The 57497-nt window shown below is 41.8% G+C and overlaps 4 protein-coding genes across 5 annotated transcripts; 3 read left to right on the forward strand and 1 right to left on the reverse strand.

Annotated features, from left to right (window-relative positions):
* Positions 1 to 21315: 21315 nt before the first annotated feature.
* On the reverse strand, positions 21316 to 23709 carry LOC311044060 (L-rhamnose-binding lectin CSL3-like; the record flags this gene model as incomplete). The annotated part of the gene is made up of 6 exons (XM_084055481.1): positions 21316 to 21440; positions 21612 to 21745; positions 22272 to 22413; positions 22672 to 22722; positions 23308 to 23340; positions 23679 to 23709. Coding segments are annotated over 6 exons (393 nt in total). The 3' UTR covers positions 21316 to 21438.
* Positions 23710 to 27690: 3981 nt separating this feature from the next.
* LOC311043306 (hydroxycarboxylic acid receptor 2-like) lies at positions 27691 to 28791 on the forward strand (the record flags this gene model as incomplete). The annotated part of the gene is made up of 1 exon (XM_084054497.1): positions 27691 to 28791. The coding sequence occupies one exon, from the start codon at positions 27691 to 27693 to the stop codon at positions 28666 to 28668; it is 978 nt and encodes a 325-aa protein (XP_083910623.1). The 3' UTR covers positions 28669 to 28791.
* Positions 28792 to 33743: 4952 nt separating this feature from the next.
* Positions 33744 to 36637, forward strand: LOC311043727 (uncharacterized protein). 2 transcript variants are annotated; one of them, XR_014600632.1, is made up of 3 exons: positions 33744 to 34746; positions 35347 to 36435; positions 36505 to 36609. XR_014600632.1 is itself a non-coding variant. In XM_084055082.1 (2 exons), the coding sequence occupies exons 1-2, from the start codon at positions 33890 to 33892 to the stop codon at positions 35606 to 35608; spliced, it is 1119 nt and encodes a 372-aa protein (XP_083911208.1). In that variant the 5' UTR covers positions 33744 to 33889; the 3' UTR covers positions 35609 to 36637. The 2 variants fall into 2 exon arrangements, 1 of the variants encoding a protein (XP_083911208.1); XM_084055082.1 differs by having other exon boundaries at positions 35347 to 36637.
* A 10828-nt stretch (positions 36638 to 47465) lies between these two features.
* Positions 47466 to 48951, forward strand: LOC311043019 (uncharacterized protein). Its single transcript, XM_084054146.1, has 2 exons — positions 47466 to 48779; positions 48817 to 48951. Exon 1 carries the CDS (start codon positions 47918 to 47920, stop codon positions 48401 to 48403), a length of 486 nt encoding a protein of 161 aa, XP_083910272.1. The 5' UTR covers positions 47466 to 47917; the 3' UTR covers positions 48404 to 48779; positions 48817 to 48951.
* The last annotated feature ends 8546 nt before the right edge of the window (positions 48952 to 57497 follow it).

A 57497-nucleotide genomic window follows, 5' to 3' on the forward strand; every position in this document is an offset into this window, starting at 1 on the left:
GCAATTAGTGAACTAAATTGAAAAAAACAAAAAACGTTCTTATCACACAAAGATTTGGTGGCCCCCCAGTAATAACTCTAAGGACCCCCTAAACGTCCCGGACCCCCTGTTGAAGACCCATTAGGACACTGGTTCTCATTATTGCTAGCTTCAGAAAAGACAGGTACAGTCTCCATTATGGGCTTGCTAGTATCCTTCACCTTTACTTGGTAATTTGCCTCAAATGTAAATCTTTCCAAACTGTTCTGAACATAAAGCCAAATCACAGTACGGAGGGAGAGATGGAAAGGGGAGCATACTCATTTGACCTTTGTCCAGGGCACCTCATATTTGTCACTGACGCACTAGGGACATCTGGGCACCATTTCGCCTCCTGTATGAACCGTGCATGGCTGAAAAAATTAGGGTAGGTCTACGCTACTGCATTTTAAACCATTTTACACCTGCGGGCGATTCTAAAAACGCCTTCTAAATCCTGACCTAAGTTTTCTGAAAAACTTCAAATATTTATTCAAAAATAAAAGAAAATGCATGTTGCTATATACATAGCAACATAGCAAGAACAACCCCAAAAGGGGTTCCCGGATTGAAAGGTATAGTTACGTATAGGGGTTCCCGGTGTAAATTGGTAAGCATCAGTCATAAATGGTGGTATATTTTTTGAGGTGGTACACTGTGTAAAAATAATTGTACATGCCCTACAGTCATGTACAATTATGACCTCTTCTGTCTCTTATCTCTCTCAGGCTCTTCATCAGGCGCAGAGGAACTGGCCCATCCAGAATGTGGTACCGTCTCTTCAGGCAACCGATCACAATCTCTGCAGGAACCACATCACAGCTCCTCATCAAAATACCATCCCACTGAGAAGAAAAATACATGAGAATGTATAAAAGTCTCCACCAATTCATCATCATGTCACTGTAGCACGCTGAGTGCTACTATGGTTGTTTAAAACAGTGGCTCTTAACCTTTTCTGGATCAGGGTCCAATCAAAGTTTCTGTGCTATATTGACCACCATGTACATATTGGTGCACCAAGTCTGTGTACTCTGTGTACAGCAGCCTTGCTGGGGTTGCTCATTGCTATGCAAAGTTCTAAAGTGTGTTTAAATTAAAGTTCTTTATAACTTTGCACTATAACTTTGTGTGTGTGTGTGTGTGTGTGTGTGTGTGTGTGTGTGTGTGTGTGTGTGTGTGTGCGTGTGTGCGTGTGTGTGTGTGTGTGTGTGTGTGTGTGTGTGTGTGTGTGTGTGTGTGTGTGTGTGTGTGTGTGAGACACAAATGAGACTCTTTGTGTTTCTTACCGGAACCGCTGCCGGTCATAAAATTACTGGCTTAGGAATGTGACAAAAACAGGGCACATTGGCACAGTCGGTAGCGCTGTCACCTCACAGCTAGAAGGTCCTGAGTTTGATTCCCGCCGGGGGCGTGTCCTCTCCTCCACGCCATCAGTGCCCATACCCTAGGTGGGGCTGGCGAAAGGGCCTTTCTGTGTGGAGTTTGCAATAACGTGTTCCTTCCACGCGCTACGTCTAACCGGGGAAACTCCCCCCTGTCAGGTGATAAGCAGCTTTCTAGCTCCTCATGCATTGAAGGAGGCATGAGCTCAATTATGGGCTCTCCCTAGGTTGGCAGAGGGGGAGCAGCGCCCAAGATTACATAGGCACCAGATGGGTGACATGTAATGAAGTACTTCACTGGTGTACAGTTGTTGTACTTTGAATAAACAATAATGCTGTGGGGAAAGACAAAACTTCAGTACTACTCAAAAAGTAGTTTGTTAACTCTCACACTTAATAGGAAAAGTGCACGCACACACATTTTGTTAGTTTTGCAGCTGCAGAAAAATGTGTTCTGTTGATGAACAGATGTTTAGTTCGTTATCCTTCTTTAAACCTATAGCAAGTTTAAAACTAAAGCTGTACTTGGAAAATAACTGGAGGGAGCTAGGAAGCTGTACCATTAGCCTCGGAAACCCATGCCTTTTAAAGCTAGATGTGACTGTGACTCATCTAATACCCAAAACCAATCAGCAGTGGTCAGGGAGGGGCTACATGGGGCAATTGGGAATTGGCATCACAACAAGACTTCGGCCTAGACAATCCACCAATAGCATAGAGGAGGAATTAATTGGTGAAGTGATAATTGACACTGCACGTAATCCAACGGGCTGGGGCGGCACCTGTCAGCAGGGAATATTGGGCAGGACGAGTAGGACAAAGGCTCTACGTCCTCCCAGTGGGGGGCTCCTTGCTGGTAGGTGAGTCAGTAGGATTATAAAAGCTGTGACAACACAGAAATGTGTGTGGGGAAGAATCAATTGGCATAACAACTAAATTGGGGAGAGAATTTGGGGGTAAAAAGCACAACAAAAAAATCCTGCTATTATGGTAACTGTGTAAGTCAGTTTGAACAGACATGAAAATAGTCTCTGGATGGAAAACCAACTTTACCTATGCTTCATCTACTGAGGTATTGCTTTAAACCTGTTTAACTTGTGACAATAATGTTTTCTGTTCATTGTGATTGCTGGTTGAGATTTATTGCATCTTCATTTTCTTTGGTGACCTTCATTTTTGTCATGTTAGAGCTTGGAGAGGGAGTAGCTAATCAGAAGGTTTGACGAGATGAAGTTGGCTGGCAATGGACAAAATAAACAAAACAGCACAAAGGCTCCCAAATATTATTCTGTTCTATTAATAGTTATTTTCTTATCACAAGTGAAATATCAGATATTCATCACTGCAGTATTCACATGCTGGCCTTTGTGTTTTTTAATCTAACAGAGAAATACATTTTTGTTCCAGTTCAAGCATTATTGCTAGCTTCAGAAAAGACAGGTACAGTCTCCATTATGGGCTTGCTAGTATCCTTCACCTTTACTTGGTAATTTGCCTCAAATGTAAATCTTTCCAAACTGTTCTGAACATAAAGCCAAATCACAGTACGGAGGGAGAGATGGAAAGGGGAGCATACTCATTTGACCTTTGTCCAGGGCACCTCATATTTGTCACTGACGCACTAGGGACATCTGGGCACCTCAATGTAAAGTTGGCCTTTTTGTCCAAAATGTAAAAAATCACACCCTGTGTGAAGGAAGCGGTGCCTTTGATGAGTGGCCTCCTGGTGGCGCTATAATAGGGCGGGGCGGGGCTTCAGCAATTAATGCTCGTCCCTATTGGTGGTGTAAGTCCACATACCAAATTTGGACTTGGTGGCATGCTGCAAAATGGAGTTATAGCTGTTTAAAGCCAGTGACCTCCTGGTGGCGCTATAATAGGGCGGGGCAGGGCTTCAGCAGTCAATGCTCGTCCCTATTGGTGGTCTAAGTCCACATACCACATTTGGACTTGCTGGCATGCTGCGAACTGGAGTTATAGCTGTTTAAAGCCCGTGCTCAAACGGACATACGGACAAACGGACAGACGGACAAACGGACAGACGGACATACGGACGGACATAGTCAAAGGTAGAGCGGCTGGCACCGCTAAAAATATATATTTGAAAAGTGGTTTCAAGTAATCTAAAGCATACATGATGTGAACATGCACGGTACACTGTACATCATCTATCATCATCTGTCTGTCTGTCTGTCTGTCATCATCATCATCAATCGTCATCTGTCTGTCTGTCTGTCATCATCATCATCAATCGTCATCTGTCTGTCTGTCTGTCTGTCTGTCTGTCATCATCATCATCATCATCATCATCATCCATCTTCATCTGTCTGTCTGTCTGTCTGTCTGTCTGTCTGTCTGTCTGTCATCATCATCATCCATCTTCATCTGTCTATCTGTCTGTCTGTCTGTCTGTCTGTCTATCATCATCATCATCATCATCCATCTTCATCTATCTATCTATCTATCTATCTATCTATCTATCTATCTATCTATCTATCTATCTATCTATCTATCTGTCTGTCTGTCTGTCTGTCTGTCTGTCTGTCTGTCTGTCTCCACCCATCCATCCATCCATCCATCCATCCATCCATCCATCCATCCATCCATCCGTCCGTCCTTCCATCCGTCCGTCCGTCCATCCATCCATCCATCCATCCGCCTATCCGTCCGTCCATCCGTCCATCCGTCCATCCATCCATCCATCCGTCCGTCCGTCCATCCGTCCGTCCGTCCGTCCATCCATCCATCCATCCATCCATCCACCCATCCATCCGTCCGTCCGTCCATCCATCCATCCGTCCGTCCGTCCATCCATCCATCCACAGTGTATGTTAGAGCCAAAAATATAGAAATACTAGAGTTTCGGGGGGCTACGCCCCCCTCAACCCCAGCCGCGCACGGGGCCCAGCGTGGCCGCGTGTATATTGGGGGACCCAAATCGCCGGAGTAAAACTGTGGAAAAGTTTTTTTGAAAAAGGAAGAAATTAGAAGAAATAATATTTTTTATGTTTCAGAGGGTCCACAGGGGGTCCACGGACCCCCTGCTGGTCCACTGACCCCCTGTGGAGTGTTGGGACGCGCGGGGACACCCCTGGAACATTGCGGACCCCTTCGGTGTTTTTTTTTTTTTCATGAAGGTGGTTGCTTGTTTCTGGCGCTTGTTTTTAGAGAACCTGGCATGCCTGGCAACCCGACTGACATCACTGACGTATCCTTGGTATTTGTACTTCTGGGTTGCATAATGATGACATCACTGTCGAGTCCTTTGGTGTCATGAACCTAGCCTGGTTTGTTTACCAGATTAGCCTGGGCAACGTGCTGTGCTGTGGCCGTCGCTGTTTGTTTGTGTGTTTGGGATGAACATGGCACGTGAAGGACGGACATATTGTGATCGAGACATGAGTGAAGTGAAAGTAACGGCCTGGGTGGAACAAAGGAGGTACGTAAGAAGGGGGGGGGGGTTGAAGCAAAGGAGCTGCGTGTGTGGTGTTGTGGAGGAGATGGGCAGAGTGCAATGGCGGCCTCTCGTGTTGTTTCGGCGAAACCCGTCGCCGTTCGGTGTCGGTGGTGTGCACGGTAAACGGTTCGAAAGTGATTCACCTTCCGTTTTGTCCGAAATGTCGTGAGTGGAATAAATTATGTGGCGACGTGGAAACAGTGAAGGGAGCAATGTTAGGTGGCCTACGCCACCCGTAAATTGTGAAAGTCGGCCGTGGCTACTGTTTTCGCGACATGTCCTGTGTCGCCGTTGGGTTTACTCGATTACAGAGCTGTGGCTATGGCGTCAGCGCGCGCGGAAGTGACTTGCCGTTTATATAATTAGATAGGAGAGATGCTCTTACTATTTCAGCCCCCAAACCAGGAACACGTTCATGAACACGCACGCCCATTCACGCAGATGACCATAGTCGTTATTACATACAGGCATTGTTCATTCATGTTTTCTGATTATTGGTTAGGTGAGCATACTACAGCGGACTACTGAGCGTGTGACAGCACGGGAGTGCAGTTCTCACAGGCAGTGCACCAGTGCACCTAGAACGCTGCGTTCATGATTTGCGGCATTTTGTTCAAAATGAGCCACTCCAGCAAACTTTAGATGTCAATCACGATGGAATATCAAACATCAAACAGATCCGTCTTGATCACAAGACTATAGAGATCATGTGTACTGATTTGCGTGAAATTTTGATTAAATCTGAAGGAGTAGTAAATTGTTTTACATAAGTCGGCCTCCTGGTGGTGAAAATTGCAGGGCAAAGGTTTTTCTTTGGCCTCTAGGGAGTGTGCACACAAAGTTTTACACAGATCGGTGCAGTTATAGGTAAAAACAAATCGGCCTGTTATAGCGCCACAATGAGGCTGATTTAGACATTTCCAAGTGGCATTTCTTCCTCAGCCTAGTGGGAATGTGCTGCAAAATTTCACGGAAATTGCACGCTGGGTTCATGATTTGAGGCATTTTGTTCAAAACGGAGCACTCCTGCAAACTTTGGAAGACAATCTTAGTCAATCAGGAATCGGATGGAATCTGAAAATCGTTTTGTTTTGTTTTATGACTATAGAGATACTGTGTTCCGATTTGCGTGATGTTTGGACAAAATCTGTAGGAGTACTGTCAAGAAATGTGTTTTGGCAAAATCGGCCTCCTGGTGGCGCTATAACAGGCCCATGTGAAAAATTCGGTGCAGAGAGATTAGCTGTACAGTAGTCTCGCGTGGCCAGAGTGTTGCCTCCCACAATTTACAAATGTTTCCGGTCATACAGTCTGGGACTCGGAAGCTCTGATCATGATCAGATTATAAACCGGATGTGAAGCCTCCTCCCCTCCTTCTGTTTCGTCTTTACAGTCGTGCAGATTTATCCTAATGTAAATACAAATCATCTATGTATATTTAGCTTGCTGTTAAGCAGAAATGGAAATTAAAAATCACACCCTGTGTGAAGGAAGCGGTGCCTTTGGGGCGGGGTGTAACTCATTTCAGTTCGTCCCTATTGGTGGTCTGAGTCCACTTACCAAATTTGTACTTGGTAGCATGCTGCAAACTGGAATAATGGCTGTTTAAAGCCCAGCCAATGGGCAGACAGAGGGGGCGGGGCTTAAGTAATTACAGTTTGTCCCTATTGGTGGTTTTAGTCCATGCACAAAATTTGTACTCCGTAGCATGCTGCGAACGTGAGTTATGGCTGTTTAAAGGCCAGCCAATGGGAAGACAGAGGGGGCGGGGCTTCAGCAATTCATGCTGGTCTCTATTGGTGGTCTAAGTCCACATACCAAATTTGGACTTGGTGGCATGCTGCAAACTGGAGTTATAGCTGTTTTAAATCCCGTGCCCTAAACGGGCGGACGGACATAACATACGCGGGGGGTCCCTGGACCCCGCTTTGATAACTTCAGCAATTCATGCTCGTCCCTATTGGTGGTGTAAGTCCACATACCAAATGTGGACTTGGTGGCATGCTGCAAACTGGAGTTATAGCTGTTTTAAATCCTGTGCCCTAAACGGGCGGACGGACAGAACATACGCGGGGGGTCCCTGGACCCCGCTGTGATAACTTCAGCAATTCATGCTCGTCCCTATTGGTGGTCTAAGTCCACATACCATATTTGGACTTGGTGGCATGCTGCAAACTGGAGTTATAGCTGTGTAAAATCCCGTGCTCATCATCCCGTGCTGATACGGACGGACGGACATACGGACAAAGTCAAGTGTAGAGCGGTTGGCACCGCTAAAAAGTAAAATGTAAAGATATTTTAAAATATATTTTCGTGAACGGAAGTGCCAGTTTCCTCTCTCGGATTTCGGGAGTTGTAGTTCCAGATTCTATATAGCATTCAGAGATTGTGGAATAGTTGTCTGGCTACTCGAGACTAGCTGTACACAGACAGATTGACACACGCGCACCGTTTTAGAAAATGTATTAACAAATACAAATAACCAATCTGAGATAACCAAGGGAACTGTGATAAGTTCCCTCGGTTTTGGAGCATGTTGAAGTAATACAGTATCTCTTACTCATTTCAGGTATCTGATGTTGCAGATGGAGGTGGAGTTGAAGTTCAGTGACTCCTGGCCCTTTTAATGGTGCTAAATCTGTTGGGGTGGGGTGTTTTTTTTTCATATTATTATTACATGTTATATTGTTCTATTATTCTTAATAAAAGATTAAGAACAAGTATGGTCTCTTTTATTTGTGAAAAATCCAAGGACGGCAATCTTGCATCACACTTTACAGCACAGTTTCTCCACCCACTCATATACTGTATTAAACTGTATTTTGACTGTTCAAAGGGCGTTGGATGATGGGTGATGAACCTAAATGATGAGCGGCATTGAGGGCCTTTGCAATAGCAAATGTACATTTAAAAGAAATGTGCTTGGATTGAACACAAGTCACTTTTTTGTTTATTGGTTTCTGAATTAAGACTTGATGCACAGAAAGGTCCTATTGCAAAACGTCTTATTAAAGTGTTAAGTTTAATTATTTAATATTAGGCACACATGAGGTGGTCCACTGCTTTAGCTTTCCTTGTTATAAAAACATAACCCAAAACAGTAGTGTTCATCTTTCATCATAATTTAGTTTCTTAAACACCAGGAATCATTTATATAATTGTATCATAAGTGACAAGTTGTCATAAATAAATTGAGCACAAAATCCAGTTTACAAAATATAAACTTACAGGTTTTTCTAATGGGCCCAGTTCTACCATCAACACCCAGGCCAAGTTCTCCTGATAACACCAAATTGGGGCTACTTGACACCCAGCAGTGAGAAGTGGCCAGGAACAATTTAATATTCTCACATGTATACTTCTGCTCGCTCACTCACTCACTCTCTCTAGCTCTATCTATCTATCGTATTTATAAATCAGGCCTCAGTATATTTCAGCCATTTGAAAATAGCCGATCTACAATTGTGAGTTGGTAAAGTGCTCAAGTAAATCTGTTACTGTTGTTACTGTTACTTTCCACCACTGCCTGTTTTTAATAAAATAACCTATTGGAACTACTTGTTCATGTATAATCATTTCATGCATATTAATATTCCAAAAAGCTTTCACCTGTTACAGCATGGCATATCCAGATATCCCTACACTAAGTGTGTTAAACAGGCCTAAAGTGTTATCATTCCTGAGGACATGTATCTATTAACTATATTGAAGTTAAATTTTTACAGTATTAAACAGAATATCAAGTGAACAAACTTCTAAGAAGCATCTCCTGTGACAAGTATCTTGTGAAATCCATTGTCTCAATCCCATTTTAAAGGAATTTATTTGGTGATAAAAGGGGCACATCAGCATTTCCACAAATGTGCTGTGAGATGGCCATAGATTTTGTGTTAAATGTTGTGTTATGGGCTGTGTCAACAAATATTTTCAAATGGGGGTACACAGCAAAATGATTATCAATTTGGGGATCGGATCCTCTTTCTGAAAACATTTGAGAACCATTGATCGATTCTAACAGCATTTTCCACATTAAATTCACAAAGTGATTTATTAAAAACATTTATTAATCAAGTGAAATTGTACAAGTGTTACAAAATAATGGGTTTCCCACCATATACAAGACATGCCGACTGACATGCCATATTGCTGGGGTGAATGCTGTTTAGAAAAGTCTCTTTCAAGGCGAAAATGCTTGTACAAATGTCAGTCACCCATGCAATAAATGTGCAGACTTAATGAGTGTATTTGAAGAGACATAGAAACATTTTGTTCACAGTGTATCACATGGTCAATTATGACAGTGGTTCCCCAAATTGTTTTGGGTGGGTCCCCAGATTATTAGTTTAACCCATTAAAGAATCTGTAATTTTATTTTATTAATGTCTTTGGGCTATTCAAAAATAGCAGATATACAAGCTCATAGGGTGCCGCGCTATGAGCTTGCAGATCTGCTATTTTGTTTTTATCTTGAAAATGTGTGCAAATCTTGAATACATATTTTATACAGATTGTATCAACAAAAACAGAACCCTGATGGTTTCCCTGACAGTGCTAATATTTATACTGACCATTGCACCAGGAAATCTTGATGAACGCTCAACTGAGTCAGTTGAGTACACCCATTCTGTGTGTGTGTGTGTGTGTGTGTGTGTGTGTGTGTGTGTGTGTGTGTGTGTGTGTGTGTGTGTGTGTGTGTGTGTGTGTGTGTGTGTGTGTGTGTGTGTGTGTGTGTGTGTGTGTCTGTCTGTGTGTGTCTGTCTGGGGGGAATGTGGGTGTGTCATCCTGCAAGAGCGTGTTGGTTTGAGTACAATCCAAATCACAATAATCAAAGACAGACCCTGAAGCAGCAGTGATAATTATATTGGTGACACATCCTCCAGCCTTTTGAAGTACTGTAAGCCACAAACTGAAGATATTTTTTTAAAGCAAACATTTTTTTAACTCAAATCTTTTCTTCTGGGGATTCTACAAATGTCTTCTAAATCCTAACAGTTTTTTTGCTCTAATATCAGTGGTTCTCAAACTTTGTTCATGTCAAGGACCCCCAAAATTATATGAATTTGGCCGCGGACCCCCATCTCAAAATATTTCACTAAACTATATGTAATTCCTACAAGTCCAAGTGTTTGTCAGGGTGGAGGGTCCACTGTTCAAATATGATTATTTGGGGTGGTCATGTACCTCAATTACCGATAGGTCTTGAAAGATTTCACCAAGAACCTTTAAAATGGTTTGAGCCTGCAGTATGGTGCTTACTGAAACATTGGTAAAGATGTAGTGTAATGCGAACAGACAATCACTTCTCTCAATGACCTCTTGGATCAAATTAGCGTGTGTGTCATCTGTTAGGTTCACAGTGGCAGTGCTGTACACAGTCAACCCACCGCAAAACCCTTGTAGTATCAAGTCATCTCCGATATCCTCTAACTTTGCACTCAATAATCGCTTTTGCCTCTCACTAACAATTCTTTGTCTGCTATCTAGCTTCTCTCCAGCAAACTTTTCAATCTGGCTGGGTTGTCCATCACACATGGGATTGCATTCACATGAGGAAGCACAGAAGCCACAGCACGAATGACTAGGGGAAATTACATTGATTTTCTCTCCATCAAAGAGATGCATCAATTTTGCCCGACGGCAGGTTTCTTTATCTGACAAATAATCACGCATCTGTTCAGAAACACCCACTAACTGTCGACCATGGTACAAAATTAACGAATGAGCATTTGATCCATCCCTGCCAGCTCTACCCAAGGCCTGCATGTAAGCCTCTGTGTCCCTTGGTGGCCCATAGTTTATCACCATATTAAATCCTGTAAAATCCACACCCATACCCAAGGCAGAAGTGGCGAGAACTACTACATCCTCTGCCGTCTCTGAGTGGAACATGTCTACCAGTCTATTGCCTGAAATGTCTTCTGCACCCTCTGGGTGACGGAACTTACTCCCGGTTGTCTGTTTGAACACATCTTCGTAGAGCAGAGAGCAGTCAGAAATGCTGTTGCAATATATTAAGACCTTCTCTGTGCTGGTTCCCTTCAGCTCCAGTTCTTTGCACAGCCATGCAAATGTCTTTACTGGATCTGAATCCACCTTCTTTGATGCCAACCGGATATTGGCTCGATCTGGAGACTGGACAATCTCTACACAGTTAATCAGTCCTATGTGTTTGATGATGTCCTGTCTGGTCTCCTTTGATGCTGTAGCAGTCACTGCAAGTACTGGCACAGACTTTGGAATGATGGAGCGAAGTTCCCCAACCAGGCCACACCACTTTCGGAATGGAGCAGAACGTTTTCCTCCCTCACCCCTGCTCTGAAAAGAGAAATATTAAGCCTTGATTTGATTTATTTAGCACAAAATGTAAAAACAATACAAAAAACAGTACACAAAATATAAAAAAGAAAAGTGCCAGGAAGAGGCAAGAAGCCCAAAGGGCTTATATGAGGCCTCTACCTATGTATAACAACACTAATAGAACATGATTTGAAAACAAAATATGAATATATAGAATTTAAAAATTATATGATTGCAGTATATTAAAAAACACTACAACATAATTGAAATACCTGATTATAAATGTCAAGATTACTGCTAATAATTAGCCAATATAATTGACATGACTGATTATAAAGGGTGTCAAATCCATAGTGCAACCAAGCAAATAGGGAATAGATAAAAATAGACCATACAAAAAAGAATGTGACATTCTGTGATCTGGTCAATCAGAACATCCTAGTATTTGTTCTCATATAAATTAAGTTAGGAAAGCTGTATACCAGTAATCTAATTTTCAAATTTTATTTTATTTTATTTTTATTTTCATTTCACACACAGAACCAGGAGATAACGTGAACCAAAGATTTACTGCTCCATTCACTTCCTGGTTAAGTATTTGGGAAATATTCTGTATCTCGGCTCCTGTGTTTTTTTTTTGTGCACAGAAATTTCACAGTGTATAAATGTGTTCCCCCAGCAAACAAACTAAAATAAAAATACACTAGAAAAAACAAAAGAGAAAAACATAATAGAAAAGAAGGACAATTCGGCAGACATATTAAACAACAGATTAATTCAGATTAAATATCAGGACATTCACTTGGAAATTAAATATACATAAATATAACACAAGGTTATCATGGCACATACCTTTACACAAAAGCACACAGACATTGTTGGGCCAGTTGAAGGCAGTGGAGTAGGCTACCACTGATTGGCAAGGCCAGCTGACCTCGATCTCTTAATTAGTCAGTCAGCTGGAGCCCATAGCAATCAAGTCAGGCCTCAGCTATAAAATCAGGATCAGTCTGATGTTTTTTCCCAACTGTGCAGACCTGCACGTGTGCGTCTCTTTGTTGTGAGTAGCCTACATGTTTGTTTGTGCAGTTGTCTGAATTTGATGGTTAAGTGTGTTATTTCGGCAGGTATTATGTTAATGGTTGTAGATTGGGTGTTAATTGTTTTTGTGTTATCTGTTTTCTGTATTTCAACCAGAACCACACCCACGTCTGTACAATTGAAGACTGCCTTTAAAGCTTCAGTAAAAGGTCAACTAAATCAAATGTGTTCATCGTTCTTTACCGAACCACTTGGATCGGTGTAAAGCTTCCATGCATCAGCACTCTAAAACAGACATATACCTTCATATAGGGAGGTTAAAGGGACACTTCGCCGATTTTGATAAAAATCCTATTTTCATGAAGTCTAGGACCCCAAACATCAAAATCTCCCAGTCCTTATGTGACAGCAGATAGCTTCTCACCTGTAAGTATTTGTAAAAGTCTTTTGAGTCCAAACCAAATCTATCCTGCAAGCAACTGGTGAACTGTGATAAGTCCTTTCTCTGTCCATACTCTGAAACCCGCCGAGTCCAGTTTGCTTGGTAGAAAAACCTCATTCCTATCTATTCTAGTGGCTCTTGATATTGACAGAGAGACAGCTACAATTTCTTCCTTACCAAGGCTCTATTTTTGGGCGAGACATGCTATTTTCAACGGCGTATGACCAGTGAATGGGAGGTCGCGATGACATTCTTTTCTTTTCGCGGAAGCACAGTGAAACCCTCCGTGATTAGCAACCATCAGGGGATCGATCATACTGGAGATAAATATTCTGTGACTGCTTGAAAAGGTTAAGAAAAATGATAAAAATGCTGGATTAATGCATATATTTCAATCCATGTTTGTGTTGTCCTACTATGGTGCAGTCATGTAACCTTTCCTCATTAGCATAATATGCATAAATTATGCAAAAATGTATGTATAAATATACTCTAAATATATGTAGGCAATGTGCTTGCATTGCTGAAGGTACCATCGGGTTGCAAAAAAAAAAAGACCAGAGATTTGTTGCCCCTCTTCAGACAGCATCCAGGCCGTGCAGGTCAGGATTATCCAGGCTCTTTGTGCAAGCTACCAGCTCAGTGGCCTTGTGATTTGAGTGTCCGCCCTGAGATTGGAAGGTCAGGGTTCGATTCCCCGGCTGGGTCATACCAGACTATAAAAATGGTACAAAATGCCTCCCTGCTTGCCACTCATAATCAAGGGTTGGATTGGAGGTAAGTCCATGCAACATACTTGCGTCATGTCCAGGGGGTGTACTTGTACCTCAAGCTGACTCACGCAACAGGCCCATGGGCCACATGGCTTGGCAAGGCGCACTACTACTTGTGCGAGCTATGGCGATTGTGTTCAGTTTGAATGGACATCCTGCCTTGAATTGACTTTGGGTTTACCTTGAAAAAGGTAAAAAAGGTAAACTTCGGAGGGCTTTCTTGGTGAGATAGACATCTTTGATGCTGTTTGACAGGAACTGTTTTGCTGAAACTTTCCCCAATGGTGTGTCATTTTACAAGATGAGAGATGGGACATTGTAGTGGTCAGACACCTACAAAGATCTCCCTATACTCCTTGGACTTGCTGTTCTGTGAGGCTTTGAAGTGGTCAGCCTACTGGGCACAATGATCTATGATGGATTTCCAATTCCCTGGACCACTGCCATTCCATGAGAGTTACCTTCTTAGTTTACAGGGGATAACCATCACTTGTAGCATTTTGTGGTTGCTGATCAGCATCACCAAAGTCTTCACTAGTCCTCTCCTGGTTGGGCAGTTCCTTGAGTATGGTCTCTTGTCTGTGAACAGCAGGTCACCACTCACTGTGAAGAGGTGTACGGTTGATTGATGTACTTTATTTAGTAAGACATGAGAACAACAGTACATGGAAGTACAAATTCACAATACACGGTCTACTAAACTGGAAGACTCATTAAGCACTGAGCTTGTTTAAAATGAGATCCCCATGCACACAAATCATGATGGGCGGTAAACTTGTGCTGGCCAATGGTTTCTTTCAGATTGATCTCTGACCACTACAATTTGATGGATAGGCCCCCTGAAAAGTGGGCGTGGACTATTTTATGGTCAGGAGTATTTTTTTACTAAAAACTAATGGTTGGAATGGATTCAGCACCCCCGAAAACCGATGATTAGACACCCCTCAAGTTAATATTGGCCAATTTTAATTGTTCCAGTTTTTGCCCAGCCTTGTGTGTGTTGTGTGTGCAGTATGTGCATGTGTGTCTGTATGTTTATGAACAAAGTGTCAGTCACATTGCAATAGATTAAATGCATGTAATCCGTAAACTCATTTATGTGGTTCAACTGAAGCAGCATGACTAAAATATTCCTATAGTGCACAGACTGGAACTCATACAGGCTGCTGGGATGCAGAATTAATAGTTTTTTAATTGAATGAATGTTAATAAGCATGGTCCTAATGTCAGCTCAGCAACACACAGCTACATTATAATTCTCCCTGTCAGAGGAGTCATTCATTCACACAGATAGTGTAGCCTGGTAAACCCTCCATCCGGAAATCTCATTTCCATTTGATTTCAGGAGTGAGTCTGGCCTGACCCGCCTTTCTGCAATATTCGCTCTGTACGCCGAACTGACGAGCCTATCAGCGTCGTCGCACATCGTTCTGTGATTGACAGCGACAGTTGGCCAATCAGGTGGCGAGTTCGAGTGAGCCCGAATGAAGCCGAGTGCAGCCTGACTGGGGCCGACAAAAGACGAACGGCAGCCATTGTTGTTTCTGCGAGTACCGTCAGTTCTTATTTTCGGTTTTAAAACGGTCTCAAACTTCTTTTTTGAGGCACGGAATTTACTATTAAGAAAACGTTTGGATAGAATTTAGTTGTTTAACTTCATATATGTGGTCAATTAATCATGACAGAGCCTATTTAAAAATATACATTTAGAGAACCGGCAGGGGCGGGGAGTGACACGCATGTATCCCAATAAGGCAACCTATTTTGGGCATGGCCGTCCCAAAAGTCCCGTTGCGTCACATAGTCTGGAGGTCGTCAAAATGAACTGCTGATTGGCTGAAGGGGAAAAACGATCATTGGTTGAAGGGGTTGTCAGTCAACGGTATTACTCCCGCCCAACTCCAGCCCACAGCGAATATTGCAGAAAGGCGGTTCAGGCCAGACTCACTCCTGAAATCAAATGGAAATGAGATTTCCGGAGGGAGGGTTTACCAGGCTACAGATAGTGTGTCTTTATCACAATATGCCCAAATATGGATTACTGGTGTCATAGTACTGACACAATTGAGATCATAGATTTAGATAAAATAGCCATTCAGGTTGAGTAACGTCATTAGCTATTCCATATAAAGATGTCATCACGCAATGACATCACATTACATCATTATTACATCAGATGTAATTGTCCTTTTAAATGTCGTTATTGTATTTTCCAACACAACACATTCAGGAACTTTTAGCGACAAGTTGCTATCAACCTCTTCTGTGAATTAGTTGCACTGATTCACAGTGGTGCTGGTGTGTGAAATGTTTCACTGGGCGATACATCTGAAAGGAGGACGTAAGACTTACTACCACGCTGCTGTGGTAGTCGGACACAAGCTGTACTCATTTGAAGGATACAGTTACATTAACAAGAACAACAGTGATCAGGTTGAAGTCCACATATTCAATACAGTGTCTCTACGCTGGAGGAAGTTGCCCCCATGGACAAATGGAAGAGGAGAACATCACCTTGAGGTTCCCTGTGTGCGCGAGTTCCACACAGCTGTTCTGGTAGAAGATATTGTCTACATCTGGGGGGGACATACTTACTGTAACGTGCTTTATGCATTTGATGTAGACAACCACAGATGGTCCAAACCCAATATTTCTGGTACTGTTCCAGAGGGGAGGTGCTACCACTCAGCCTGTGTCTTGAGGAAGGTCATGTATATTCATGGAGGATTCGTCCAGCTGACTGGATACACTAATGACATCCTCAAGTTGGACATCACCACAATGGTCTGGACTTTAATTAACACCAGAGGCACACCACCAGCTGCTTCAACGGGTCACTCTGCCACCATCATCGGGACAAAGATGTTTGTATTTGGGGGCTATGGGGACTATGGGGTCCAGGGGTTTGACTGGTACAACAACATCAGAGTGTTTGACACAGAGACCAACTGCTGGCTGAGCACACCTTCTGCACAGCTTCTTCCAGAAAGACGCTCTGTTCATTCAGCCTTTGCCTACAATGGAGAGCTGTACATATTTGGTGGCAACTTATCTGTTTTCAGCAACTCAAACCAGGACTTACATTATCTGTGGAAATTCAATCCACAGACCTTCTCATGGAAGAAGGTTGAGCCCAAAGGGAAAGCCCCGTGTGGGAATGGATTGTGGCCTTGGATAGATTGTTGGATGGTGGGAGATTGTTGCATGGTGGGAGATCGTATCATCTTTTTTGGAGGACACCACACACCTGATGACCTGTATATTTTAGATTTAAGTCCTAATCTGAAGATGTTATGCAAGCTAGCAGTTATTCAGTACGGTGTGGAGCAGTCTGAACTACCACATGACATCAGATGGGAACTGGCTGTCATGACAACAATAACTGAAAACATAACAGCCTTATAAAAAGAGAAACAAACTGTGATCCCACTATAAATACATACACAAATAAACAAATACATAAATAAACTGCAAGTGGCAACAGGGTCCAAGCATAATGTAATAAGATTATGACATGATGATGAAGAGAAGGATGATGGCTCTCAGGAGAAAATGCAGATGAAAAAGAAACACAAAAACATAATAAAAATCTGATTAAAGATTATTGAATTTGAAATGAATATCAGTTCATGAGTCTTAATTTTCAGTTATTTTCTCTCTCCCTCGCGGTGCCAATAGATAAAGACGCTTTGTATGCCCTCAATATTACATTCAGAGTTGTTTTATTGGTTACAGAGCAGAGGTGAGGAGAGTGTCTTCTCTCTTTCTGTCAGATAATACGTTGTGAACTCATGCTGAAAAACTCTTGCGTGTGCTTGCACTGCAGCATGATGCATACATTACTATGCAAAGTCAAAGGAAAGGAATAAATAAAATAATAAAATCACCTCTCTGTGCAGAAATATATTAGGATTCAAAATGTAGAAGAGCCAATAAACCATTTGAAAATAGAATAATTCTATTCCAAATACTGTCTCCGCTATATACTTTCTAATTTGTAAATGGCTACACAACCTTTTTTTTATGCAGGCCTGCATGCTTCCAACAATTAGACTTCTTTTATTGAAGTGATGAACAATAATGGAATATTCAGAACATATCAGTGAATAACAATAATATGACTAATGCGTCAAAACGTAATTACTTTTAAAAAAGTTTTAAAAATATTTTTTATTATTATTTTTCAAAAACAGTCAAATTTACATGGGTAGCCAGCATGAAATTTTCACTTGCTGCTTCCAGACACCTCAATGTCAGGGACCAGTTTCTGAGAAGTTATTTTCATAACATCATTAATTTACATGTCTGATATGTGTCATCTGTGAATGTAGTTCGGATATTGCAGGTAGGCTAGTGTCCAGATTCATAGCCAGATCCCCCCCATTCCTAGCTGTGTGTGTGTGTGTGTGTGTGTGTGTGTGTGTGTGTGTGTGTGTGTGTGTGTGTGTGTGTGTGTGTGTGTGTGTGTGTGTGTGTGTGTATGTGTGTGTGTGTGTGTGTGTGTGTGCTAACCTCACACTAACCTATACAGTAACTTTGGTCAGACTATTGGGACATGCTTTGGAGTCAAAGTAGGACACCAGCGATGTGGTCTGAACCAGTGATCTTGGGAACATCAAGTTAACGTCTTAAAACAGTGAGACACATGGCTCGCTGTTCCAGTATTAGTGCTGTAAGTATTGTTCTGGATGTAATTTGCAGCGCTATCCAATGGAAAATAGCCTGGGAGGAGTCCCGGGGCTTGGTCAGTGATATCCAATCAAATGTGTGGACATTGATCAAGTGTAGGAACAATTATGTACAGTAGTATCTAGTCACCAGCTCCAAATGCGCATTTCATACAGTATACAGTATTTTCCAAACAACAAATTCATACAGTAGATATCAATTCAATCTTTATTTCAGACCAAAGGGAGATCCATATCACAATAAAAAATACAATACAATAAAAATAAAAATAACTGAAAAATAAATAAAAATAATTTAAAAAAAAAGACTATGTTCAATTTCGAACGCCGATGGTTCCACAGTCCAGAGGAGAACCTGACAGAACTACGTATAGGGTTAGTTATGACAGCAATGATGTAATTTACTGACTCAGGTGCCCTACACATGCCCTACACATAAATTGCTTGTAGCAACACCACAGGGCCATGGCAGAACAGAGAGGCTGGTTAGTAAGGTCATGGGTGCTTGGCTGGTGCACTGGGTCAATCCACACACCGACTTGATCTTATTCAGAACTGTTAGTGTTTCTAGTCTTGCTCAATGCTAGGGTGTCACTCTGAACAACATCAGCTAATTGGCTAAAATTGTGATCATTGCTACCTTTGAATAACCTGTGACTTCAGGAACAACAGCAACAGTCTGTCTCGCAGCAGATCTGCTAATTCAGGTAGAATTTGTTCAGAACGGTGCTCTCCCTCTCTCTCTATTCATCATAATCATCTATATTTTAATTTGAGTCCTAAAATATGTATACATTTCCATGTACACACGTGTACATAACTACACTGGTATATGCCCAGCAAACGTCCGCACGCATGTGCACGTCATACACCATTCCATTCTCATAGAATATATTCAGCTCTCAGATAGTCTGTGTAGTCATTAAAATCTCCCTGGCTCTTTGAAGGCCGATCAAAATAAGAACCATTTAAAAGATGAATAAAACGATTTTCTAGACAAATAGCCAGGGGAAATTTGTATTCAATGTGTAAGATGTGCATTGCTGTAAATAGCACATCGACACATCTGTCTAGAGAGCAAATCACAGGAGTAAAGATGATTGCCACAGGTGAATGTAGATTGCTGGGAATGCATGGGAAAGCTGCCTCAGTGAACTGAGATAACATATGAGTGGAATTTAATTTCAAAGCACCTGAACACGCCCCTGTGTTAACACCGCCAAGGTTAGTGCAATGCTGCAATTACTGAACTTTATTCAAGCACATTATGTAAATGTGAATTATATGATATTTCTCAGAGGACACAACTGTGAACCAGATCTGTACAGATAATTCTAGTGCATTTCTGGTTGCTTTAAACCACCCCATGTAATCACATTTCTGTGATTACATGGGGAAATAAAAGTAATGGGAGATGGCTTATTGTGTCATTGTACCATCAAGTCACAGAGGGGTTTCATGTTGTTTCATCTGGCTTTTGACATCAAAGTCTACCTGCCAAGAGACATTAAACAGATGTGTGTATTGTTTTCATGGCTCATGGCTGGATGCTCATACAGTAAACTAAAGTATCTGTTGGTCCAGGTGGAATAGCAGCATTCTCCTGCCTACTGGTCGATCGACACGGTCACGACTTTTTTCTGTTCTGGCCCCACAGTGGTGGAATGAACTTCCCACTGATGTCAGGACAGCAGAGTGACTGCCCATCTTTCGCCGCAGGCTGAAAACCCACCTCTTCAGGAAACACTACCCTTCCTCTTTGCCTGGCCTACTTGTTGTTAACTAGTTGTACGAATGCTTGTTTTATTGTTGAATTGTTTATTGGATCTTGTTTAGTCAATACAATTATTTGTTTTTAGCTCCTGCTCATTTGACTACTTTGTCTCATCTGTTTAAGGAAATAGGTAGCTGATATATTGCACTTTTACCTTAGCGCTAGGTATGCTCTTGGTTGCTTGTTATTGCAGAAAATGCACTTATAACCTCTGGTGATTAGTAGCTTTCGTTCCCTACCTTTGTTGATTGCACTTATTGTAAGTCGCTTTGGATAAAAGCGTCTGCTAAATGACTGTAATGTAATGTAATGTACTGCACAACTCACACTTTTATTGCCGAGGAGACATTAAATGCTTGAAAAAAAAAGAAAGAAATGGCTGCCACCTCATGAGGAATGCACTGATACTGGCAGCCTGCGAAAGAATAACAGTCTGGGACTGAGTTACTAGGGCCCCAGGTAAGGGGGGCAACAAAAATAAACGTCTTTTTTATAGGGAAAAAATCATAGGGGGGCCCACAGTGAATCTTTGTGCCCAGAATTTGGTGCTACGCCCCTGCATGCATTATGGGTCTATGGGACAGCCACATTTTGTATCCATGTCAGATGTGTTCTTCCCTCAATGCATATCAGCACAAATCTAACCAGCCAATGAATCAATTAACCAAAACAAATCAATCAGTCAGTCAGTCAGTCAGTCAGTCAGTCAGTCTTATCATGCCTAACTCATCATGATTTGTGTGCGTGGGGATCTCATTTTAAACAAGCTTAGTGCTTTATGAGTCTTCCAGTTTAGTAGACCTTGTATTGTGAATTTGTACTTCCATGTACTGTACTGTTGTTCTCATGTCTTACTAAATAAAATACTTCAATCAATCAAACAAACTATACAAGCAAGCCATGGTTTCGCTTGATGGGTGTTTGATTTATCCAATAATAGGATGATGATGATGAACATAGAACCTTTTCTCTAAATCGTTTGACGAAATAGATTGTTCTGTTCTGAAACAACATTTTGTCATTACCAAATGACTTATCATTACCCTCCCATTTGTTACAGTTTTGTCAGCCAAGTTATATAAAAAAAAGAACAACCACACAGACCAAGGCAATGGTGATGGCATTTCTACTTTATTACAGTGCTATACTGCTAACAGAGACATGGAAGAAATAGCCCATGTAAGTAGACAGAGGTAGAAAAAAGGGGGCAAGAAACAAATGGGCATATGACCAAAAACGCTGAAGATTTATTATGCATAAAATCTATTCTCATACAGATCATAAAATTGTACGTTTTTGGACTAGCCAATCAACTAAGTATAGGGTAAAATGTCTACGATATTATGGGTGAAATATGCAATTTTACAGCATCCATCTGATACTAGGGGGGAATACACCTTCTATCAATCTCCTGATGGAAGTGACAGTTGGAAATCACATCCCTTTTTTTAACCCACATATTGAGTGGCGTACATCATTCATCCTGATCTGTCTATGCGGTAACAAACCATAAAGTTATAAATCTTGAATCCTGAAAGTCACACTCCACTGTGTTCAGCGTCTCCTAAAAAAATAAGAAAAAAATAATGATTATATTATGTTATATTGTTTTGAAATTAACTGTGACCTACCTGATTCAATACTGTATTGTCTCACTTGTTTAGAAAAACTACAGGGTGTGTGTGTGTGCGTGTGTGCGTGCGTGCGTGCGTGTGTGTGTGTGTGTGTGTCTTACATTCAGTCTCAGGTTTCTTTCCAGGTTTGGCACACTCATAGTTTATCTCCAGGTATCTGGTGGCCTCCTTACAAGGGTACTCCCCAAAAACCATCTCTGTCACAGGGACCTTACATGACCTCTTGTTGGTACACCTGGATGGATGGATGGATGGATGGATGATGGATGGACGGACAGACAGACAGACAGACACATATACATATTGTCACTGTCGGGTGGAAACCTTGTATGACCAAAACGGTTACTTTTCAAGAAATGGAAAAAACACCTGTGTTCCAATAGATCCAATGTTTAGTCACAAGTTATTGATAATACTTTTCATTGGTTCAATATTTATGAAACCCAAGGACACACATAGGTTAACTACTTTCACATTCATTTTCAAAATGTTTAAAAACTAATTGGGGCATTTAGGCATTCATTAAATCAATAAAAAACATTAAAAGTCTTGACATTCAAGGTTTCTGCCCGACAGCGACGATATGCAGTCTTACTCATCAACTTTGACTTTGCATCTATTAAGATTAATTTTTAAAACTTGCCTGTACAGGCAACTATTCCTCACTACCATCAAGGCCATGATGCTGACATTTTGTCTAATTGTCCAAAAATGTTAGGTCATTTCAAAGTAATAACAAGCTATAAAATGTCACATCTTACAGGTCCTCTACCACCATCTCTGCCCAAGGGAAGGAGCAGTAGTTGTCTGGTCCGTCCTCTGGGTGGCGTTTTCCCTCTCCGCAACGCGTCCCAACCCCTACCTTGTACAGGATGTGATATAACTTGATCTTACTGCCAACATCTGGATATAAGGAGGAGAGGAGAGGAGAGGAGAGGAGAGGAGAGGAGAGGAGAGGAGAGGAGAGGAGAGGAGAGGAGAGGAAAGGAAAGGAAAGGAAAGGAAAGGAAAGGAAAGGAAAGGAAAGGAAAGGAAAGGAAAGGAAAGGAAAGGAAAGGAAAGGAAAGGAGAGGAGAGGAGAGGAGACGAGACATGGTCAGCGTGAGGAAGAGATCATGTTCACAATATTGTGCGTGCGTGCGTGCGTGTTTGTGTTCTTACCACAATTAATTTCGGCAGTATCATTGTGACAGGTATAGATCACAACGCCCTCTGTTAAACAAACACATTGGTCAGATCACAACTCTACTTCTGTTTTTGTTAGTACTTCCGCTTTCATGATTAATGAAAATCTGTATTTAGCTATCACACAGAAACACTTTCTGGTTTAGCCAGAAATTAGTATTTGTCAGTATGATAATCATGGTTTATACCTGAAATAATTATAAAGACACATCTTGTCCAATTTTCAGGTTTATCAGGGTTTTGCAAGTTTCATTTTCATTTAATTCTGACTTCAGGACCATAATATATTCAAAACCATAACAAATATTACTAACCATAACTTAAAAAGGCAAAGTTTGTTCTGGTAAAAGAAGCCCCTTAAGGTGAAATAACCACTATTATTTATTCTGTTAAAATAAAGACTAACTCAGCCATGTTCACTGACCATTATATTCAGTCATTATGAGAGCGAGCACCTGGGTTAAAATCTGAGCTTTGTCTTGTCTTGCATGTCTCTCCTCTCTTTCTCCCCGTGGCTTTCTGTCTCTCTACACTGACCTTCTACACTGACCTATCTAAATAAAGCATAAAAATGCCAAAAATAAATAGCTCAAATAATTAAAAAATACTTACCAGCGGTGGTGAAATACCAGGCTGCAGCTAGCACTGAAAAGGAAAGAAAATAGTGTGGTTAGTAATAGTTAGGCGACTACTTAATTCTCTACTCTGCCATTTGAGTTCTTAGGTCTATTGTGGGTCCAATGCTAAATGCCTAAATTGTAAATGCAAGAAAATGGCATTGATATACAATACAAATGTTCATCCTAAATAGACCAAGTGACACCTCCTGTCCTGTTATTGGTATAAAAAAAACACAGCAGAAAGGTAACAGATTTGTCCTGGAAATGCGTGCGGTTTGGTGTTTGTGCACAGAAAATATGAACTGAACTAAAATAAACTAAACACCATGACTTGGTTCTTGTTGATAATATGTGCATACTCACAGGTGAAGGCGGCTAGTCTCATCGTATACATGTTGATCAGCAAATCAGGACCAAAGTCTGTTCAGTGTGTTGTGACTGACCTGTTGTGTGTTAGAGCTCTTACATTTATAGTGTCCCTGTGAGACCAGACATGTAGACGCCTGTCCAATAGCCAGGAGGGTTCTGCTAGGAATTCTGGGCCTCCTGACCCAGATGTGACACTTAAAAAGCATAAGGCCATATAAAACTGTAGGAAACCTCAATAAATCTGGATGTTTTTGGGGCCTACTTGCAAGTTAGGGCCCCCTGAATGCTATAAATCCCAGCTGAACTTAATTTACTGATGTTTTAAGGTAAGAAGAATGTATGTATCCATTGCGAGGAACATATTTTTTTCATCAACAGAGATTTTAAAATAGAATGGGATCCTAAGTGAACCTGCCAAAGTGGTTGATATAATTGGTTAACATTGGTTAACCAACAAACTGGATATTTAGATTAGAAAAGGACCTTCAAATAATGGTTGGTTACCTGCTGAAGCAGCTTGTATGTTACGATCACATAATGATTTACCACATAATGGATAGAATTTGAAAGGCACTTCATTTACCAGGACAGACAAGAGAGCTGAGAAAGACCAGGTGAGGTTCAACTGGTGCCTCAGGTATGGACTGACCCTAGAGGACTGCAGTTGCAAGGTATTTATGTAAGCTTGAGAAGAAAAGGAAAGTCTATGTGTGCAATGAATGTGGGTGATTGCATGACTCAGACCAGCAACAAACAAATGTACCAGCATTGTTTTTGTCAGTTCCTGGACAAATAGAACAAAACTATGGGGCCTGGGCCGTAGTGTGACGGTCCAGGCACCCTAGGCTGCAATGCCAGCCTGACGGCGTGTAGCGGGTTTGACTCCCGTTCCCAACGACCTTTGCTACGTGTCACCCCCCCATCTCTCTCCCCATTTCCTGTCAGCCTACTTTCCCTATCCCTCTCTAAATAAAGGCATAAAAAGCCCCCAAAAATATATGTATTTGAAAACATATACGGTACACACTATTGACGCCCCCTCCCTCCCTTCCTTCAAAACCTACCTCTTCAGGATATCCTTTCCCAGCTGAGGCCGAGTTAAGATGTCCCCCCAACCCATGCTTAGCCCTTTAATCTAGCACTTGTATTTTTTCTTTCTAAAGTTGGTTCCTTTTTTTTATGTAAAGTGACTTTGGGTACTTAGAAAAGCGCTATATACATCTGAGCTATTATTATATACACTCGTATCAATGATCGTATCTAAAACATTGTGCCTCCCTTCTCGCCATTCTTCCCTTGAACTTGCTTCTCCACACAGTAAAATCTGGTGAGGTTTTACAGGATTTTACTGTGTGCATGTTTATATCTGCCCAATAAAATTAAGGGGGAAAAGACCATTATTCTTTGCAAGTAAATTATTTTTCTGAGTGCTTAGTACACAAGACCCTCCAAGAGACCACCCTAGAAAATGTCCAAACATCATAAACGAAGTCCAGGTGCACGCCTCAGGCTCATTCATAAATTCCACAGCCCAATACATAACACATCTACCAGGCACCACTCAATCAGCAGGAGGCAAAATAATAATAATAATGATGATAATAACAACCATAATATTAATTATAATCATAATCAGCAAGATCCCCCACTGCCATCAGGTTGAAGGTTTTGCAGCATCAGAACCAGCTCTGCAAGGTTCTGTAACAGCTTCTTCCCCCAGGCTGTCAGACTTCTAACACCCGTGACCCGACTGCTATCCATCACATAAGCACCTCACACCCACACACCACTCCTACTGCCCACTCCCCTCCCTCCCCAATTCATGACTTCATTGACACCATGATTACCCTGCACTGATGTTTTATATCAGGCTATCATCAATGTTGTGCCTCCTATATGTATTATACTACATAATACTATAGGCTACTGTATACATTTAGTTACCATTATCTGAGGGCCTACTTGGGAACGATGCAAGTTGGAAACAATGAAAATAGGGATGCAATACCCGTTATACCCGTTGTCATAACCCGTTTTAGCTGTCTGTGTCTGTGTCCCTTTTGTGCCCATATATGGAGATATCTGTCTGTCCGTGTCCCTTTATGCCCATGATGGAGTTCCCTGATGTTATCAGTATATATGGGCATATATGGGCCTGCCCATATATGGGCATATGGGGGAGTTCGGCAGTTGTGGAAAGTCCTGTGTGGAGAATGTCTGAAGAGTGTAAACTGACAGTTGCCATGGCAATCAATTGGCTCATTTGGGCCACAGCCAGAGCCTTTTCTGGTGGTTCTGGACAACCGGCACTACACTCCCTTGGGTCGTCTGCAACGCGTGTGTCGAATTTGAAGTCGAACGGTTCTCGAGATACGTGGATTACAGATGTAGCCTGGCAATAGACCATATTCACACGGCGGCCATTTTGGAATTTAATATTGAGAGTGAGTGCCACCCCGTTGCCGTGGCAACCGGGGTGGCACATTGACTTAATAGCAACATGGCCGCCGTGTGAATATGCCACGGTATTGTTTGAGTGGTGCCAACCACTCACAAGGACTGACTTTGTGTGTTTGTGTGTCCGGATGTCTGAGCACGGCCTCAACAGCTGCAGCTGATTGCAACACAAAGATGCAACCAGTTACATTATTAAACACAAACAGGAGTGAAGGCACCACTAACTTCACACTGGGTGTGATTTTTTAGAAACGTGTGAGTGAATCCACGACATCAGTCGGTTTTTATTATGATTCATTATCTATTTTATTGTGTCATTCATGGCTACTCTGATCAATTTCTACCCCTTCATATGATGTTTTATTACTACCATGCACATAGCGTGAGTAAGTGACCACATTTTGGGGATGTTTCTGTGCAAAAAACAAACATCAATGATATACAACTAATGATATGCAGCATTGGTGTGATTTTTTAGGAACGTGTGAGTGAATCCACGTCATCAGTCTGGCAATGGCAGGATATTACAGACGTACGTATACGTACATACATACGTACATACATACATACGTTCGTACAGAGATTCTGTACATTTACTGTAAGGTGTTACTTAGGCATGATTTTTTTTAGCGGTGCCAACCGCTCAATATCTGACTTTGTCTGTGTGTCCGTGTGTCCGGGTGTCCGTGTGTCTGTCCGGGTGTGTGTCTGTCCCATAAACAAATATTGATGACAACATCAATACGGGGCTCATCAAAGGCACCGCTTCCTTCACACAGGGTGTGATTTTTAAATATTATATTCTTAAAGTTGTTACAGTGACATAGCATTATTTAAATACGGCATTATATACAGTATTATGCAAAAAACGTTGCGAGAAACCTAGTAATAGCCTAATCACTCTGTTTTTATTTTGATTCATTATCTATTTTTTTGTGTCATGCGTGGCTACTCTGTTCATTACATTACATTCGGGTGTGCACAATATACAGTTGGATACTTTAAATGCCACTAGTCACCATGCCACAGACCCTCCCCTTTTCTTTTCTTTTTTGGTAATTGTATTTCCTGTGTGGTACAGTATGACGTTTATCTTGTGCAGTATGATGCTTTTCTTGTGCAGTATGATGTTTTTCTTGTGCAGTATGAGGCACCTTTGGTGTGGTATGGATGTGGAGGCACCTGTGGAGGCACCTGTGGTGTGGTGTGCATTTGGAGGCACCTGTGGAGGCACCTGTGGTGTGGTGAGGGCTTGGCCTTACATCTACAACTCATTTAACCCCTGCTCACTTTTCTTACTCACTCACTCATGTGATGTTTTATTACTACCATGCACATAGCGTGAGTAAGTGACCACATTTTGGGGATGTTTCTGTGCAAAAAACAAACATCTTCTAATGATATGCAGCATTGGTGGGTTTCCTGTGACTTCCTTTAAGCCTGTGACGTCCTTTAAACCACAGTGCTTCTATGCACCTCTTATAAGAACGCAATAAGAATTTGCTTATTTAGTGGACCTGTATCCAACAAACCGAGACTGTACATGAAAATGCCCCACCAATTCAATGGAACTTTGCTCATCAAAGTGCTACCTCCAGTACTTATCACTGAGTCCATTCTGGGTGTTGTCGGTAATGGCCTGGCTCTCTGGATCTTCTGTTTCCATCTGAAGCCGTGGAAGAGCAGCACTGTCCTCCTATTCAACCTGGCACTGGCAGACTTCCTGCTCATTGCAGCTCTGCCATTCCGTGCAAGCTACTACTTCTCTGAGATGACCTGGACATTTGGCGATACTTTCTGCAACATTAATCTCTTCATGTTGGCAATGAACCGCACTGGAAGTATCATGTTCTTATTGGCTGTTGCTGTGGACAGGTATGTGCGTGTGGTGCATCCCCACCATCCCATCAATTCTTTAAGTATCTACAAAGCAGTGTGCTGTGCAGTTGGACTGTGGGTGGTCACTATCTCAATGACTGCTCATCTCCTGGCTATACCAAGAAACAACACAAACGACTGCGAGAGCTTTACGGTTGCGTTGAAAAAGGGTCAGTCCAATTCTAAGGGGTTTAGTCTGACATGGCATAGATCTGTGTTTGTACTCTCCTTCTGGCTGCCACTGGTTGTAATACTCTACTGCACGTTCCAAATCATTGGTCATCTGAGAAGGGGACAACTGGCTCAACATGCCAAGACCAAAAAGGCTCTGTGGCTCATCACAGTAGTGGTGGTCGTCTTCATTGTCTGCTTCCTCCCAAGTAACATTACACAGCTACAGACCTGGATCAAGAGCCATTCTGCATCTGAACGTCATGACCTGGACCAAGCATTTTACATAACAGTTACCCTGACCTATCTCAACTGCACGTTGGATCCTGTTGTCTACTACCTCTCCAGCCCTACATTCCAAAAAGTCTGCAAGAGAGCTATTCGACTACATCAAGCAGGGGACACTGCAGCAGCAGGGAACACTGCAGAAGCAAGGGACAATCGAGACACAGGCTCCAAGACCATCAGCCAAATGTGACAGATGAAAACAAAGGAATTATTATCACCAAGATTCTCAATTACAGGCATTATCTTCCAAGGCTCTTTCAAAGTTGATTTTATATACAGATGCTAATGTTAATCCACAGTATGTGTATTTCAGTTTATTAAACAATATATTCTCTTTTAAAAACATACAAAACTTAGACATTTTCTAGCTTTTATTTGATCTATTAAAGATTGTATCCTGTGTAAACACATGTGTTATGTATTTTCTTGTACAATTTCAGTTGAGTTATTTTAAACATCAGTCACATATATATTTTTTTACAATTAAAGGACCACTTCACCCATTTTCAACCTATCCTATATTACAATTAGTTAATGGGCAATTATGAAGACCTCTAGTCTTCATAGAGGAGGGCTCAGAGGAGGGCTGTGAACAGTTCAGAAACCTGCCTTCATCATCGGTATAGGTTTGGCCATGTCAAACAAGATTTTATTTTACTTTTACTTGCAAATCTTTTTTTTATTAATGCAAGAGCAGGAGAACAGAAGACATTCATAAAGAAAATAAAAACGTTTGAAATATTGTTTGAAATGACCAAACCTGCCTACCGATGATGTCACTGGTAGGCATTAGGCAGGTTTCTGAACTGTCCAGCCCTCCTCTGAAACACAGAAATGGTGCCATATCTAAGTAGTACGCCTGCACTAACCCTACAGTAAAATGTATGGGAATGTAGACAAAGTAACATGTTTACCGTTATCAGACAGTAACTTTTTGAGTAGGATACGTTATTGAATTTTCAAATGCCTGTGTAGTCCAGAGCAGTAGTTCTCAAACTTTTTCATGTCAAGGACCCCTAACATAATGTGGATTTGGCCGTGGACCCCCATTTGAAAATATATTGTGCCAAGGACCCCACACAAGATTTGTGGTGTATATATTTGGGTTAAAGGGACCTCCTGACAAACCCTGCATTAGACTGTAAATTGAACCAAATACACAAATACACCAGGGCTGCCAACCCCCCTGGATCCTGCAGGAGTCTCCTGGATTTCGACCACATCTCCTTCTGTACTCTTGGATGTGATATCAAACTCCCAAAAATCACCAGAACACTTACATTTATGTTAAAAAAAGCATCTATTTTACATCTATGTTTAAAAAAATCGGGGGGAGGACCCCCAAACATTGGGGATGTGGTCAGTGTATGCAATCATACATTCAGAGATATTCACTTTTAAGCAGTGGTGGACAGTAACAGAGTACATTTGATTCTGAATTGAATTTTAATACACACATTAATCATGTTACCAAGATTGCTCTCTTTCATCTTAGAAATATTGCGCAAATCAGAGCCTATCTGTTGTTGGACGATGCAAAAACGTTGATCCACGCTTTTGTTTTCTCTCGGCTTGATTACTGCAATGCACTTTACTCTGGCCTGCCAAAGAAAACAAACAGATTACAACTTGTTCAAAATGCGGCAGCCAGAGGTTTAACTAAAACTAAGATGAGAGAACATATTACTCCAGTTCTAGCTTCACTACACTGGCTCCCGGTTGTTTTTAGGATTGATTTTAAAATTATTTTACTAGTTTATAAAGCTCTAAATGGTCTGGCACCTTCCTACCTCTATGACTGCCTAGAGAGATATGTTCCAAACCGGCCCCTCAGGTCTTCAAGTGCTGACCTGCTAGAGGTGCCTGGGCCAGCTTTCTATGTGCCACGGCCCACCCAGGCCCAGCCCATGGTTGCGCCCCTGACTTCTACTTGTACTTGCACTTAAGTATTTTTAAAAGTAATTATGTTTGTACTTTTACCCGAGTAACATTTTGACAGAGCTACTTTTACTGCAGTGAATTTGACCATTAGTATACTTTTAATCAAGTACTGGGGTTGAGTACTTCGTCCACCACTGCTTTTAAGTAATGAGGTGAGGCAGTTCATTGACTATCAAATGATGGTAACATTTTACCTCTAGAGAAACTCTATGTGGTTTGATCTTCAGTGATTATTAATATTATCCTCTAAACACATTCTACAGCGTTGACTATGCAAAATGTTGACTAATTAATTTACAAATTATCCTCCCCCCTCAAAAAAAAATCTCCTGGATTCTGACAGTCCAATGTTGGCAGCCCTGAAATAAACACGTGTACACTCTCAGAGGTACAGCTCCATAAGGGTCCATAAAGGTCCATTTGGTACCAAACTACTATCAATCATTTTGCAGGGGACTGGGGACCACCTGGAACCCCCTCAAGGACCCCACACTTTGAGAACCACCGGTCCAGAGACAGAGAGTCTAATCACTGTCAACTCTCCCCAGCTGTGCCAGTTGGGGCGAGAAAGTTTACGCAGTCAGGCGCACATTCTGCCAGGTGATTTGATTAGCATATACCTGCGTACGGCCAGTTTCCTTGTTTTATTCAACTATTCAAATGCCCACTCACTGCCACAAGAGAGACAGAAAAAGAAAGGCAAGAGGAGCTCAAACAAAGTAGATTCACAAATAGCCTAGGCCTATCTACTGGTGTCTGGTTCAGGGAGCACAAGGAGCAACTTAACGCTCGATGGTTATGTGGAGCAATACAAGAAAACAAACGGGACTGACAAAAAGGTAAGGTGCTTGCTTAATTAGCCATGGTTCACATGACGGATGAACTTCAATCTGTGTTTGTACTTACTCCATTGTACAGCCCGTACATATACATAAACGATCAGATTTAAAATATAAAGTGCTTACCCCATGGCAACGGATGTTACAATTCTACTCGGGCTCTCATAAGTACCAGTATCTTCCGTATTGTTCAATAAAAAGCATTTTAATCCGATCGGGTGGCCATTTTCTCCGAAGTTTCTCCATTTGCTTTCAACTACGCGACCCTATCGGTTGGGAGGTGTATTGCACTCTGATACATTATTCATTACTATGGAAAAATGGCCACCAAAACACTAAAATGCTTTTTATTGAACAATACGGAAGATACGGCTACTTATGTGGACCCGAGTAGAATTGTAACATCCGTGGCCACGGGGTAAGCACTTTATATTTGAAATCTGATCGTTGAAGTTAATCCATGACTGTCATGTTTCAGGGCTAGGTGCTTAATGTAGCTTATAACTGCTGCCCTCCAGTGACCAGGCTGAAGGAGTAATACACCCTCGTATCAGCTAAAAGGACAGCTGCAGAAGTATTTCAGCTGCATCTTAATTCTGATGTTTATAGGGTGTTAGTGTAGATTAGAAGTTGTGGTTGGCATGAGGATGAGAGCCAAGAGCACAATACACCTATTTCAAATTTAAACTACTGTAATTAGCCTAATTGGAACATCTTCTTAGTAGAGGGCAAAATAAAGTTTATATACTGTCATTTCATTTGTGCAGCTCAATGTGTGTCCAACCTTCAGGACAATTAAGTCTGTCTATCTGACACAAGGTAGAAATGGCACTTGGTGTAATTTGATAATTGGAACCATAGGCTTGTCAATCTCAGATTCCTAAACATACCAAAACATACAGAAAATACATTGACACAGATAAGATGACAAGTGTTGCAGAAACACTCCCCTATAGGGTCAGATTATGTAAAAGAAAATGGGTTACAGACATACAAGGAAATAATTAACCCATTCAAGGTAATAAACAACTTTATAGAACAGGATGCAGCCCCAGGGATTGTGGTTGTGGCTTCTTTAATAACTTCACACATATTAGGCGCTCTGATGCTCATGTCAAGAGTGAATTGTTTGTAGGGCAGGGTTCAGTATCTTGCTCACATCAATGTTGATGGACACATATTAGCTGTTGAAAGACGCCTTTGGGGGTGAATGTGTTATTGTTGTGGGGGATCTGCTATTTTCAAAATATTTTAATACATTTGAAAACTTGTGAAATAGGATATTCTGCATAATGAGTACTTTTACTTTTGTACTTTAAGTATATCTTGAATTCCAGATTTTACTTGTAACAGAGTATTTCTACATTGCAGTATTGAATACTTTTACTTGAGTCATGAACGTAAGTACTTTTTCCACTACTGGCCATGTGATATGGTCCTCTAATCCCTAGGCCTTCTCCCTTGAGTTATGTAGCAGTGCACAGTCTAGCTTTCTGCCATGTCCTGAATAAAATAAGACAAAAATGCACTTAAAAGCTTTGACAGTTACAATGTTCTACAGAATTGGAAGCAATATGTGGGCCTTTCTATGCTTAGTGTAGCATCTTAGCAATGTTTATATGCAAAAAAAGAGCTACAGTATGACCCACTTTGCTAGTGCTTCTTTGCATTTCACCACAGGCACCATGTGTCCTGTGTTGAAGGGCACTAGTAGGTAGTGCAGTGCTGTTGTGGTGTCTCAACAAGGTTTTTCATTGTTTTCTTCTGGGTATAAATTACACTTGGTCTAATATGAGAATTGGAACAATATACACACACAGTTCTTGGTACTTGTCAATTTTAAATTCCTGAATTAACCCAAACAGAGCATAAAGACTAGTGGAAATTGTATATGGCACACAGATAACAGTCAGTACTGAGATGCTTTTCCTGCTGAAGTTATAGTTCACATGCAAATATACAGAGGACAGTGGTAACAGTTAAAACCTAGACCAGTTGTTTTGCTTATCATTTGTAAACAGTATGATGCAAATGTATGTGCTGTTATTTGGTAAGAATAAATCAAACGGAGCAGTATAACGATGTTACTTATTCATTCCTAGACACTGCCCTCACCTGGTACTTACTCACATACACCTACTGTATACACTCATATGAATCATATTGCTCAACATATTCTCATGATTATGATACTGTATGTTTATAAGTGTGATGTATGTGGGCCACTGCCACAGTACCAAGAGAGAAACACCCATTTGTTTGTGACAGAAGTCCATAAAGTCATTCCTGACAGGGGCAACCCTAACTAAAGTGGAATACAGTCACAATTGATTTGATCATAATGTTAAAATGGACTATTTGAAATCTGATTTTTTATGTTTTTTCTTCAGATTCGGAACCCCACCGTGTCTCCAAGGTCTGTGTTGTTCATTTCTGTGGCTCCTGAAGACTGAAGCGATAGGAGAACCTCCATCCCTTCAATCCATTCATGCAGCTGCTCACTGCTGCCCCTGCGGACAGCTGAAGGCACAACAACCAACTCTACCCTTCTCCATCACACCTCCATATTTTATTTAGGATTATTCTCTCTTCCTCTGACTTTTATTCATCTACTTTACCTTCTACTCCTGTATGACTTCTCCACGTCCTCCGGCTCCCCCCTCCTCTCTTGACATGAATCCGTACAGAAATCCAAACATAAACTCCAGTCTCTCACCACACAGTGCTGCTGCTTCTGTCTCCCCTGTCTCCTTAACCGGCCCTCCACTGTACCTCTCCCCACTTGTTAATATTAACACAAATCAACCTTACCACACCGTATCACCAATTTCAACCCCAAGCTCTAATCCAGTTGTCCATACCAGACATACTTTCTATGCACATCCCCACCAAAAACCACCTCCTTATCAAGACTCATTTTTAGATCAAACCCCAACCCAAGCTGCTAACTCAAACCTGTACTCTTCTCCAGCTCTACATCCAGCTCAAGATGCTGTCATAAATATCAACCGATCACCAGTCCCTGGTCCAGCTCAAGACCCAGGCCTGAACCAAGCCCCTATACCAAACCGTTACATGTCCTTACTTCCTGTTTCAACCCCCTCCCAGATGTCAGTAGTTGTCGACCAATCCCCCTCTCTCTCCCTCTCTCCAACCCTATTTCTACCTTCACCGCAGCCCTTTGAGGACCCGTGCCCTGACCTGGAGTGTGCCATCTGTTTCAGCCAGTTCAATAATGTCTTCCGCTGTCCCAAGATGCTCCAGTGTAAACACACATTCTGCCTGGAGTGTTTAGCACGTATTAACGTCAAGTCAGCACAGCCCAACAGCATCCAATGCCCACTGTGTCGCGGTCTCACCCCCCTGCCAGTGTTGGGTTTGCCCAAGCTGACCACAGACAATGACGTGTTGTCCTACCTACCTGCCGCCATGCACAGGGTCTACAGCATCCGTTTCAACAGGAGAAAGGGAAAGCTGAAGATCAAAAGGTCTGATTGTTAATTGATTTGATTGTTTAGTAACTAAATTAAACTGCACAAGAACTAACAAAAAGAGTCTAACTGGAATTACAGGTGTACAAGAAGTTCCAGTATTCTGGACAACACATTGCACTGTACTTCTTCTTAGTTATTTTCCAAGCGTTATCTTTGTGTGAGATGGAGATACAACTGGGAACGAGATTATATTGAAATTAACATTAAAACAAAAATGCAAAGAGCACCTATTCCTACGGGCTGGGGCGGTACATGTCGGTAGGGAGTGTTGGGCGGGACGAGTAGGATGAAGGCTCTCTGTCCTCCCGGTGGGGGCTCCTCACTGGCAGGTGAGTCAGTAGGATACAACAGCCGTGACAAGACAGAAATGTGTTTCGGGAGTAATCAATTTGCATAACGACTACATTTCGAGAAAAGGGTGTAAAAAAATATTGACTTTCAATTTCAGACATGTAATTTGCTTTGCCATATAATTCTCATTTGCGTAGGAATGTTAGTTCTTCAGTTTCCCAAAAATTGTGTTTTTCATGAAGTGTGCTGTTCATCATCAGTGTTTTATCCTTTTCCATCAACATTCTCTTTCTCTTCAAAAAGGGCGTCTGCAGGTCACCGACAATGGGGACAAAGGTCACTGGCCCCTCTGAGGTCTGTCAGCCACTCCCTGGATGTTGGGCTCCCCAGCCCTCCCCTCACTGCTCGTGCTGGGAGGCGGGGTGAGGAGAGGGGTGTAGGAGGAGCACTGCTAAGACTAACAGCCAGGCCAGCGTGTCGAGCCTTCCTCTTGACATCAGTGGTGTTTATGATGGTGATTCTGACTGGCATTGTCATCTTCCTCATTGCCTTCAAAGAAAACTGAGTGCGTATAGAGAGAATTGCATTACTTTGGAATTATGATGATATGAGGTTTCATAAATGGGACAATGAAGCTTTGCTGTCTGGATATTATGAATTCATTTTAGTTTGTCATGATGGCTTAATGCACAAAAATACTAATGTCTGAATGCTATGTTTTTTTGTATATTTATTACTTGTTATTTAACTGTCTTCACTCTTTTAAATGTGGAGAAACTAATGTGTACCCACAATCCACAGCCATCTCCTTGCATCTTTTATTCTCCCTCTTTTTTTAACTCCCATCCTCTTCTGTGGCCTTTCTACACACCACCACCTAGTGGTGTAGGGAGGTCAGTTGACCTTTGATTCAGTCCCCCCCCCCCTCATGCAAATGAAGGGAGAATGAAGCCACTGTTAACTTTCTGATGCAGTAAAATGAACTGAGGTGTGTGAGAGTGCAGGACTAGCTTAATTTCAATCTGTTCATTAAGTTAAAATTTCCTACAAAGGCTGTTCTAACCTGGACTTATTTTAATCACACTTTATTTTAACCAATCTGTATGGTAGAGTATCTTAATACAGAAAACTGTTGTCGGGTAGGACACCTAAGGTTAAACAATGGAGCACTGAATTGGGCACAAGATGTGCTGTTATCTTTATTGAAACTCAGTGGTGGTGATAATTATTGTAGTTCTCTGTTGGGAGAGAGAGATTCAAAGGACGGATTTGAGCTTTTAGGGCAAAAAAGCTAATTGTTGGTTGAGGAATTACATTTTCTATAAACACTATGAATGGATGGAGAGAACATTTAATCTACAATGCAATTGGAAAATTAAGGAGGTCAATATAGTGTACCGCCAAAAGACTGGGACAGTGGAATGAAATGGGTGGAATTCTGAATCACTTTTATCAACACAGTAAAAAAAAAAAACGAACTATTTAGGGTTAGGGTCCCTAACTCTGCCAGTTCTTCACTAGTGACTGTATAGATTTTAGATGACGAATTGGTTTGTGTGTTCCTGTACATGTGTATTTAAACTGTCAAATTGTTTTATAATCACCTGTTTTACCATGCATTAGAAAATAAACTTAATTTGTGTATTTATGACTGCAGTGATTTATCAAAAGTTGCACGACAAAAAGTTGCACAATCAACAAATTACTTTCTCCTAAAAGTTTAAATACATTACTTTTTTAACTCTCCTAGTATTTACTCTTGACCAAAAAAAAGCAACTATAAAATGCAAGATCTAATTACATTAGGTACCTAGTATGACATGAAATTCTTTAAATGTACATGAAATTCTTTAAATCTACATCAGGCCTAATCTGCTCTGTAAAATGTGTGTGTGTGTGTGTGTGTGTGTGTGTGTATTAATCTTGTGTTTATTGATCAGCTGCCGCATTGTCTTGACGGAATATACTGTCTCATCCTTGTATCAACCCCTCAGCCGTGCAGGGCAACTAAATTGCTGCATATGTGATGATCATTCTGGAAAACCAACGCTGAATTGCCTAAAAACTTAAGAGCATTCCCAATACCGTCCGCCAAGTGGCGCTCTAACATTAACTTATATGGCCACTCCATGACTTGCCAAAAAGTGTGTGATTGCATGGAAAAGTACAGGCCTGTGGTATAAATGAGAGTGAGACCCTGTCTACATGGAGAATAGCCACCACGTCAACAATGATGTTGGAATAGATGGAAAGTTTATTTTACTCTCAATATCTGACACTCAAATGGTATAGTGACAGTCATAGCCTTGGCCTGACGCCAGGACTGGTCATTAATGCATGAGTGGTCCTGGGGAAATACAGAAGGGGTCACCGTCAGTGGGAAGGATGTTTAGGAAGTGAGCCTGACATTTTGCTGACGTAAAACCAGCCAGGGTGTAGTTTTTTTTTTGGTTAAGAGACAGGAAGTTAGAATCTGTTGGTGGTTGAGGAATATTCCATATCACAAATACACGCGCACCTCAAGACCAAGGTTTGCCAAAAACCTTGAGGTTAGAAAGTCAGATTTATCACATTGGCAATTTTTTGTTGCTTTTTTAAAGTCTTGAAAGTTAATGCCACACCTCTGACAAAAATATGAATGTTGAATCTAAAATATGAATCTATAGTTCTGAGCCTAAATTTAATAGACTTGGCGCAAGTCCTTTGTCAATCATTACATTTCACCAGTGCCTATGAAAGATGTCAAATCCAAATTTGACATCTTTAAGGACTCAACCTTTCTATATAGGAAAATCTTAAAGCCCCACTTTTGAAAGTGCTCCTTATGCAGAAATGTCCCACTGCATAACAAACTTTTGAAAATAGCCGATCTACTAGCTCACAACGATGCGACGCGTTGTGAGCTTGCAGATCTGCTATTTTCAAATAGCCGCGGTATACAGTACAGGGCGAAAGTGGCTAATGTAGGATTTGTAATAATAATCAATATCTATTAAGTAACTAGTAACTAAAGTTTTCAAATAATCATAGAGTAAAAGTACAATATTTGCCTCTGAGATGTAGTGGAGTAGAAGTAAAAGTACTGAAATTTGGAAATACTCCAGTAAAGTAAAAATACCTCAAAATACAAGTACAGTACTTGAGTAAAAGTACTTTCCACCACTGGTCAGGGGAGGGTGCCTGTTAGGCGGGGAGGGGAAAAGGGGAGGATACAAAGTCTGCACGCGTCCCTCTCCTCGCTCTCAGGTGAAAAGAAGTGGCTGGTGATATGTATTGGAAGAGGCATGTGGTTGTCTATTCCCTCCTCAGGCCAACAGTGGAGGTTTGCTGCCAAAGGGATTGGCCAAGTCCAAACTGAGGAGAAAATGAAGTGAGAAAAATACGTTGACACAAACAATCCAACTGTTAATCACCAGTTCAGTTCATGTACTCTGCATTAAGTGAAAGTGCCAACGTAATGTAGCTTCATGTACTGTAGATGCAAAGGAAAAAGAATGATGGAAACAATACCATGAGGAACTTGTCACGCAAGGATTGCATAGCTACAATTGGTTAATAGAAAACACTAAATGCTAAATAATGTCAATATACCTGTATTGTGAGAATACTGCCATAGAATCTTGATAATGTGGCCACGGAAATAAAAATTGTTGCAGTAGATGAGACTTAGATGTACCCTTTAACTCAAAAATGTTATCCAATCAATTCCTTTTTTCCATTTTACTTGATCAAACACTATAATCAATGGCAGCCTTCTTGAATTTACTGTGACCATTAAAACAATTATATGTTTTAGAAATGTTCAATGTTCATCAGCCCACGCAGAGGCCTGGGAAACTGGAAAAGCATCATGGGTCATTGAAAACAATGTCAATGTTCTCTTCTCTCGCCTCAACGGCTTGATGGCAAGTGTGTGTGTGTGTGTGTGTGTGTGTGTGTGTGTGTGTGTGTGTGTGTGTGTGTGTGTGTGTGTGTGTGTGTGTGTGTGTGTGTGTGTGTGTGTGTGTGTGTGTGTGTGTGTGTGTGTGTGTGTGTGCGCGCACTAAAAATCCTGTGTGTTCATTAACTCTGAGACTTGGAGAGCTGCGAACAAAACAAAATAATTTTGAATGAGGTCAGTGCACTGAAGAGACCCTTTCCTCTTCTATCTCCTCCTTTTCAGAAAATGTGTTTCTCCTGTGCTCGTTCACAAACAAAGCTTTGCCTCAAAGATGTTACAAAAGGGCTCTGTAATAGTTCTACAGTGAAAGTCACTAATTTGCCACACAGCTAAGAGCTAAAACCTTTATTTATTCGTTGTCCGGGTACCCCCAGGGGTCTATACTTGGTCCCCCCCTCCCCCCTCCCCCCCACACACGCACACACCAAATGTGTTTGCCGAACATGTTGCAGCATGATTTGTTGTGAGCTTGTCCATCTGCTTTTGCCAAATGTTTTCCCCGGAATAGTGACGCTAGGGTTCACGTGGTTAAACCTACATTAAACATCTGGGTTTTGGGGTATGTTCATAAATTTATGTTTTGGGGTTAATCTGATGTTGGCTTGTGCTGGCAAGAGTGCATGTCAGCAATTGGCAAAGGGACAGAATCATTGTATTTGGCCTGGTGGGATGCCTATTCCATAGCCTGGAGGGTTGATTGCAAAATGTTAACTAATATGAAAAATAACAGAGAATTGAGGTTCTTGGCCGGCTGTCAGCATGCACAGGAAATATGATGTGGATCGGCCAATCGAGTGAATACATTGTCATTATTAATGTATACATTTTTAAGATGATTTGTAAGGTCTATATTAGACAGGAAGAGAGAAAAGAGATGGAGGATGACACTTCACACAGGCCGTCCTAAGACAGACTCAAACCACAAGGACGCAAAAGAAACAACTGTTTGAATGCTACTTCCGTTGTTAAGGAGTGTCTGCCCACGCACACAGTCAATTACTACAAATATACAATACAGACCCACTCACTCACACACACACACACACACACACACACACACACACACACACACACACACACACACACACACACACACACACACACACACACACACACACACTCTGGATAACATGACAGGGATAATACATTCTACACACATTACATCACTGGGGGTAGGCTATTGCTACCTTTGCTTCTGCACCACTGCTGAGTGGAAACAGTGTCAAGAGATTAGCAAAACACTGCAAATGAGATGTTAATGACTGATTTATTGTGCTACAACATTGAATCATTGTTGCTGTCTATCCATTAGCACTGTGCATCCGTTTTCTCTGCTTTGTTGTATCACAACGCCTGTTGCTACAGGTGACTGGAAGTTTTATTATGAGAAAGTAAGCTAATGGATCAAAGTGTTTTAAAGCAGTTCAGTCTAGTTTGGTTTGTTTTGACACATTGTATTAATGTCATTTTTACATTATCATCCCTCATACAGTACAATGCATCTTGATTAAATGATCAATAATGGCACATTTAAATCACAGATTTTTTAATGCCTCCACCAACGGAGTTCCTTTCCCTGTGTGTAAAACCGTTGATGAGATACCACTTCTGATTGCATGTTTTAAAACAGGCTTTCCAGAAAACAGAGGAATCCAAATGTTATGTCTGTTTTACATAAGATTGGATATCGCTCTTCTATACAATGACAAACAGCTAGGTTACCACTTTAAAGCTACAATCCAGAAGTTAGGATTTTAATGACTAAAGTGATATTTGAATCTCTATGATAGAGTATGCTAATTCAAGAACTAGTACATCTGTAATGGTTGAAGGTGTCTCCCTATACTCTTAGACCCTGGTGTTGGGTAGGACTGCTTGACATGGACACCCATGGATTACCCTCTCAGCACCTATAGTATTACACGCCTGTCTGGCTTTGGCCGTTGGGGCTTCCCTCTTTTGTGATCCTTCCTGGTGTAACTTCCTTTTCTTTTCCAGTCAAAGGTCTGTTTTTGGGAGTTTTCTCCTTGTTCGATTTACGGTTAAGGACAGAGGGTGTTGTTTTGTTTCCTTTGGTAAATGAGGGCCAGTAAAACCCTTTGAGACAATAACAGTGTAAGGGCTATGCAATTAAGTGGTTAAACTTGACTTGAATTAATTGACTGAACCACCAATCATTGATGTGTACCTTTTCAAATTTTCATTTTTTATATATATCCCACAAGGTTTCCAGTTGAACTGTATAACTTACTGATAGGATAAAGAGGCAGAGAGACAAGAGACAGTGAAAGAGAGAGGAGAATTCCAAATCTCTTCAGACTTGCATATGGAGATATTACTGGCAGAAACACCAATAGTGAATTGGAATATTTCTATCAATATCGTGTGAATTTATAGTCTGCAATTCAAAAGATGGTCTGCATTTCTAATGCGCCTTTTTCCAAAGCGTTCTAAAATGAGGATTATATTTATCCATTCACACACACTCACACCGACAGCAATGCAAGGCACCAGCCTGCTCATGGGGAGCAGTTAGAGGTTCAATTTCTTCCTCAAGGACACTCTCACCTGAAGCAAGGAGGAGCCAGGGATTGAACTGGGAACTTTCCACTTCCCAAATCGCCACTCTACCTTATAAGTCATTACCACCCACACATTTGTATGTGGCAAGATGGAGATGGAGTTTCTATCACCTGGAAATCAAGTCAAGTCACCTTCAGGGAGATTTAGAGCTGAAAGAATTATATGAAAGAACACACACACACACACACACACACACACACACACACACACACACACACACACACACACACACACACACACACACACACACACACACACACACACACACACACACACACACACTGGGCCTCTATATACGTGGCAGACAGAGTTTCAGTCTCCGGCAGGTCGAGACCTGTTGTGTGGTTGAGAACAGAGAGGACATCCCCTAGACCTAGAAGATATGTCTATATCAGGAGGAGTGCTACAGTACCTCAGGGTCCACCCACACACACAAGTACTGTACTTCTACAACTGAACGCATACACCATCTCTTCGTTGTGGTACACTCACTCTACTAAGCATTGCTTTTGCAGATTTTGTATTACAGTACACGTTCCTAAAATGACACACATACACACGCATGCACGCATGCGTGTGCACATGTATACTGTATGATCTGTGTTTTCTCACTTCATCCTTTCCTTCTTTCTTCTCCCCCTAAACAAATAGAAATTGAGCCATTTTCTCTCCCACATCCTTACTGTATAAGGGAAACCTTTAGTGCTCTCCCACAGAGTAACAGGACTACTCACACAAGTTTATTATGTTACTCACTCACTGTCTTACACACTAAGTACACACGCAAAACCTGATTAATACTTCAATGCATGATGGCGCATAAATTAGCCATGTCACACTGACTCGTACTACCACAGACCTTTCCCACTGAGTGTAAATGGTGAAACTATATCACAGTATGAACAGCATAACCCTAACCTTTTGAGCCAGATGATGAACTACTGCGAGGTGAGCAGGACTCATCCTTATTCAACTACAACTTCCTAATGATTGTGCAAAATGGCACCATTCAGTCTTTCAAAATTCTGATGGCTGAAGACAAAACATATAAATTATATAAATAATCACAGTACTTAGGCCTATTTGATGGTTGCATCGGTAAGTAGGTGGTCTATGGAGGACATTCAGGACAGAGGGCCTATTGGTAACAATTATTTAGGGTCAGATAATGTTAATGGTGTCAAAAATGCAATATCACAAACATAACCATACAGTACTGTAACTCGAACATACACCCATGTATAATACACAAACAAACACACTATCCTACTCATGCAACCTATACTGTAGGTCTTTGAACACCTAATTGTTACAGTACAGTCAGACAGACAGGGAGGTATACCCTATGTCTGCCCTGCCAAACCAAACACCATCTCAATGAGCTAATTACTGTGTTTTACCCCAAGTCAGTCAAACAGCTCAAACCTGACAAATCATCTATGTAGGGAGCTCTAGTCACGCCACGCTGACTGGAAAATGCACACACACGCACGTGCACGCACAAACACACACACACACACACACACACACACACACACACACACACACACACACACACACACTCACACACACACACACACACACACACACACACACACACACACACACACACACACACACACACACACACACACACACACACACACACACACACACACACGCCTAAACTACAGTATGCAGAGTTCAGCTCAAGGTGAAGTTTTTTTTAAAGGTCGCCTAATGCAAGATAATCAGAATCACAGTACATTTCTCATGCATCCCTCTCAGACTATCTCTCTATCTCTCTCTCACACACACACGCACGCACGCACGCACGCACGCACGCACGCACGCACGCACGCACGCACGCACGCACGCACGCACGCACGCACGCACGCACACACGCACACACGCACACACACACACACACACACACACACACACACACACACACACACACACACACACACACACACACACACACACTACCCTTCCCACCCTTCTGAGCAGTGAAAGGCCGTGAGATTAATACCACACCCTTAATGAATCACAGAAAGAATAAGTGAAAGGAGCCAGAGGAATAGTGTTGAACCACCCGCTTAGGGTGGTTGAACTGTGTGAACTGTGAGTGTAAAAGAGACAGAGAGTATGGGGGGGCAATGCCTGTACTGTACTGTACTGCAATAAAGGTCACAATCGCAAACCTGTTTTTGTTCATTAATTTAGCTTAAGAAAAGCTTTTTGCTTACTGTACAGACTCACTGAACTAAGCATGTTTAGCATGGATCTTTCCAACAGCTTGATGTATTCAAACATGGGAAGCCAGCTGCTCTTGTTTTTCCCTATTCTCGTGAAATAGCTTTTGTTGTTGTCTTGTGCATCCAGGCAACTGATGGGCCCAACAATCCTAAATTGATCAGAGAGGTTGCTTTTCATAGAACCCGGACATAGAAGACTTGGCTGGACCTAAAAGCGCGCCCTGCTGTAGCAGCAGTGTGTTGACAGGAGACGGATCATAAGATAATTGTACTAACCACAAAACCGGGATTGGAAGGAAGGGACATTGTCTCTCAAATCAACATTCTCAAATGATCACATGCCGGTACATGGATGCATTTGCAATGGGTTCACTATGACACTAATGCAACAGAACTCTATCCAGTCTAGTCCTGTAGGGGTTGTTTGTCTGCATACTCTGCTGTGACTATCCAGAATATCTGGGTCTGGGGAAGGTGATCTGGATTGTATTGGCCAGTGTGCTCAGTGCTGTATTTCCGAACGCACCCATTGTCTCCGCCAGGCCGAAGGCGTGGCCAAGACTATGTTTTGCCCCCTGTCCGTCTGTCCGTCCGTCCATCCGCCCGTCTGTGAACAGCTTATCTTCGGCACCGATTGACGTGAAACTGTGCACACACACTACCTGCCAAAGCAGAACCCCAATTTTTTTGCCAAACATTTTTTTTACTTACTCCTACAGATTTTGTCCAAATATCAAGCAAATCGGTACACAGTATCTGTAGAAAAGTCATCCTAGACAGCAACCCTCCCCCACTAGACAGCAACCCTCCCCCTGCCCTATTACCATGGATTGGCTCCACCCCTCTCACCTGCTCTCACTCCTCAATCAGTGGCCTGCTCTATATAAACTGCCTTTCAGTTCAGTTTGACAGCAGCAGCAGCAAGACCTCACATGAAAGCCGTAATGCCCTGAGAGCCCTATTGTCCTGGGAGTCTCAGCCAACCTATGGTTATGCGTCACTGAAGTGAGTTGAATTCATGGTTCTCATATGTTGCATATTATTGGTTTGATGAATGTAATGAATGTTACAGATCACCCGTTTGCCTTGAAACCCTATAGAGAGATTGTGTGTAATGTACAGTGCACACAAGGTACTTGTAGTAATCAAGGAAATGCAGTAACCTATAGAGCATATTGTGAAACTTTGTTTGGTACTCTAATTTAAGTGGTAGGCCTACCCATCCCCCCTTAGAGTGCTAATTATTGTCTTAGGTACCTAATTGTTTGTCTATTGTTAAATGTGATGTAATTAATGTTGGCTTGTATTTAACTATGTGTTTCTGTCTTTTTATAGTAAAAAAAACATAACCGAAGCCTCATCACCTCCTTGCCCAAACATATGCTCATGTGTGCAACGGAAAATAAATGGCTTAAATGGAAATCAGTTGTCTAACATTCTTGCCGATGTTCCATGGTGAAGTTCAAATAACCTGTGAACCAGAACTCTATCTTATAGTATCTCTATAGTCCTGTGATAAATTTTTCATATTCCATCCTGATTGGCTAAGATTGGCTTCCAAAGTTTGCAGGAGTGTTCCGTTTTGAACAAAATACCTCAAATCATGAACGCAGCGTGTGATTGCCGTGAAACGCACATTCCAACTAGACAAAGGAAGAAATGATTGACATTTTTCAAATCAGCCTCATGGTGGCGCTATAACAGGCCGATTCACGTTTTTACCTATAACTGCACCGATCGGTGTGAAACTTTGCATGCACACTTCCCAGAGGCCAATGAAAAACCAATGCTGTGCATTTTTTACATCGTAAACTCACACATGAATGCCTAGTTAGTTCAGTTACATTTGTACACAATCAGAGTTAAATTAACACTGAAGATTTGTAGTAGATGTGTAGTTGTGTTATAAGCAGAATAAAAACATGCATAGAAACAGTCCTCACACTGTAAGGTTAAATAAGATAAATTGCAAATATAACTGCAAAGTTGAGTCTGAAGGCAAGAGTTCAGGACAGGACAACAGTGATCAAATCCTCACACTTTCTCAACAAATAACAAGTCACGAAACATTTGCGAAATGCTATTAAAAGCCAGCATGAAACCAAATGGCGCCCCAAACGTGAGAGCAAAAGTTCAAATGAGTGCACTGAGACCCAGAGGGTTATTGTATTGCGTGCTGTGCCTTGGGTTGCGTGTTGGGTGGTGAGTTCAGGCAGCGTCTGACAGAAGAGCATGTTGTCTCTGTTTCTTTGCAGCCTAGGTTCTTTACTGTCTGAACTCTGCGTGTTCACTTACAGTATGTTGCATGCAGTGTGTGTGTGTTGCGTGCTGTAAGCGAGGGCAAACAGAGGATCAAAGGGATTCTGAGACATTCCAGAAGTTTCTCTGTATTTTTTTTGTGGTCGCAGCCCGAGGAGACAGCTCTGGGCTGGGACACAGAATGCAACGCTCCACACTACATGCAAACACACAGCAGATTATTTGTTGCATTTTTGCATGGAAATATATTGTAACAATTGTTCTTTACATAGACGTGAGTGCAAACACACTGCCATGTGTATCCATATAGTGGATTTGTGTAGAGAAAGGATAAGTGGAGAAGAATGGGGAGGAGAGGAGAGGAAAGAAGTATGGGGTCACACAGAGGGAAAGGGAGAGAGAGCGTTCATGACCTTCTCATTTCATAATCAAATGAGGGTTCGACAGGTCGTCGTAGGCCTGAGGTGGCTTGATTTTGATTCATCACGATATGTGGCTTTTTCTGTCAACAAACATTACAGTGTTAGTTAAAGAGGTGAGAGTGCTGCTCTTTCTGTTGACAACAAAAGTGTTACCGTTTCACTAAAATACAGATTTATTCAATCACCTTTCAGCACTTGCAGCGTCAGATTCATACAGGTGCATTCATTCCTCTGGGATCTGTGCAGGACAAGCACTTCCATTTTTTTGTAATTGGAGCAATAATGGGTTTACTGCTTCAGTAAACAGAAATATTAATTTCTATAGCTAAGATTTTTATCAGAGCCATATAATATTGATCCTCAACTGACATCGTTAATCTAACCTGGTGACTGGCTGGTTAATTGTTTGCGAAGGAAATGTGGGATGGACACATGCAGATAGTAGTGTATTCTAGTGATGTTTAATCTCTTATAAGAATGATAAAAAATAATGGGAGTAAAACGTCTGAGAATCATTCAGTGGAAACATTGAATGATTGATTGATTGATTGATTGATTGATTTAAGTAGTGCAAAATTCCTATCCACAATTTGTTTGGGGTTTAATGGAAGTTATTTGCTTGCTGCTGGAACACAATTCTACATTTCGACAAAGACCCTAAAATCTAAATCTCTGGTCACAGGCTTTCATGGAACTGTACCAAGAAGCTCACTAGAGGAATGCCGAGTGGAGACAGTAGGGCAGGGGAGAAAGGGGAAGGAGTAAAGAGGGTGAGGAGGAGCACCCTCTGAAATGGGTTTAAAGGGGCTGTTTGCGTGTGTCTAAAAATAATTTTACCCACAACAACAATTCCATGGATGGGTGGAGATTACCTGGCACCTTATCTGTCCCCACCTTCTTTGGAACTATTTAAAGAGCCTTTCTCTGGAAGAAGACAAGGAATAGAGAGGACCAGGAATAGAATCAGATAATTTTCAATGGAGAGATTCTGTTGAAGATAGAGCAAACTAGAGAGAGGTATCAGTGCACACGTACTGTAGGGGGAGTGATAGCATCGTGGAGAAGAAGTTGGCACCTGGATAAAGACTGACAGGCTGAGCAGGAAAATACCAGCAGTAAAACAAGTGGATCTGCATTCGTGAGATCAGACTTATATACATGAAGATATCAGCGTTGAAAACCCAACCGACTGTGCTTGATCAGAGAAGTTCCACCAGGAAATTCAAGAACTTAACTGTCAACGATCAACAGATGGGTGCAGTTTCCGGCTAGGCCAACAGCTGCAGAGAGGAAGAATAAAAATCTGTCTTGACTGTCATACAGGAGGGACAGACAGCCTGACTGACTGACTGCTGGACAAGAAGAATCCAGTCTCCAATAAAAAAACAAGATCAATAATTAATTGTCAAGAAAAGACATTTCTGGCTCTGACCATGAATTCCTCCTCCTCTGCCGCCTCCTCGTCCTCTTGGAGAGCGACCCCTGTCGCTGTGGGGCCCATGGACAGGACTGGTGCTCCCCTCCACGACACCCTCTTTTCCTCCTCCCCCCTCGATGCCGAACCCCTCCGTCCTGTCCCACCCCTCCGGCCTCGTGGACGGAGGCCCCTTAGGGTGCTGTATCCCCCCTCCCTGAGCAGGAGGCCCCCGCCACAGAGGGAGGCCCCGGACCCAGCAAGGCGCTGGCTGCGACTCCTCTTGGTACTCCTCTTCCTCCAGATTTACACTGAGGAGACATGCCCAGGATCTCAGGAGCTCCAGATTTACAGTCCAGATGCAGCAGCGCCTCAACCCCAAGAGGGGGGTGATGGGATCCCAGTTGCAGCGAGGAGCCAGGTTGGGGCAGCTGTGGAGGAACAGTGGAGGGTGCAGACGGTGTCAGGGGCATCAGGGTGCCAGATGGAGTGCGTTGTGGCCTGATTCAAGACCATCTCAATGACAATGGGCTTTTGATTCCATCCATGCCACTGGGTCTCCCCAACTGAACTGACCTAATTATAAGAAGCAAAGATGAAATAGTGGCCACAAAGAGGGTGACAATGAAAGATATGTATGACACATATCTTTCCTCTCGTTGTAGGTGCTGCCTGAGCAGATGTTATTCATATTGAATGCAGAGGTTTAGCATCTTAAGGTTTATTTGGATGTGTACCACAGTGCACTGCGACATGGTGGACAACTTGAATAGTGCAAATATTGCCGGTCCACTCTGACATGATTAGGCTTAGAGATGCTTAGATGACTTTAGTTTGTACTGTATGCTGTTGGAACAACTCATGGATATAATAATTCAAATGTTTGACTCTGGCATGCAAGAAACATCTACTAGTCAGGAAGGACAAGCAAAAGAAGAGGCAACTGGCAAACAAACAGCATGAGGGGCGAGCACCACCTTTTATTACCTGCGGTTTCATATCTTTGCTCTTGTATGGAAGTTGTATTTGTACAGCATGTGTGTAACAGATATCTTTGTTAAATGTTTGCATTTTTTATTCTTGATTGCCCTTTGAGGTTTTAAAAAGAACATTCAATAAAGCATGTAATTTACAGTATGTGTGTGTCTTCAGCGCTTCCCAAAACATTTTCAAATTATAAGAAAAGCCAGCATGAAACCGAATTAAATGACCTGGCTCTCTCCCTCTGTCCTTCTCTCTTCCTGGCCCCCTCTCTCTTTTTTCCTCTCTTCCCGTCTCTCTTTCTCATTCGCCTCTCTTACTGTAGTCAGACAGTGGATCCAGCTGTTTTAGATTTGGCCGGCTGCCACCTCTGAAACCCGAAACCCCTGCTGTCGTCATTAGCCAATCTGCACAGACATTTCCTCCACCAGTCTGGGAAATAGCGTTATGCATGAGTCTTAGCGTGTGTGTGAGTGTTTATAGTGGAAGGTGGGGTAAAAGTCGCTGTGCTGACTCAGACATAGACAGACTCAATGAAAGGAAAGGTAGTCCCTCACTCATCCCACACTGAAAGAGAAAACATTACATGACCACCACTACCGTGTGTGAGCACATGTCTAGCACTTCAACTCTAGTGAAAGTGTGGGTGTGCGTGCGTGCGTACCTCAGTTTCTCCACTGCATGGAGATGGAGAGATGGCCACACACTGTGATGCAGACATGTGTGCAGGCAGGTAGGGTAGTTGGTCTCAGATTCAATCTAGATATATTATGAAATATATAAAATATTAGAAGGCAAAGAATAGAATTTCATCAGCAACATATCCATCTATAAACGTATGGATGACATAAACGTAAAAATAAAACATCTGATGAATTAAAGACAGGTACCTTGGGAGATAGTTGTCTCCGCCAGGCCGAAGGTGTGGCCGAGACTATGTTTTCGCCCCTGTCCGTCCGTCCTTGTGTGTGTGTTTGCGTCCGTCCGTCTGTGAACAGCTGGGGGCCGCTCACACCTTGACGTGTCGGATGCGCAGTGAGAGAAGGGGGGACGCGGCCATTTCAATTCATTTCCTATGAGAGTCACGTGGTCTTAAAGCGACCGACGTGCCGCGACACACCCATACTCCCCTTCCACCCCACCGCGGCACGTCGGTGGGGGAGAAGGGGAGTATGGGTGGTTTGACTGAGTGGCCGTTTTGAACTGCCTCAAATCATGAACGCAGCGTCTGATTGCCGTGAAACATTGCTGGCCTACTATAAGCTACCTGCCCTGGAGACCTCAACGTAAAATATGACTAATAAGTTTAGGCATAAGAGGTACAGTAAGGCAAGATAGGGCCCCTGTGCTCTGAGGAGCAAATCATTCTAGTTAACAATGTTTCTTGTTTTGCCATTTTCTTATTGTCATTCTATTGCTAAGTAAAATTCACATTGAGCATAGTAATGATACAGTAAACTTAAAGTTTCAACTATTTTTTCATAAAAAAATGTGCGCTCACACATGCACATACAAACAAGCGTGCATGCGCACACACACACACACACACACACACACACACGCGCAGGTGCAGGCACACACACACACACACACACACACACACACACACACACACACACACACACACACACACACACACACACACACACACACACACACACACACACACACACACACACACACACGCGCGCAGGTGCAGGCACACACACACACACACACACACACACACACACACACACACACACACACACACACACACACACACACCAATTGCCCTGCAGGTGTCAGCAAGGCTGACAGGAATGCTGTTGTATCAGTGCCTCTGTTAAAGACTGTGGGAACCACACACACACCCACACACACACACACACACACACACACACACACACACACACACACACACACACACACACACACACACACACACACACACACACACATTATACATACTGTAGCAGGTGAGGTGATTACTGATTTTTATCTTTTTCCTTTCCGCATTGTGGACAGTGTCATTGTAATGTGTCTCACATCTGTACCTGTACACATTAAAAGCACCTACACTTAGTACACACACTACATCATCCGTGGTCACACATACGCACCTGTGGGTCGAAACCAACTGTCATAGTCTTCCTGTTAAATTCACAATGTGAAGAGTAATAAACTTGTCATCTTCCTCCTCCATGTCATTTTCGTCTTATCTATCCACCATACACTGTCGGCATTCAGTCACTATACGTGACTTCTAAGACTCTCAAACATAATGACAAGATCAGTTGTACTTTAATCATTGCATGTTTTTTTTTGTAACCAGTATTCAAATTTAGTGTGTTTCAGTATGCTTTTGATGTCCTTACAGTTCAACTACAATTTCCAGAATAGATTTTTTCATCAAATGTGTGCCACTTTCAGACAGATCAGTGATTTTTGCTGTACATGCCATGACTGACAAACATTGGCAAGTGGCATTAATGTGGCAATATTTTGTAATTCATTATTTGCTCTCAATTACAAACAAAATTACAGATTGTTTTCTTTAAAGATTTTTTCCGAGTGTATGTTTTCCAACAATGTGTCCAAAGTCACACACAAATATAGACATAATCTGAAGGCGAACTATTTTTGTTTGAAACACCAGCACCAAGTTCCACAGGATCTAATAATAGATACAGTAACAATACCAATCTCCTCCTGTGAACCCATCTGAACAGTATCAAACTGATCGCTTTCATCACTCGATCATCCATCAACACATATGTATGTGTTGATGTGTTTCTGTACCTGTTACCATATAAGACCACAAGACACCCTGCAAGGCCTGCATGATCTCACTATAGAGAGACATGCACATCCTTATACAGTATGTCTACATAGCGAGATGGCACAGAGAGAGATGGCACAGAGAGAGAGAGGGGGGGGGAGGGGGTAATGAGGCAGGTGAGTCTAAAACATGACATCACATTAAAAGCTTACAAAACAAAGTGAGTATGTTGCAAAATGATGTCATCCATCCCTGCAGGTACAGACTATTACTGTGCTTCTGTTGACTGTCTGTTGCTCTGTATACATCTGTGCATAAAGACAAAAAAAGAAAGTGACAATTAGAGAAGTATGGTGTCTTGAAATCAGCGCATGGAGACTCCATTAGCCTTTTTGTCTTTCTGTATTTGTATCAGTCTGTATCAGTCAATCGAAATGCCGGAATACCTGTCTTTTTGTCTTTCTACTTGATTCTCTATCCATTATCGGTCTGCGGACAGACAAATGGCTAAACCAGCCTCTTCAGTATAGTATACATTGTATATTGCATATCATATATAAATATAATTAATATAAATATATTTAGATTTTGAGTCAACAGTTGTAAGTAAGTGTAAATATTTCTATATTGTTTCAGTGTAATGCACCAGCTTCATCGAGACAAATTCCTTGTTTGTGCAAACATATCTGGCAATACAAATGTAGTGTTTTTAAAGTAAAATCACAAAGCTGCTGTCATTGGTCATATAGGGTGTGTTTTACCTGCTTAAATAAGTAACACACTTGTTGAAACACCAGTTTGAATAATTATCCCAGGCTACTAAACACAGAGTTCGACCTCACAGCAGTCAATCAACAGGTTAAGGTCGAATGCTCTCTTTGATGCTCATCTGTGTAACAGCCTTGCCTTGTGGAAACAATCCAGTTTAAATGGTCCAATGACAAGTTCATTATAGGTTACATAGAATACATGAACAGGCATGCTAAGAATAGATGCTGTCAGCTTTAAGATTTGTCATATAACGATGAGTGAAAGGCTTTTGCATCCTATTTGACATCAATAAGTAGGCTACACGTTTCCTTTTTTTGGTCCAGTATGCCATTTTTTCTTTGTGTGACCTTTCATGAAATGTGTGAAAGAAATGTATATATTATATGTTGCAATATACGGTGGTTTCCATCCAATTGTATTTGGTTGCACCTGCAGAGTTTTAGCCTGGAATCCAGACTCATTCCCCCGTTTGACTTTTGGAAGTGGACAAAATCCAAAAGATGAAAGGCGCAATATATCTGGATTCCAGGCTATGGCTAGTGTAAGAGAGGCGTCCAAATAGTTTAAAATGTGTTAGTTCAGTTTTTGCTACCAAACAGTTACAGAGCCAAATAACTGGCAAAGTGGCCTTAAGTTGGGCCACTTTGAAAGGTCGAGGTGGAGTTGAGGTTTTGTCAAGAGGTGGACAGAGACAGGAACAGCACCTCAGGACGTCAAGGTGCACCTGTTCACATCAAGGTGCACCTGTGCACAACTGCAAATACCTCCGAACCTGTGTTTTGGTAGGTTCTTGAGGGTACTGTGGAGTGCAACATAAATAGAACCCTTAGGCTCATTTCAAGCCACTTTCAAGACAAGTGTGCTTGAAGTGAGCATAAGGGCTTCCCTTCGAACTCTTAAAGCAGCACTATGTAACTTTCCTCTTCTACCTCGCATTTGAACCCGGATTCCTGCGCAAGTGCTGACATTTGTACCATTGAGCTAAGAGTCAAACCGCCGGGGTCATTTGTTTATTTTTGGAACACAGTTCTTATTTGACGCGATTAAATACGTCTATGGGATTCAGAATGGGGGTCCTTTGATGCGATCTAAATGTCTCAATAGAAGATACAACCGCCCCAATTGTATAATATATTATATTATATTATATTATATTAAATATTATATTTATTTTGTATTACATACTCTACCATACAGATTGGACTAAATAAAAATGTATGCATTAAAAAAAAGTTACATAGTGAGGCTTAACCACCTTTACTGGAGTTGTTATCTTTGTTCTATGAAATGAACATTATCAGAGTAATGTGTGACTGAAACATTTTTAATCGTCAACTCTGTTCATTTTGGACTGCATTTTTGAAAGGAAATGAGAACAGAAAATGTGCTATCGTCTTTGCTCTTCAAGTTGTAGCATCTAGTTGTTGTGTATGTTATTGTTACATAAAGGTGCTGCACAGTAAGCTATATGTGTTAAATAGCTCTATATTCCCATAGTAATCATTATTATAGAGTGTTTGTTCAGTACCAGGGGTCTCCCCGTCACTCCAGCTGAACAGAAAATACATTTTCAGTTCGAGATTCAATTTCATCATATCATTTTATATTTCATATTTCATCAAACAGTGTAAAACTTCAGAGCATATTATGCATAACTGACTAGTCGCATAGTATCCATTTAACACAGTAGGTGAGCACTAGTGCATCCTCTTCATGATCATCATCATCATCATCCTCCTCCTACTCCTCATCACCACCACCGTCATCAGGCCCTTTCAAAGACAACTGGACTTCCTCTATTACCCCCAGGGTTTATTGTAAAAGGGAAAAAAGGGAAAACAAACCAAGCATGTGTGAGAGAAACACACGTAATTTTCCTGCTCTGCTGAGCAGTAGTAGGCTAACAGGCAGTGTAGGGTTGTTATTCCAGTATGACAGCCAAGTTACTCACGCCAAAGCTTGAGTTTATTTTTGGTCTGGATCGGGCTAGTTGTGAAAAGCAGCATGTTTATGGCCAGCTCACAGGATGAACCCATGCACCCTCTCTCCCCAACTCTGCCATAACAGGGATTGGGTGAGATTACCCATGTCCCTCCCCTTAGCGACTTTGCAGCAATCACAGTTCGAAAGGGAAGTGATGAAAGTGATGATGAAATAGGACAGAGCATACCTTTCTCTCCAAAGCAAGGGGCGCCTGTGCCCCTCTCTCAACATTTAACACTTTGCTAGCCAGGAGATACGTTTCAACCATCGTAGAAGTCCCTGATTGTATTTGCTCACTGCTCTGTTGCTGCAGTGTTAGCAATGTCTCAAATACAGGATTAATTACTGTATGCAAGACTACAGTATGCAATACTATTGCTGCTGAAGCACAACCAGCATGGCTACCACTGTACAAGTAATGAAGGATAGTACTGTAGTAATACTAATGTACAGTATGTGCACAGTAAATCAGAGTAAATGAGACACACACAAAGGCGGGGGCAGAGAAGTGGCATGAAAACGTACAGCTCAACACTAACAACTGGTTGAGCCACGTCTGCAGGGCAGGATTCTAATGCAAGATCGATTTTCCCATAAATAAAACAGAGCGAAATTTACTGTGGGGTATAGGTAAAGGAAGAGTGAGGTACAGGTACAGTTGCTGACCCCTGTCCATGTCCACTTGTACTACAACGGTCATTGTCTGAGACATGCTGTCTGGTTCCGCACGTAAGCTGGTTCGCATGGTGACGAGCCAGCTTAACCAACCAACGGGCACATTGATGAGAATTATCTCACAACAATGACCCATATCACATCATCACCGTAATGGCCCGGCTGCCTGGCAGCCATGTCATTATTTCAACCAATGGCAAGTGCCAGTACTGTATGTGTGAGTCCAGCATTCATTGGTATTGGCTAGAGTGCGGGTGTGAGCTTGGGTCACTCGAGACAGACATGCTTTTGTGCGTGTGTGTCCACTTCATCCTGGAAACAACTAATCAAACCAACGGCTGGCAGCCCGGACAGACATTTAAAGATGACTCTGTAGTTCAGGGTTTAGACAAGAATTACTGTAAAAGAAAGAGAAAAAAATGACACACACACACACGCAATTTGAGCACACATAATACTGGGGTTGAACTGACTGAGAGGAAACAAGCTTCCCAATTCCCTTTCCATAAGACTGGAAAAACACTGACCGTCAAAACAAGAGAAGCAACATATCAACATGACATTACGGAAGAAATTAAAAACTTCAAATACTCAACAGACTGCAGGAGGTTAGGTATGGTCACCTCAGTTACTGTTAAAGTCAGCCACTGCTCAGACATGGAATAATATGTTTGAGTCATTGCAATAGGCTAAGTACAATGGCTATCCTATTATGGAAAGGCTAATTTCAGACAAAAGGCACATACAAACAATACTGTGAAAAGAAAATATTGCAGCTAAATCAAACTATTGTAATAGGTACGGAGACAATTGCCTCAGCAAAAAAACAGAGGATAATGATTATCAATAATATTCTAGAACACTGTTCCCCAAACAGTGGGTCGGGACCCATAGGTGGGTCACAGACCAATCTTTATGGGTCGCTTTATCTTTTGTTTTCTACGTTTTGTTTTAATTATACTTTTTTTTTTTATCCCAAATTTAAAAATTTAAAAATTCAAACGTTTTTCAAAATAATTCCATTAAAAAGAAAAAATACATTATTAGAGGGGTGAAAATAGTAGACGACTTCACCCCTCTAGCCCCAAAATTAACAACAGGTCGCATCGCTTGTAGATCAGCTATTTTCACTAGTTTGGGTCCCGGGTAGACATCAAATTTCTCTTTTGGGTCTTGAGCTAAAAAGTTTGGGAACCACTGTTCTAGAGCACTGGATCCAGATAGCATTCTAGAACACTTGGCTAATTTATTTTTTGGGCTAGAGGGGTAAACTAATTTCCGTTCACCCAGGTTGGGCTGTGAGAGTGGTGAATCCCACAGATTCCCATATATGGCAATCAGTACTACAGTAGACCGCCTGCATTGCTCTGATGAATGTTGTGTCAAGATTCTCTCGCTGCTCTTTACATAACTACTACTAACCGCCAACCAACCAGACACACTGTCAAGGTTCCCAGCGCTGGGTGTTGGTTTGTGTGTGCTGTAAGTATGAATGTGGGCGGTTTAGTGTCTGTGTCTATACAGTGTAATCTTAGAGATGTGAGTGACACATACCCAGGGCATCCTTGGCGTGTGCTTGAGCAAACATCTCATACCTATAAGCCGGAAGGGAAACCAGCTCCAGGTTTCAGACTAACATGCCAATGACATTCCTGCTGCCACAGGCTAACTAAACACTGTGTGAAATAAAAGGAACATCCACACTCCCCAAAAATATGTGCTGCAGTTATTTTTTAATGTTCAGGAGAGGTAATTAAAAAAACAAAACAAAAATAGAAAGGAATGCAAAATATTGTAGTACACTGCCCACTGGTTCTGGTCACATTGTAAATTGTAACTGTATTATAGGAAACGGAAACAAGCCAAACAGATGATGAGAGAATCTGAATAATTTACAACACCTACCTATTTTTTTATTTCTGAAAACAAAAGGAAAAAGTATGATAAAAAAGAATAGTTGTACAGTATGGTGCAGAACTGTCCGTCAATCTAGAACAGAGGTTCTCAACCAGTGGGTTGTGAGCCTGTAGATCGGCTATTTTCACAACGTTTATCTGTGGAACCGTGTCAAACTAAATGTAATACCTCAACTCCTACAATTCCAAGTGCTTGTCAGGGTGGGGGGGGGGGTTCCCCAGTTCAAATATTATTATTTTGGGGGATCCCCAGTTCAAATGTGATCATTTTGGGGGGGTCCCCAGTTCAAGTATGATTACTTTGGGGGGTCGTGGCCTAAAGGTTGAGAACCACAGATGTAGAACAGTGTTTATCTCTGTGTATCTCTGCCCCCACAAAAGTAGACCAATAAAAGTGCAGCTCATGATGCCACGTGCATACAGTGAACCACACACGGCTCAGCTCACGCTGCTATAGCACCAATCACTGTGAGTGTATGCCCTGTTATAATTATTGGGGGTGTTTCAACCCC

Source organism: Gymnoscopelus microlampas (assembly GCF_963454915.1).
Source record: "Gymnoscopelus microlampas genome assembly, chromosome: 4".
Classification (NCBI taxonomy): Eukaryota; Metazoa; Chordata; class Actinopteri; order Myctophiformes; family Myctophidae; genus Gymnoscopelus; species Gymnoscopelus microlampas.

Bases quoted from the DNA above. Each gene is read 5' to 3' on its own strand.
- LOC311043727 (XM_084055082.1), top strand. From the start codon at position 33,890: ATGACTTCTCCACGTCCTCCGGCTCCCCCCTCCTCTCTTGACATGAAT. The intron at 34,747-35,346 runs GTCTGATTGTTA...CTCTTCAAAAAG, and splicing joins GGAAAGCTGAAGATCAAAAG to GGCGTCTGCAGGTCACCGAC.
- LOC311043019 (XM_084054146.1), top strand. From the start codon at position 47,918: ATGAATTCCTCCTCCTCTGCCGCCTCCTCGTCCTCTTGGAGAGCGACC.